The 72,089-nt window shown below is 30.1% G+C and overlaps 3 protein-coding genes and 1 long non-coding RNA gene across 10 annotated transcripts; 2 read left to right on the top strand and 2 right to left on the bottom strand.

The window, feature by feature from the left end:
* Positions 1-5,751: 5,751 nt before the first annotated feature.
* LOC133784476 (uncharacterized) lies at positions 5,752-6,220 on the bottom strand. The gene is made up of 2 exons (XR_009871362.1): positions 6,110-6,220; positions 5,752-5,959 (listed from the first exon to the last, which is right to left on the bottom strand). It is a non-coding gene; the product is annotated as an uncharacterized LOC133784476 (long non-coding RNA).
* Positions 6,221-24,123: 17,903 nt separating this feature from the next.
* LOC133783195 (receptor-like protein 6) lies at positions 24,124-27,194 on the top strand. Its single transcript, XM_062222743.1, has one exon. The coding sequence runs from the start codon at positions 24,181-24,183 to the stop codon at positions 26,980-26,982; it is 2,802 nt and encodes a 933-aa protein (XP_062078727.1). The 5' UTR covers positions 24,124-24,180; the 3' UTR covers positions 26,983-27,194.
* A 1,016-nt stretch (positions 27,195-28,210) lies between these two features.
* Positions 28,211-49,794, bottom strand: LOC133783196 (glycinol 4-dimethylallyltransferase-like). 7 transcript variants are annotated; one of them, XR_009870820.1, is made up of 6 exons: positions 49,546-49,794; positions 48,561-48,595; positions 48,414-48,483; positions 48,136-48,265; positions 47,104-47,208; positions 28,211-28,465 (listed from the first exon to the last, which is right to left on the bottom strand). XR_009870820.1 is itself a non-coding variant. In XM_062222745.1 (4 exons), the coding sequence occupies exons 1-4, from the start codon at positions 49,601-49,603 to the stop codon at positions 28,433-28,435; spliced, it is 261 nt and encodes an 86-aa protein (XP_062078729.1). In that variant the 5' UTR covers positions 49,604-49,794; the 3' UTR covers positions 28,211-28,432. The 7 variants fall into 7 exon arrangements, 2 of the variants coding, with proteins under 2 accessions (XP_062078729.1, XP_062078728.1); XR_009870819.1 differs by having other exon boundaries at positions 48,414-48,478; XR_009870823.1 differs by lacking the exon at positions 48,136-48,265.
* Positions 49,795-65,905: 16,111 nt separating this feature from the next.
* On the top strand, positions 65,906-68,266 carry LOC133786021 (receptor like protein 22-like). The gene has a single exon (XM_062225233.1). It carries the CDS (start codon positions 65,906-65,908, stop codon positions 68,264-68,266), a length of 2,361 nt encoding a protein of 786 aa, XP_062081217.1.
* The last annotated feature ends 3,823 nt before the right edge of the window (positions 68,267-72,089 follow it).

The raw sequence follows: 72,089 nt of genomic DNA, 5'->3' as shown, positions 1-72,089 counted from the left end.
TAGGGCTAGCAGGTTACTATAGAAAGTTTGTAGAGGGCTTTTCTAAGATAGCCACTCCACTCACCAACCTGACCCGGAAGCAACAAAAGTTTAACTGGAGTGATAAGTGTGAGGAAAGCTTCCAGTTGCTTAAGGATAAGCTTTGCTCAACACCAGTACTTAGTGTCCCAACACCCAACGACAAGTTCGTTGTCTACTGTGATGCATCAAAGTTAGGATTGGGATGCGTATTGATGCAAAATGACAAGGTAATAGCCTACGCCTCACGTCAGTTAAAGGAGTATGAACAACGCTATCCAACTCACGATATGGAGTTGGCAGCGGCGGTCTTTGCGTTAAAAATCTGGCGCCATTATCTTTACGGAGAACGGTGCGAGATTTATACGGACCACAAAATTTTAAAATACTTCTTTACTCAGAAGGAGCTTAACATGAGGCAGCGCCGGTGGTTGGAATTAGTAAAGGATTACGACTGCGAAATCCTATACCACCCGGGGAAGGCAAACGTAGTTGCCGATGCACTTAGCCGAAAAAGTTATGGGAACTTAGAAGCCTTATCCGGAATAGAAAAGCCACTACAGCAGGAGCTTATCAGTGCCGAAATAGAAGTGATTGTAGGCAAGCTGGCTAACTTGTCTATCCAATCGAATCTGCTAGAGGACATACGAATTGGTCATGGACATGAAGACACACTAGCAACACACATGGATGCAGTCAGAGAAGGCAAGACTACAGATTTCTCAATATCCAGTCAAGGTTTATTGAGATATAAGGATCGGGTATGCGTGCCAGACGATCAAAGCATTAAGAAGACGATCCTAGAAGAAGCGCACAATACTCCGTACTCAGTTCATCCAGGGTCTACCAAGATGACTCATGACATCAAGGCAGTCTATTGGTGGCCAGGGATGAAGAAGGACATAGCGGAGTATGTATCTAAGTGTCTGGTATGCCAGCAAGTGAAAGCGGAGCATCAGCGGCCTACAGGATTATTGCAACCGCTTAGCATACTGGAGTGGAAGTGGGACGATATAGCCATGGACTTCGTGACGGGTCTGCCAAAGACGAATAAGCAGCATGATTCCGCTTGGATAGTCATAGATAGACTAACCAAGTCGGCTCATTTTCTGCCTGTTAAGACTTCATATACGGCAGACCAATATGCAGACATCTACATCCAAGAGATTGTACGATTGCATGGAATCCCCAAGACGATAGTGTCAGATAGAGGATCGGTGTTTACGTCAAGATTTTGGAGAAGCTTACAGCAAGCCATGGTACTAAGTTAAGTCTTAGTACAGCTTTCCATCCTCAGACAGATGGGCAGTCCGAGCGTACGATTCAGATCTTAGAGGATATGCTACACGCAGGTATACTTGATTTCGGAGGATCGTGGAACAAGTACTTACCGCTGATCGAGTTCTCGTACAACAACAGCTACCAGTCGACGATCGGGATGGCACCTTATGAGTTGCTATTTGGAAGAAGGTGCCGATCACCGTTGCACTGGGACGAGGTAGGAGAAAGGCAGCTTCTAGGGCCCGAAGCTGTTAGGCAAGCTCAGGAAGCAGTAACGCTTATTAGACAGCGTATGCTTGCTGCTCAAAGCCGTCAGAAGAGCTATGCGGATACCAAGTGACGCGATGTGGAGTTTCAAGTTGGAGATCAAGTCTTCCTGAAGATATCTTCTATGAAGGGTGTCAAGCGGTTCGGGAAGAAAGGCAAGCTCAGTCCCCGATTCATAGGTCCTTTTGAGATATTGGACAAAGTGGGACCAGTTGCATATAGACTAGCCCTACCGCCAGCACTAGCCGATAGTCACAACGTCTTCCACATCTTGATGTTACGCAAGTATGTGTCAGACCCATCTCACGTCCTCAGGTACGATACCATAGCGCTCCAGAAAGACTTAAGTTACGAGGAACGACCGGTTAGCATCCTAGATAGAGGGATGAAGCAGTTACGGTCCAAGAGCTTTCCTATAGTCAAAGTCCTATGGAGCAATAGTTCTGAACGCGAGGCAACGTGGGAGTTGGAAGAGGACATGCAGAGCCGGTATCCGGAGTTATTTGGTAAGTAAATTTCGAGGACGAAATTCTTTTTAGTAGGGGAGAATTGTAGAGTCCAAGAACTTTACTTAGCTAATTGTTTAGTAGTATTATAGTATGTTTAGTGTTATCTTTGTTACTATGGATTTTTGGTTCAGACCGGGAATTATTTGGACACTCATAGTAGTACTTATAGATTTTCTAAGTTTAACCTATAGTTTAAGAATATTAATTATAACCTAAGGTTTGATTAATGTGACTGATATTAAGGATTATATTTATTATGTTATAAGGTTTAGACATCAACCAATAGGATTTTAAGCACATGTTATGAATGGTAATTAAGGATTAAGTATTTTGGAGGATTAAATTAAATAAGGGTAAAGTTTGAATGATATAGGGTCAGTCAGCAGCTTTGAATACGTTAAAGGCTTAGTCAAGGCTGTTTACTCCATTCAAACTTAGCTAAAAATGTGTAATTTTGTGTTTAAATATTCAGCGTGTGCCGATATATCGCAGCTATAGGGGGCGATATATCGCAGCACGTAGATACGGAAAACACGAAACGATGCACGGTCGCCTCGAGCATACTGGCCCAGGCGATATATCGCCTACAGGGGGCGATATAACGCCTCCTCCAGTATGTTTTCAAATGTTTTTGAATTCATTTCCTTTCAGCCATTCAAACTCCTTCAACAGTCCAGCATCTTTTGAACAAGTCTTCAGCCTCTGCTGAACGATTATTCAAATGATTTTCACCTAAAAAGCCATTATTTTTATTCAAGTAAAATCAAGATATTTTCATTCCCAAACTCTATAAATAGGACCTAGTACCCAGCCATTATTCACCATTTGCTCTAAGTTCAGAAGCTGCTAGTGTTAAGTGAGTGTGAGAGTGTAAACACCTGGTTTGGGGAAAAACTATAAGCTTAAACATCATAAGCTTATCAAACACTTTGGGAAGTGAGTTCTATAGTATTTCGGTGGAGGTTAGATTGATCTTGCATATCTTTGAGGTAACCAAAAATCTAGTTCCTTTCTGTATTATGTTTCCTTTCTCTTAGTCTTCTACTCAATTTCCTAACCTCATTCTTATTTTGGTTAGGGAATCCAAGTTCTTAAGCACTTAAGTTGTGGTAAGCATATTTTCTTTTAATGGTTTAGTCTTCCTATTCTCTTTCATTTCATCTCCTTTCTTTAGACTCACTCTTGTTCATTATGGTTTTAGGAGTGTTCCAAAAAGTCCCAACTCAGTCCATTTTATCCCGGTAACTTTGGTAAGGAAAATAGGCTAGAATCAATATGTTGTGTGCTTATGTTATCTATATGTTTTATGTTATTAAAAGTGTTATGATATGAATATATGCTTGTAGGCTTGGGCATATGACCCATATGACTAACAAGACCCCAAATGGGTTATGGGCATATGACCTACTTAGCTAGTAGGACCCCACTAATCCCATGGGCATATGCTTGTTTAGTCTATGGGACCCCAAGTAATAATGGCCATTATAATAAGTGTATGTTATATGTATTATGTTAAGTCTTTATGTTTTCTTATGAAATTATGTGTATGACTATGTGTTAGATTTTCCTTGCTGGGCATTAGGCTCACTCCTTTCTGTTTATGTGCAGAAAAATAAGCTTTAGAGGCGGTAAGATTCGTGATGCTTGGAGGATGTGTATCGATGGTGAATGGAGTCAAGGGGCCGAGCGTTATTCGATTCAAGGATGTAGTTTCGGTTTTATGTCCTTTTACATGTATTTTCCGCACTAAGTATGTAATGTCTTATTATTTTAAATTATGTTTTTGTTTTAAAGACAATGGGATCCCATATCCGTTTTGGTATTTACTTTGTAAAGTAACTCTTATTTTGCAAGTTATTCAATAAATTATGGTATTTTCGCAAATGTAAGTTCTTTTAAGGATTTTATGTATAGTTTCGTTAATGGTCCAATTAGTCTAAAGTAGTGGGTCGTTACAGATATACATTTTCCCTATGCTGTAAAAGCAAGCTTGTTTCAACAGTCTCACGCATTCGTGAGGTGCTACTTGTTACCTTCTGCCGTGAATTTACCTGGAAGCAAAAAAATCAATAAATAGAGTCACCCTACAGGATACTAGATGAACCATAAGTCACGAGATAAAAAACTGAAACAGAACCACAGAAAGGCAACAACAAGCACCCTCAGCACACCACCACAGACGCAGAGAAAGGTTAATAGTTTCAACAGAACATATATACTCTAATTCAACATAATTGAATACATTAATTCATTATTAAAAGATTCAAGAATTCATGTATATTTAAGTAGTGTTGTTAATATCTTGTCTGTTTTGTAGAGCCAGAGAAATCACAATATATTGGAGTACAAAATCACAACACATTCTATATTTCTATTCCTCTACCATTCACACTTGGGTCCTGCCAAACAATGTTTTCAGGCTAATCTTCTAGCTTATTTTAGGAAATCATAAATCTTAGTTCATACGAAAATCTATATTAATTATACTTTGTATATTTCAGATGAGTAAAACTAATTGAGTTAAAAAAAAAACCATACATATATATATCATGAATGAGCGCTATTAGATTTAATGACTCAAAAGATAAAAAATTGCGAAAACACAAGAGATGGTATTGTACCATTGGTTTTACATTTATTGGTTGGTTCCTAAAACTATGATCACAACAGAGTTAAGCATTAAGTAGAGTCTAATGAGAAAGAAAAAAGAAAAAATAAACAACAATATGAATAATAGAGTGAAGCAAAACTAAATAAAGTTTCAACAGCCAATGCCAATGAGAATCCGCAATTAAATAAAGTTTACTCATCACAACTCAGTTAACAATTCTCGTATCTTGGATACAGGAAAAAAAAACTAGAATCACATGATCAGTAGTAGAGTTCAGATATCTTTTTTTTTTAATAACTGGTGCCAAACATAGCAACCAAATAGATTAATAACACAACAGAGATATCTGAACCAGCCAACAAGAACTAGAACAGAAAAAATACACTAGGACCTACACCTGGGAATTACACTGAAAAGAAAGTGAACTAACAGAATACAAAGACTAACGGAACAGAGAAATAAACAACAATACAAAGACATAGTGTAAACACTTAACACCCTACCACACCAGACATAGTTACAGCTCCTTGAAATGTACTGAACTTCCACCATAGTATATGCCATAAGTTCATAACAATACATTTCGTAGTAAATTTTGTAGAAATTTACAGAAAAAAGTAGGCTTCCAATGACAATTAATCTCCATGACCATCAATCTACAACACTGAGTTAATGGAGGGAAAAAATGGTTCAAGAATCATAATAAATGCAAGTTGATACAGTACCTTAATTCAGGGATTACTTGTGTGATTGTGTGTCCTAAATATATACAACAATCAATATATATATATAAATATATTCTATGATCCCTCTTATATGATGTAACAATTAATTATGTTGGTTAGCCAATTGTAGATGTGACTGGTGGGTCATTTCTTGTACTATATATAACCAAGATTAAATGGTTATAGGGTGTGCCTATAATTAAAGGTCTTGGGTTGATAGAGTGAAGCTTTGGGTGTGCCTAGTAGTAATTTTAGATGGTTCAAATTTATCTGAATAGAACACATGCCTATATATATGTATAATATATTTATATATATTAATATATATATGAGAGAACACTTTTCAAAAGGAGATCTTTCCTAATAATCAAAACACATTCACAAATAAAAGTCATAATAAGAGCAGCCACAACAATGATGGCTGCAAAAAGAATAATACCATCCTTAGTAACTCGAGTCCTTCTAAATCTTGATTGGTCAACTGTCGTTAATTATATGGAACCATAAGTAATTGGTTTCATAGCTCCACTGGCCTCATTTGAATGGAACTGTCAAAAGGGAAAACAAATAGAAGATAACTAACATGTAAGAGAAACAAAATAGATAAGCAGAAAATAAATTAACCCAAAAAATAGACAGTGAAATGGAAGGAGCTTTCAGTTCCCCAAATTTTGAGACTAGACTGGAAGGTCACTCACATATATAGGGTGGAAATCAACTATACCCCTCTCATGTGGATGAACATGACATTTAGAACCTGGTCTGCAACAGGGAATAATAAGGCAATGAGAATGAATCTTTTGTTATTTTTGATGTAGAGAATGAATCTAGTACAGAGTACATTCCTTACTAGTTTTGGTAAAAAATGCACTTAAGTTAAGTTTATTTTAAAAATATATTAATTTATTTTTATTAATATTTTTTTAATTTTCATATAAAATTTAAATAAATAGATAATGTCATATATTATAAAAATTATAACTAATAAATTTATGTATTAAAATTATTTTACAATATTTTTCCAATCAATAAAACAACTCATTTCTAACTAATACTAATTTTATAAATATATTAAGCAATAATATAGTTAAATTAAATTTAAGTATTGTTACTCTTAATATCATAATTAAATTAAATTTTAATATAAAAATTATTATAAATACAAAAGTTAATAATATGAAAAATTTAGAAACAAAAAAAATCTAGTTTTAAAAGTTTTTAATAAATACATAATTTTATATAAATATATATTTTTATAATTTAGTTTATTTTTAAACTTATACTATTCATTAATTATAATTTTAGATTTTTTATTTGAATTTTAGAAACTTTTTATGACTGTCGACATTGGACTTTTATTAACTGTCGGTGTTGGGGTCAATAGCGACACATTTTAACTGTCGGTATTGGTCTCGAATTAACTGTTGGTGTTGGGGTCAATAGCGACACATTTTAACTGTCGGCATTAGTCTCGAATTAACTGTTAGCGTTGGGGTCAATAGCGACAGTTAAAAGCAACGGTAAAAGTTATTAGCAATCGGCGTTGGTCTTTATGCCTACAGTTTTTAACTGTCGGCGTAGAGTCCCGCTAAGCAATTACAACAGTCAACAGAGTTGACTGTCGTGGTTGGGTGTTAGGAAAGCCCAGTTTTGTAGTAGTGCAGTATCATTAAAAAGAAAACTGTTAAATCTTTGAAAAAAAATCTTAGTAATATTTCGAACTTATAATAATTTAATATATAAAATCCAAAATTAAATGAAACTAAAACCTAAATAACAAACTAAATGTACATTTTTTGTCAAAAAAAAAATCTAAATATACAATCAAATTCAAATCACACTATATATATATATATATCTTCTTTCTTTATTTTTAAAAAAAAAATTTATAAGAAAATGAAATGATTGGAGTCGCGCAACTCAAAACCCAGCATGGGGGAATCGTTTCTTTTTAATTTATAACAAAAATAAATAGGTTACTAATATAGGTCTACTGAATTAGTTAAGATTTAATTTGTATTTAATTTGTTTATTTCATTCATATTTGATTTTCTTAATAACTAGAGTGAATTTTAATTTGATATTTGATTTTTTATTTAATTCATATTTGTTAGATATTTGATTTTTTGTTTAAATCTAGAGTGAATTTTAAAGATTTTATTAGAGTTTAAATGACTTTTATTTAATTTTTTAAGATTTTAATTAATATTTGAATTATTTTTATAAGAATTAATAAAAAATATATTTTTTCTAATTTTAATTTATTTTTTTAATAAAAAATGGTATAATTTGGTAGTAATCAAAGTTCAGGGACAAAAATGTTAATTTTCTACATACAGGATTAACATGGCAAGGTCGGGAGAGTGTTAATTATTCTAAATATAAATATATGAAAATATGTGGTTCTTCTCATTTATTTGTTGTTTTTCTCATATAATTTTAATTTTAATAATATTTAATTTGTAAAAAATAGAGAATAATTAACACTAGTTTAGAAGTTGGTCATTACTCCTCTACTTTGGTAAAAGTTAATATGTATGATAATTTGACTGCTATTAGCAGCAGTATATTACTTATGATTTTCAACATTGATACAACAACTGCTAAATTCCCTTCAATTATCATATTTATTTTGCATGAAAACTTATATGTATATTTATATCTCCTTTGTATTATCGGTTGAATATTGATCTCGACGTTTGTAGTTTAAAATGACTTTTTAATACTTTTGCAAGAATTGATTACTTTGAAAAATGGTTCTACATTGCTTAAATATGAAGGAAAATAGGTTTTGATTATTTAAGAAAATTGATTATCTTTATAGTTTTGATTGTAATTAAACTTCTTTTTTTTTTTTATGCCTTTCTTTGTGATGCCAAAAGTCTTTCTCTATGTGATTCCTATCTCTTTGCTTGTATCCATTGTTAGGTAAACAAATCTAGAATGAAGAAAAAATTCACCACCACAACCACAACCACCTCCACCGTCACGACCACCACCTCCTCCACCTCCGCGACCAACCCATTCAAGACATCATCAATCGGGTCCACCAAAGCAAATGAGGTCACGCCCACCATCACAACCGCCATTGAAACGAAGTGGGAGCTTTCGAAAGATTTGAAATATTTGAGACATCAACAAAAGGTATGTTAAGATTTTGCTCTTGCCTATTTTCTAATAACTAGTTATATTGTGTTTGATATAATGCCCCTTAGAAGAGAATTAAATGCACTGTTATAAGTTGTTTTAATAGCGGAGATTAGTATTTTGTTGCACTGCATTTGCTTCCTAGTCATATCATCATATATAAATGCTCTTTTTGATGCTGATTGTTTCTCTACATAATTATTTAAAACTTATAAAATTTCTTCATATGATTTTGGTTGTTTTCAGTTTTGCAAAAATATGATGGAAGCAAAATTGCTCTATTTCTCACATACTTGGTCAAATCTTGCATCTCTACCTTGGCTGATTTTTCTTTATCTAGGCACCTACGATTGCAAAATTAGATTATGTGATTTGATTAGTGTGAATGCTGTGTACAATCTTGCTTGCTAGCTTGTTTTCAAAATAATATTGGAAGTTATATGTTAAAATGTTTTGTTGTAAATGTTCCCTATGTAGATGGAAAATATTGGAGAGATATAAATCAATTTGTCGATTGGCACTAAAAAGTCCTTACATGGACTGATGATATGGACGATTTTTTGGTCCATTCATTAACTAACCAAATGCACAAAGGCCAAATAGAATAGGAGGAGCTTTTACAAAGACGACTTTAGCAACTGTTTCTCATCTGGTTAGCAAACAGTTTCAGCAATCTTGCATTCTAATCATGTCAATAATAGAATGAAGACTTTGAAGAAGAATCTATCTAATTGTAGACAAAGAATTACTGAACACCCTTGGATTTAGTTTAAACTATTCTACACAGATGATTGAGACAGTTGTCAATGTTTGGGAAACTTATATTAAGGTAACATTATTAAATATTATTTTATTGATAAATTTCATATAATAATATAATGTGTTCCTATATTTATTTTTCTTGGTCAAAATAGGTACATCCAAAAGAGTCTCAATTTTGGTACAAACCCATTATGAATTATGAAAACTTGACAAACTAATTAATATAAATAAATAATATTAAATCAATTTTCAAATTATAATGAGTTAATTTGAATAAGGATTTAGTTAATTAATTGACTGAGAGATAAATAAATAAAAAGATTTTGAATTTAGGCCTATTTGGGATTTGGCCCATTTGAGATTTAAATTCAAGTGAAAATTACATTTTATATGAGTTTTTTAATAAAGTTTTAAAAAATATGGCTTTTTTTTACAAGTATTATTTTATAGCTTTTTAAAACTTGTATTCCCTTCTATGAGATTTTTTTCACATATTTTTGTAAAAAAATCATTATTATGCCATATTTTTTTCCCATATCTGTTTTTTTATAATTAAATTTGTCCATACAAACTAAGAAAAGTTTAACTACCATATTTTTGCATATTAATGGCTAAAAAGGCATATTTATGAAAAAATCCTTAAATTCAAAGCAAAGAGATTGAGCCCAAGTCCATTTGTGGGAGCCCAAAACTTTGATTTTTTGTTGAGGAAATTACATTTTATATGGATTTTTATTAGAGTGTGCAAAAATATGGCTTTTTTTTTTTTAAAAAAAAAAAGGTAAATCTATGACTTTTTTTTAAGAATTTTTACTTTTATGGGTTTATTTTCTCATATTTTTGTATAAAAATTGGTTTATGCCATAGTTTCACTCTTAATCAAGTTTTATTAATTTGGAAGGGTATGTTTGTAGTTTGATTATTACTTTTTTTAGCTTATTTGTTTTTTTATATTATTTTTGTATAACTAATTTTATGTTACATTTTTCTTTGGCTGTTTTGCAAAAAAAAAAAAAATTTGTAATATCAATTGTGTTTAAATTTATTTTAATTTATTATAAACATTTTTTCTTTTTTTTTTTAGATTGTACGTTTTTTTTTTCCAAATCCTGGGTAAGGTAACCAGTTACTTGATTGATCTTTGACAGTTATGTAAAAAAAATCATAGAGCTAGTTAAATAGCATATACTAGGAGGGGTAACCAGTTATCCTTAGAGGAGTAACTTTTTTCCACAAGAGGGGTAACCAGTTACCATAAGAAAGGTGATGTGTTACTATATTAAATATGAAAAGAAACATTAAATTTGAAGGAAAAAAAAGGAAGAACACTTCATTAAAAAATAAAGAAGAAGTAATTATGATTTTAGTAACATGGGTAACCAGTTACCATAAAAAACCTAGAAATATACACACACATCAGAACATGAAGGTAACCAATTACCCACATAAATACACAAAGAACGTGAAGGTAACCAATTACCCTCATAAATATACACACAAAGAACGGGAAGGTAACCAGTTACCACAGATCTAAAGATAGAAAAAAAAAATCAGATCCACCCCATTTTTTTCTCTCCCATCTTCTTCATATAATTTTTTTCTAAATTTGAATGTTCCCATCAGGGTAACTAGTTACTCATTCACGTTTTCATATTTTTATTAGTTTTCTTTCCAAATTTTGGTGTTCCTATAATTGTTACAGTAAAAAGAAAATGCTGAAAAAATTGATTTGAATTTTTTTACGTAGTGGAAAAAACTATAAAAAAAATTACAATAATAAAAGATAATACATAAAAAAATAGTAAAATAATTATGTAATGTTAAAATGTGTGAAAAAATTAGAAAAAAAATGGAATGAGAAAAGAATAAGTACAAAAATAAAGAAAAAAAGGAAAAAAACTTAAGAAAGAAAACTAAAAAAATATGAGGAAAAAAAAACAAAAGAAATGATGAAGGAAAAAAAAACAGATGAATGAATAAAAATGAAAAGAATAAGAAGAAGAAGAAAAATAATGGAAAATAGAAAGAAAAAAATATGAACAAAAAATTGGTAGAAAAAAACAAAAAAAAATGAAAAAATGGAAGAAGAAGAGAAAAAAAGCTCATATGTGTAAAAAAAGAAAAAAAATGGAAAGAGAAAATAATAAATACAAAAATGAAGAAAAAATAGAAGGAAAAAAATAAAAAGGAAAGAAAACTGAACAAATATGGAAAAAAAAACAATACAAATAAAAAAAAATAGTTAAATGAATAAATTTGAAAAGAAGAAGAAGAAGAATGGAAAATTGGAAAGAAAAAAAATAGAGGAAAAAATTGGTAGAAAAAAATGGAAAAAAAATAAGTAAGGAAAAAAAAGAAAAAAAAAACGGAAGGAAAAATAAGTTAGGAAAAAAGAAAAAAATAATTTAAAAATGAAGGAAATATTTAAAAATTGAAAAAAAATAACTTTTAAAATTAAAGAAAGCATAACTATGATAAAAAAAAAAGTAGCATTTTCATATTTTAGTTAGTTACTAATTGCATTTCCTATACTTTAATATTTCTTTAATAAATTTTCTCATACAAATTAAGAAAAATATAATTCTCATATTTTTCTATAATGATAGTATAAAAGTCATATTTTTTAAAAAAATTCCCCCTTAAATATGAATATGGGGTTCCATTATACAAATGCCACTTCTATTTTTTGGGTTTCTTTCCCTAAAAATGTCATTTTTCTTTGGGCTTTTAATTTTCAAAAATGCCAATTTCTCTTTCAAAGATTGCATCTTTATTGCTTTTTAATTTCTTTCCTTATATTTGCCACAATGCATTATTATTTATGGAAAATAAACATAAATTCAAATCAAATCAAATATTTTCAATAATAAAATATATTACATTAATTTCATAAAAATATTGATTAAAACTTAATTATTTTAACACTTAAGAACATTAAATATACATTTTCAAGAACTAATCAAGAACCTTCACAGCTATCAAATTGATTATGTAAAATCAAAGACAATCACAAAATAGGCAATATTTCAAGAAAACATGATTTGCCTGAAAAACTCACTCAGTTGACTCAGCAAACCAATCACGATCGTTGTTCACCACATGAACCATATTCATTTTCGAAAATTTTAATTCTTGCATTGATTAGTGAAATATATGAAATATGCAGATCAGATAATTAATCATACAGTAAGATTCTTTTGCAATATTTAAAGGAATCATGATTGGTGTATTAATATGCAAAAATGATTTAACTCACAAGATCACACAAGTTAATAAATAGATAAAACTGTGTTCCATGATTGTTGTAACATGATGCAATCCTGTCGAAGCAACTTGAACTTTTAATGAAAACTCAAATTCTTCTGAAAGAATGTTAATTCATAGTTTTACATATTCTTTTACTTTCTTTACTCAATAAAAATAATTTATTTTGATTAATTATTCATCATACTATTTTCGTCAGTCAAATTGAATAAATATAAGGATATTGGTGATTAGTAAACAACCTCTTTGAAAAATGATAATTTTACTTCATTATTTGATTACAATTGTGTATACTTGCATGTATATTTTCATAACAATTAGTAAATAGTAAAATCGGTAAAGTGAATATATATGTAACAGAGGTGCACTACGGAACTAACGTTGGAAAGTCTTTTAGACATTTAAAATGTATGTGGAGGTCAGTTTCATTACTTTTACACCACATAATATACCTCAGGCTCTGGGATTTACTTCTCGAAAACGTGCAAGCAGATCCCTCGAGTTCTGGGATTTACTTCTCGAAAAGAAAAATATATGATTTCATGTATTAAATATAATGATCAATTAGTAATTAAGAGAATATATTGTAATTATGGGTAGTTGCATTTTGATAGTATACAAAGAGTTGTAATGGAGCCCGGAAGCAAATAATCCATTGACATTTTGCTTGAACCATAAAACTTTCTCAATTCATTTATACCCAATAAAAGAAAAAGATGGTGATGGTGATGGTGATGATGATTCTAAGTCTCATTTGATGAATCTGAGTTCTAGGTTTTTTCAAAGATTTAATTTTGGACAGGTTGAGTGAGTGAAATGTGTGCAAAAGAGCGAAGTTATAGTGAGAGTGGCTTCTCTTCTAAATGACCGAGTCTCTGTATTTAGACAGTCTCATTGACCCAATATTTTTGTTTGTTATTCCCTTTAAATATTTAATTTTTTGTTAGATTTTAATAATTAATTAATAAATAAAACTAAATCCAATAGCTGAGATTGAAAGACCAAAAACAAACTATTAAAAAATAAATAAAGTTTTATTTGTATGTTCATTAATCATTTATGTTTGAGAATATATTATTCAATGGAATATATAGGAATCAAGATACAACTCTAAGAACCAAATACAATAGATAAGATGTTTGATTAAAACAAATATTACAACTCAATTGCTAAAAATATAAATAAATAAAAAGGATGTAGAAGAAGTAGAGGAGAAGAAAATTACAAACTCAAAACAAAATAATATATGTAAATATAAAGAATGAAGAAGAGAACATGAAGAAAAAAATAAGAATAATAGGAAATAGAAAACAAAGTAAAAATAACAAGAACACTCTAATACTCACACAACCAAGTGTAGAGTAGTGGGGATCATTAAAGTGTTAAAAATCTTATTTCCCCCTATTCGCTAAGCACTAAGAGACTCTCAAGTTTGGAAATAGCTCTCTGGAATTGTCAAGCATTTTGGTGTATTTTCCAGCCAAGTCTTTTGTGGATAGAAAATTGTGTGTCATACAAGTGAGCATTATTATGCTCATATTCATAGAGTTTTAAGACATCCTTTAAATTTTAAATTCCATCAACCCCTTGGTTGTTACCAATGTTTAATTGGATGTTTATGGAATTAAAATGAAGATTTAAGAGTTACTTGAGATGTTAAAACTTTTCAAAATTGAAAAATGGAAAATTGGGATTTGGTTGTCAGCACACCCGGCTGCGCCCTAGGACCAGCGTGCTATTTCAGGTCGCGGTCTGGGATGCTGGTGGGCGCGACCAACATGCTATTTCAGCCTCCCAAATTTTCCACTTTTTCCAAAACTCGAAAAAACTTACTTGGGATGTTAAAACTTTTCAAAATTGAAAAACGGAAAATTGGGATTTGGCTGTTAGCACACCCGACTGCGCCCTGGGACCAGCGTGCTATTTCAGCCTCCCAAATTTTCCACTTTTTCCAAAAACATGAAAAGCTCTTTCCCACTTGAATTTGTAACCTCCAACACATAATGAGAGTTAAAATCATATTTTCAACAACCATATCACCTTATGGCTTTTCGAAATTCAAACAGCATGTGTAACTCTCAATCTATACATTATTGGGTAATATTTGGAAGTTACAAATTTGTAACTGATTTTGTAACTCCAAATATGTTACACTTGGACACACACTTATGTCCAATTTTGTAACTCTCAATATTATATTACAAGGTATGACAAATAATATCTGTGTGACAAATCATATTTTGTCATATTATTTAATCTAACATTATATTATATAAAATAATATAACAATTTATACCGATTTACTCATAACAAGAGGTTCTCATGATATGAGTAAGTAACTAATCACCATTTACGTTAAAACCTTTGCTTTTTTTTATTTAATGAATTTTTTTATATTTCTTTTTCTTTTTCGAAAAGATTTATATTTCATTTTCATGCATATCAAAAAGGTAAAAAAAACATACTATCCCAATAAAGGGAAAAAATTACATTTAAAACTTTTAAAAGAACCGTAACCAACAAATACATATATTGATTTAGTTTTGATAGAAAATATCATTTATTGTAATTTTAGAAATACGCCACTAAATCATTTAAGAGCTTTTTTTTTTTTTTTAAAAGTTAAAAAATAAATTTTAAAGAGAAATTATAAGAAATGACTCAAAAAAAATAGCACCAAGAAGTTAATGTCCTCATTTTTAAAATTGTAGAGAAATGACATTTTTATATTGTTGATTACCTAAATTGTCATTTTATATAATTTTATTTATTTATTTAAGAGTGTATGACTTTAATATAGTAGTATATGTATATTATTTTTATTTAATTAGTTTTTATTTTTAAGTTATATTGATTTTTTAAGTATTTTATGGATTGTTTGTATATTATTTTCCAACTAGTGTATATATTTTTTATAGTTTGGTATATATTATTTTATAATATATAGTTACTATCTTATTATACATAATAGTAGTATATAATTTTGTATCATGGTATATACATTTTAATAGTAGTATATAATTTTTGTTAGCATAGTATATATATATTTTTGAGTAATAATTTTGTAAGTTTTGTTGGTATATTATTTTTCAACTCAATATATGTATTTTGTGGTATGGTATACCATTCAACAACTCATAAAAAACGAAAAAAAATCCAAATAACTTTAAAATAAAAACTAATTAAACAAAACTAATATACATATACCATAATATTAAAATATTTAGAATAAAATAGTAATTTGCTAAAGGGCATATTTGGTAATATATAATATTAAAAAGGTGGTTAGGCTATTTTACTACAAAATTAAAAACATGGACATTTACTTACTTCCACATACCATTAATGGTTATTTTGCACCAAGACCCAATTTTAAAAACATTAAATATTAAAACAACTCTAAGTTTTGAAAGTCATGCCAAACTGGCCTTAAATATGAATATGGGGATCCATTATACAAATGCCACTTCTATTTTTTGAGCTTCTTTCCCTAAAAATGTCAATTCTTCAGTGAGCTTTTAATTTTCAAAAATACCAATTTCTCTTTCAAAGCTTGCATCTTTATTTCTTTCTTTATATTTTCCACGATGCATTATTATTTATGCAAAATAAACATAAAATCAATTCAAATCAAATATTTTCAATAATAAAATATATTACACAAATTTCATAAAAATATTGATTAAAACTTAATTATTTTAACACTTAAGAACATTAAACATAGATTTTTAAGAACTAATCAAGAACTTTCACAACTATCAAATTGATTATGTAAAATCAAAGGCAATCACAAAATAGGCAATATTTAAAGAAAACATGATTTGCCTGAGCAACTCACTCAGCGGACTCAGCAAACCAATCACGAACCTAGTTCACCACATGAACAATATTCATTTTTGAAAATTTTAATTCCTGGGTGTATATTTTCCATAATAATTAGTAAATAGTGAAATAGGTAATGTGAATGTTATATATATACTATGTAGAAGTAATGTGTAATGCACGTTTGCTTAGTTTTAAATTTGTAAACATTGTTTATAATTTTAATAGAAACTGGTTCACTATTTTTTTAAATATATATATAATTGAATTAATTATAATTCTATAGTATATATAAATATTCATATCAATAATCTCTACATATATGACATCATAACACAATATTGACATAAATATATATATTTACATGACATATATATAAAATACAATAATATTTAAAAAAAAATTAATAATAGAAATAAAACAAGAATAGAAAAAATCAAAGTGTACGTAGACACTAATATAAATGCATCAACTATTTTTAGTTTCTAATGTATCTCACAATGTCCTTTGGTGAATTTGATGAAGAAAAAGAGCTTCAATCACTTGATAAAAAATAAACTATCACACAAATTTATAAGATAAAATAAAATTATGTATGACTTTATTATTTTTAAATAAACATGATTTAATTATTTAAATTATTATAAAATATCTTTAAAATATAATTTTTCAATTAATTAATTTATTTATTTTTGTGTAAGTTTATGTTTGTTCTAGTTTAAGTTTATATCTTTAATATAACATTAAGTTTAAATTTAATTAAATTTTATTTAAGTTATAAAATATATTGTTTTATTATTTTTAAATAATCATTATTGTAAAATATCTAAAAAAATATATCATATTTTGATTTGTTTAATTAATTATTTATTTATTTTATTTTATTTAAATTTAAGTCATGTTTACAATCTACCATTAAATATAAGAATATTATGTTAAATATAATAATATTCCGTTAAAGTTAACGGAAAAAAATAAAAAACTGTTAAAAACAAGAATTTCTGTTATCTACACATTTATTATATAGGAGATATATATATATATATATATATATAGGGGAATTCTCCTATAGGGGCTTCACTTTAAGCCCTACCGGTAGGGCCCTCAGTGTTCTCGACCCGTGAACAGTTTTCAGCGTGATTTTTTTTATGACTGTGTATATTGTAGCTTTTTAGGGAATCCTATAAATTTTCAGAAAATTCTGAATAGTTTACAGTACCGAAAACTATGTTCAAACATGTTGCACGCGTGACTAATTTTTTTTATGCGCGTGGAAAGCAACATGTTTGAACCTAGTTTTCGGTACTGTAAACTATTCAGAATTTTCTGAAATTTTGCAGGATGCTCTAAATAGCTACAATATACATGATCATAAATAAAAAACCGCGCCGAAAACTGTTCAAAGGTCGAGAAACAGTGAGAGCCTTACCGGTATGACTTAAAGTGAAACCTTTATAGGAGAATTGTCCTATATATATATATATATATATATATATATATATGCAACAATGGTGCACCATGAAACTAACTTTGGGAAGTCCTTTAGACATTTAAAATGTATGTGGAGGTCAGTTTCATTATTTCTACACCACATAATACTCGTCCAAATTAGCATTCAGACACAAGAATTTTCCAACCCAAAATATAAGGCTAGAAGATTCATATAATTGATGATATGATCAAGTCATATTGTTATGTCCCGATGGACAATGATAATACTTTTGTTTTACTTGAAAAGACTTTGACAAATTCATAACTAATTAATATGGAATGAAAATTCAAAGCCAAAAAGTAAATGTTGAAAGAGCCAAGTAATAGACGTGTGCATATTATGCCAAAAAGAGTGGTCATTTGAAGCAAATACTTCATTGGATGAGCCTTATCATTTCTAGCATAAATTATAAAATTGTTAGGTTTGAAGTAGCGTAAGCAAATTCAATCCTTATTAATTGTCCTTGTAATAATTTTCTATAATAACACACATAAATAAAAAAAATTAAAAACTGACTGAGTTCTTGGTGGATAGAAAATGGTATGTCATGCAAGTGAACATTATACTCCTATTTATAGGGTTTTGAGACATCCTTTGAATTTCAAATTCCACCAACCCCTTGGTTGTTACCAATGTTTAATTTGATGATTATGAAATTAAAATGAAGATTTGAGAGTTACTTGGGATGTTAAAACCGTTCAAAATTGAAAAACAGAAAATTGGGATTTGGCTATCAACACACCCGGCTGCGACCAAGGACATTCACGGCCACAGCCGCTAGTCCCCGACTCTCAGGGCGCGGTCTGGGATGCTGGTGGCCGCGACCAGCGTGCTATTTCAGCCTCCCAAATTTTCCACTTTTTAAAAAACGTCTCAAACTCTTTTTCACTTGATTTTTTAACCTCCAACACATAGTGAAAGTTAGAATCATATCTTCAACAACCATATCACCGAATTTGTGAAATTCAAACAAAATGTGTAACTCTCAATCTACACATCATTGGATAATATTTTAGAGTTACAAACTTTTAACTGATTTTGTAACTCCAAATATGTTACACTTGGACACACACATATGTCTAATTTTGTAACTCTCAATATTATGTTACAAAGTTTGACAAATCATATTTGTATGAAAAATCACATTTTATCATATTGTTTAATCTAACGTTATATTATATAAAATAATATAACAATTTATATCGTGTTTTGCTCATAACAAGAGGTTCTCGTGATATGAGTAAGTAACTAATCACCATTTACATTAAAAAATTTGTTTTCTTTTTTATTTAATGAATTTTTTTTTTATATTTCTTTTTCTTTCTTGGAAAGATTTATATTTCATTTTCATGCATATCAAAAAGGTAACAAAAAAATACTATCCAATAAAGGGAAAAAAAATTACATTTAAAACTTTTAAAAGAACCGTAACCAACAAAAACATATATTGATTTAGTTTTGATAGAAAATATGTAATTTTAGAAATAAGCCGCTAAATCATTTAAGAGCTTTTTTTAAAAAAAAAGTTAAAAAAGAAATTTCAAAAGCATTAAATATTAAAACAACTCTAAGTTTTGAAATTCATGCCAAACAGGCCTTAAATATGAATATGGGGATCCATTGTACAAATGCCACTTCCATTTTTTGGGCTTCTTTCCCTAAAAATGTCAATTTCTCTTTCAAATCTTGTATCTTTATTTCTTTCTTTATATTTGCCCCAATGCATTATTATTTATGCAAAATAAATATAAATTCAAATCAAATCAAATATTTTCAATAATAAAATATATTACATTAATTTCATAAAAATATTGATTAAAACTTAATTATTTTAACACTTAATAATATTAAATATACATTTTCAAGAACTAATCAAGAAACTTCACAGCTATCAAATTGTTTATATAAAATCAAAGACAATCACAAAATAGGCAATATTTCAAGAAAACGTGATTTGCCTGAGCAACTCACTCAGTTAACTCAGCAAACCAATCACGAACAATTTTAATTCTTGGGTGTATATATATAATAATGGTGTACCATGGAGGTCAGTTTCATTACTTCTACACCACATAATACTCATCCAAATTAGCATTCATACACAAGAATTTTCCAACCCAAAATATAAGCTTACAAGATTCATATAATTGATGATATGATCAAGTCATATTTTAATGTCCCAATCGACAATGATATTACTTTTGTTTTACTTGAAAAGACTTTGACAAATTCATAACTAATTAATATGGAATGAAAATTCAAAGTCCAAAAAATAAATGTTGAAGGAGCCAAGTAATAGATGTGCATATTATGCCAAAAGAGTCATGATTTGAAGCAAATACTTCATTGGATGAGTCTTATCATTTCTAGTTTAAATTATTAAATTGTTAGGTTTGAAGTAGCATAAGCAAATTCAATCCTTAATAATTATCTTTGTAATAAGTTTCTTTATAACACACATAAATAAAATAAAAATAAAAAAGCTGACTAAATTCTTTTAGCAAAAAATAGTTAGGGAGAATAGTGATTACTAATTGAAGTGTTCATGATATCAAAATATCAATGGTAAGAAATTTTTTGAAAACAATTTATGCTTTTATATATATATATATATAAATATATTTAAAAAACAGAAAACAAAGAACTTATCTATATATATATATATATCCTTGCAATGGAACTGGAAAGTAAAATTTTATGTAAAAATTCAAAAATCTTATTAAACAAAGTGTTTAACCAACTGGAAAATCAATTGCTGCAGCAAAAAGAAAAGAACTTACTTCAAAGGTAATTTTATAATTTTTTTTGTTAATCTATTATTCTATGTGACTACCAAATTTTAACATGTTTACTCTAAATTTTATATATAAATACTTAACAAGAACATGCACAAATTAAAATGATGACATCCCTATTTCTCATTTGATTTTTATTTAATTAAAAAAAGTGCTAATTAGAGGTAAAAAAATCCATTCAAATAATTTTGATCAAGTAAACAGTGAGATCAATGGATAGAGTAAAAGTAACTATCGCCAACTAAGAAAATTCAGCTAACATAACTATCGCGAACATGCACAAATTAAAATGATGACAACCCTATTTCTCATTTGATTCATGTTATGTTAGGTAAGTATATTACATGGATAGCTTAGATGTCTTTATTAATAAAGTTTCAAATAATTTTTATATATACATGGACTGTGACCACCTAATTATAGTATAATTTTGATCAACCCATTCATTTGTAACACACACACATATATATAGCTTTGATTCAAGAATGTTTGAATTATTATAACTTACAAAGATGTTGTTTGGTAACACTTAAAAAAATAGATTTTTATTTAATTAATTAAAAATTTTACAATTAAACATCTATTTGGTAATTCTATTTTTATTTATTATTTTTTTAAATTTTAATTAAAATTTATTAAATTTTGAAAATAGAATTTTTCACTTTCAAAAAAATTTTAAACCGTTTTCGACATTTTTTTTTCTTCTATTCTTCAAATCAACATCTCATATTTTAAACAAAAAATAAAAATAAAATTGATCAAATGCGTTTATTATTTTTTGTTTTTAAAAATACAAAACAAAAATAGTTACCAAACACATATTTATTTTTTAAAAATAAAGAAACAAAAATAAAATTATATTTTCATTTTTATGCTTAAAAAATTCGAAAATAATTTTTTTACCAAACACATACAAAGTTTAGTACTTGGTGGAAACACTCTATATATAAAGAACCATGAAAACAACTTTATATTTATAAAGTTTGATGATTATCAAGAGCATTCACAAATAATTATCCTGGTTTCGGTCTTGTAACAAAATTATTTTTTATTTAGAAAAAAAAAGGTGTGAATTGTGGTAAACTTAGTTGATACAAAAAAAGGTGAGTGGGAATGAAAAGATATGATCATGTGACGCCGCACGTCATTATGACTGCTTTCTGGAATGACGACTGGCCCTACAAACCAACACGAGTCTTTTCAGCGTGCTTTGTCCTCACTCACATGCTTCCTAGGAAAACTTGCCATGAGGTCACCCATCCCTAGATTACCCCAGGTCAAGCACGCTTAACTTTGGAGTTCTCAAGTGATGGGCTACCAAAAAGAAGATGCATCTTGTTGATATAGGTAGTACCCATCAATCCATTTAAGTCTTCTTCAACTGTGTAGTCCCATACCTACACAGTCTTAGAATCATCACACTTGACCTTCCCCAGGCGGTGTGGGATTGCACAGCTTACTCGGTCTTTCTCCTTACGGATCACGGGATTTTGACTGTCACAATCACCCCCCCTTACGGGCCCAACGTCCCCGTCGGCCACACTTCCGGCTGGGTCAAGGCTCTGATACTATTTGTGACGCCCCACGACACTATGGATGCTTTCTGGAATGACGACTGGCCCTACAAACCAACACAAGTCTTTTCAGCGTGCTTTGTCCTCACTCACATGCTTCTTAGGAAGACTTCCCAGGAGGTCACCCATCCCTAGATTACCCCAGGTCAAGCACGCTTAACTTGGAGTTCTCAAGTGATGGGCTACCGAAAAGAAGATGCATCTTGTTGATATAGGTAGTACCCATCAATTCATTTAAGTCTTCTTCAATTGTGTAGTCTCATACCTACACAGTCTTAGAATCATCACACTTGACCTTCCCCAGGCGGTGTGGGATTGCACAGCTTACCCGGTCTTTCCCCTTACGGATCACAGGATTCTGACTGTCACAATATTTGTGACGCCCCACGTCACTATGGATGCTTTCTGGAATGACGACTGGCTCTACAAACCAACACAAGTCTTTTCAGCGTGCTTTGTCCTCACTCACATGCTTCTTAGGAAAACTTGCCAGGAGGTCACCCATCCCTAGATTACCCCAGGTCAAGCATGCTTAACTTTGGAGTTCTCAAGTGATGGGCTACCGAAAAGAAGATGCATCTTGTTGATATAGGTAGTACCCATCAATCCATTTAAGTCATCTTCAACTGTGTAGTCCCATACCTACACAGTCTTAGAATAATCACACTTGACCTTCCCCAGGCAGTGTGGGATTGCACAGCTTACCCAGTCTTTCCCCTTACGGATCACGGGATTCTGACTGTCGCATATCACGTGAATGTAGTAGTTATTGACTTAAAAAATTATACTTTTTATAAATAGTAATGATATGTCACCCGAAATATATGCATCTAAACATTACACACAATAACTTGACATTAATTTTTAAAATAGCAAGTTTCAATTTTAATATATGTAATTGTATATAATGTTTAAGAACATATTTTAAGTTCACCGTTACTTCTTAAATAAATACATTCTAGTCTAAATTTCCAACCCAAAATTAGTTGTCAGCAAAGATTTCCAACAAAACTTTAGTCCTATCATACTTTTATTATTGTTATTGAGTGGACGACTTGCTTTTTTACATGGAAGACTTGGAGATTTCTTTTCAATCAATTTTTATATATTATAGTATTATATATATATACATTATGTAGTCATGTAAATATATATATCTATATCAACATTGTGTTTAGATGTAATATATATAGATATTATTGCTATAAATATTTATATATACTATAGAACTATAATTCATTATATTTTATATATAAATATTTTAGAAAAACCATTGAACCAGTTTTCGTTAAACTTATAGACAATGTTTACAACTTTAAAACTAAGCAAACGTGCATTGCACGTTGCTTCTGCCTAGTATTATATTACATGTTTAACATGATATTATTCTAATAAGTGATTTTAAGTTAATTAAATTTTATTTAAGTTATAAAATGTATGATTTTATTATTTTTAAATAATTATTATTGTAAAATATCTTAAAAATATAATATTTTAATTTCTTTAATTATTTATTATTTTAAAACAATTATCATTGTAAAATATCTTTAAAATATCATATTTTAATTTGTTTAATTATTTATTATTTTTAAATAATTATTATTGTAAAATATCTCAAAAATATTTTATTTTAATTTTTTTAATTATCTAGACATTTATTATATTAGATGGATATACATATAACATTTATCTTAATTACTGTCGAATATACATATATCCAATTATATATTAGTCTAATAATGCTCTTGAAGTTTCTTCGTTGAATCTTTAGATAAAGGTCCCACCACCACCTGGACTCCCATGGTTTGAACATGGAATCTTCATCATTATAAAATGAGATGCCATTATACACTTTCATCAAACAATATATAGATTTTTCAGTTTTGTATAATAAAAGAGAGAGAGAGAGAGATATGAGGATGTTGTTATATTATTTCGTATTCTTCTTCTTGCTCATCCATTCTCAACTTTTCATTTCATCATCTTCGTCTTCTCCTGACCATGCACCCCAATGCCATCCTGATGAAAGCTCTGCCCTTCTCCAACTCAAGACCTCATTCAAATTTATTGGCATTTCAAGTTTCCTATCATGTAATCATGGATTAAACGACGATGGAACTCCATACGACGTAACAGCCGTTTGGAATAAGAAAACTAATTGTTGCACGTGGGACAGAATCATGTGTGACAACGTTACAGGCCATGTAATCGGTTTGGATTTGTCTTGTTGCAGCCTTCAAGGCACTATCAATTCCAACAGCACTCTCTTCAAACTCCACCATCTCCAAAGTCTCTATCTTTCTGATAATGATTTTAGAGAGTCCTCTTTTGTGCCAGAGTTTGGCAAATTCAAGAATATGACCTCTCTTGATCTGAGCAACTCCAACTTCAGTGGTCATGTTCCTTTAGAGATATCCCATCTTTCCAAATTGGTTTATCTCGGACTTGGTGGGGTTTCTTCTCGACCCGATGGGCACTGGGGGTATAAAGTCATGATAGGGGAAAATACCTTTAAAGCACTTTCTCAAAACTTATCCAACTTGATAAGTTTCTACCTAGCTGGTACTGATTTGTCTTCTCTCTCACCAGTAATCTCTTTAAAAAATTTCTCCTCTTTAGCTGGTATTGATCTCGACAATTGTAAGTTGAGTAGGAAGCTACTAGAGAGTATTTTTGAGTTGTCGAATCTCATCGGTCTTTCTTTAGCAGATAATGAAACACCAAATGTCTCTCTCCCAACATCTAATTGGAGTAGTGCACTTAACAGTTTAACTCTCCATAATAACACCTTCTCCATTAACTTACCTCTTTTATTGAAAGATATCCCAAAATCTTTGTCTTCTTTGGAATTAAGTTTCAGTAACTTGGTTGGTCCACTTCCGGACAACATTCAATTTTATGACTCGTCAAACCATCTCGTGCATAGTGCTCCAAATTTCACTGAATTGATTTTATCAAACAACTTACTCAACGGGACAATACCAACATGGATATATGCCCTACCGTATTTGGAGCATTTAGACCTCAGCGACAACCAATTTACTGGGGAGATAATTCGTGATTTTGAAACTACTTCATTCGGTGAAACTGTGTTTTTGGGCATCACTCCAAGATCCACATTTCAAAGTCAAAACCTCCGAGATTTGGATCTCTCATCAAATAAGTTTAGTGGTACTTTGGAATTGGAAAAGCTTTTAATTTCCAAAAGGTTAGTATATCTTGACCTTTCCTCTAATAATATTTCAGTAACCTTTGGAAACACCAAAAACTATAGTTTGGATAATCTTGAGGAATTATATCTGTCTTCTTGCAACATTACTGAGTTCCCACACATTTTAAAATCTTCAAAAATATTATCTACCTTAGATCTCTCCCATAATCAGATTCAAGGAAGTGTTCCTAAATGGTTATGGGAGGTGGGAAAGAATTCTCTCTACAACTTGACTCTCTCTCACAATTTTTTAACATATATAGAGCCTCTTCCATGGAATGGGCTAGGATACCTTGATCTTAGCTCCAACTTGTTTTCAGGACCTCTTCAAGTTATTGCATCATCTTCTCTGGGGTTCTTCTCAGTAGCCAAAAATCAATTTGTGGGAGAGATCCCAACTTCCTTTTGCAACATGTCATTCTTTGGGGTGCTTGATTTATCTTCGAATAACTTGAGTGGTATCATTCCTCGATGCATTGTAAAACATAGTAAACTTCTTTCGGTCTTGAATTTTTCTAGGAACAAATTTTATGGTACTATCCCCAACACATTTTCAGTAGGAAGTACTTTGAGAAATCTCAATCTAAATGGAAATCATTTAGAAGGCTCATTGCCAAGATCACTAGAATATTGCAGAAATCTTGAAGTTCTAGATCTTGGAAATAACATCCTCAACGACTCATTTCCTCACTGGCTAGACTCTCTTCCAGCCTTACAGGTTTTAGTCTTGAGATCTAATAGGTTTTATGGTTCGATAAGAAAACCTAAAATCAAAGATCCTTTTCCTGAGTTAAGGATTATAGATTTGTCCCACAATGAGTTTGATGGTGCTCTTCCAACAAAATACTTTGTCAACTTCAAAGCTATGATGAATACAGAGAATGTCCAACTGAAGTACATGGGAGAGGATTATTACCAAGACTCTATAATAGTGACCATGAAAGGAAATGAGTTAGAGTTGGTGCATATCCTAACTATCCTTGTAACTCTTGATTTCTCATGCAATAATTTTAGTGGAGAGATTCCAGTGTTCCTTGGAGGGCTGAACGCACTCAAGGGCCTCAACATTTCTCATAATATGCTCAGAGGTACCATACCATCATCATTGGGAAATTTGACTAACCTTGAGTGGTTAGACCTCTCTGCTAACAAGCTAAGTGGGAATATTCCTTTGCAGTTGACCGATTTAATATGGCTCCAAATCTTAAACCTTTCAGAAAACAAACTCGTGGGACCAATACCCAATGGTAAGCAGTTCAATACTTTTAGCAATGATTCATTCAAAGGAAATTTAAATTTGTGTGGTTTTCCACTGTCCAAACCATGCAATGAGGAATATGAAGGATCAACCATGGAGCAAGAAAATGAATCGAAGGATGCAAATGGATTTACTTGGAAAGTTGTGCTGTTGGGGTATGGATGTGGCTTTGTGTTTGGGATCTTCATAGGTTATATTAATTTTTTCTCAAATGGAAGAGCAGGTTTGTTTGTAAAGTGGTTGTAGTAGAGCAATGTGGTGTCATAATTGGCAAGGAGTGTCTGTTATTTATTTAGATTTAATTATATTTAGCCTCATGTTGTAATAAAACTCATGTTGGTGTTGTAGTATTTTGTGTTTTTATTATTTTTCTCTTTTTTTTCTTGTCTTTTTGGGTGGTATAAATTTATAAAATAATGTCTTGGAGTAAATAAGAGTAATTAGTTTCCTTATTATTATTATTATGTGTTTTTGTACTTGAGATTGCCCATCATTTGCAATTTAAATATGCAAATGTTCATTATTACATCACACCGCTCATCCTCGGCTTATCTTGCTTATCAATGAAAATGACCATGACCATCCATATTCTCTTTTATTAAAAAAGATTTGTTTATTTTTCGTATTCGAAGATGTATTGGTGGATAGCATCTTATTATTATTTTTCTTGAGAAATAGGAAATTATTATTATTATTTTAATTGTTAGTTTTATTTCTAGCTTAAATAGTCTTTTGGAGCTGTCGTATTTTTCTTTGTTTTCTTTTTTTTTTATAACTTCAAAAGTATGATTTTACAACTCCAAGCATCATTTTTCACTCCATCTTCAATTAATTATTCAACACAGAAAATTCAAACATAGAAAATAATTCATTTATGCGTGTTCCCTGTATAAATATTAAAACATAAAAAAAAACTACTGTAACAAAACCTATCATTATTATAATTTGGTTCTCAAGTTTCATAGTTTTTTTGAACGGACAATTATATAAACAAAATTAGTGTTTGACTATATGTAGACTACAAGTCATAGTTTTTAGATTTTAAAATAACACAATATTATGATATTGTCTTTAAATTTGGTATACTTTTATAAGACTCTCTCTCTATATATTTTTTTATGAAGCTTCATCAACATAACTTATGTTCACAGTGTATACGTGTTCTTCTTTACATGTAAAGGCTGATTAGACCTTTTCAACAAGTTTGATTTAGATTCCTTATTTCCTAACCCATATGGAATGAGAGTCTTTATTAAATTTTTCAATAATAATAATAATAGTGTTTATACTTTATTAATTTTTTTTCTTTCTAATACTTGTGTTGGATCCTGTGTGTTAAATTTTTTTTTGTTGGACTGTTTATTTAGTAAAATTGTTCAAATAGAATCTTAAACTCAATTTTTATGAAGAAAAAATTGAACATTCCAACACAGTTTTCTAAATAATAATAATTTCATTTTTTTTAAATTGTTAGTTTGGTGAATTATTTGAAATTTTATTTCAGAAAATTTTGTTCAAAATTGAATTTAGGGTTCTATTTGAACAATTTTGCAAAACTTAAAGTCTAAAAGATCATTTGTAAAAATACAGAGTACAAATAAATAATTTTACAAAATACAAGCCTCACCAAAAGTTCATTATTACATCATCACCACTCATCTTCAGCTCACCTTGCTGATCAATAATGACCACATCATTACCATCCATATTCCCTGAATGGACATAATGCCTGAAAATATTCTCACAAAATAATTTAAATATAATATTTTATCAATAAAAATTAATTATAATAAATATGGTAAAAATATTGTATTCACACTAAAATATATTTTCATACTAAAATCAGCTGAATCATGTGACAATTAATTAAGGATATGCTACTAATTTTTCTCAATTTACTTAAAATATTTTGTCTAAAATAAAATTTAGCCAATAAAAGTTTTTACACATCTTATTTTTTTTCTTGAGAAATAGAAAATTATTATTATTGTAATGTTAGTTTCATTTCTAGCTAAAATGGTCTTTTGGAGCTGTCCTGTTTTTCGCTGTTTTCTTCTTTTTATAACTTCAAAAGTATGATGTTACAGCTGCAAGCATCATTTTTCACTCCATCTTCAATTAATTATTCAACACAGAAAATTCAAACATAGAAAATAACTCATTTATGCGTGTTCCCTGTATAAATATTAAAAGATAAAAAAAACTATTGTAACAAAACCTATCATTATTTTAATTTGGTTCTCAAGTTTCATAGGTTTTTTCAACCGAGAATTATATAAACAGAATTAGTGTTTGGTAGTTGTAGATTTTTTATAAAGGTTTGGTAGTTGTAGTTAGTTACTATTGCAATAAAGATGTTAGTTTGCTATGGCTTTTAATTAATGAACACTTCATTAATAATAGAATAACAGAATCATGCTTCTTCTTCTTCTTTTTTCAACATTTTTTATGTGTTTTATTCTTCTTCTATCAAAATAATAAATATAAGATAAATCTCTTGGATATTTATAAATTTGGTAATAAAGACTAAAGATTACATAAGGGATTTTTTATAAATATGGCGTTTATCTAAAAATACGAGGATTATATTTTTATTAATTTTTATAAGAAAACTTATTAAAGAAAAAAAAATGAGAAACACAATTGATAACTAACTAAATATAAAAAGCTTGATTAAGAGTAAAATTATGTTATAAACCAACTTTTATATAAAAATATAAAAAACTAAACTCATAAAGTGAAAATTCTTAAAAAAAAATCATATTTTTGCAAACTTTATTAAAAAAATTATATAAAATGTAATCTCCCCTTACAGTGAACAAACTATAATCGGAGAAGTGATTGGTAAGATTATTATTTGAAATATTTTCTTTTATAAAGCTTCATCATACAAACAATATTATTTAACAATAAATTTTAAAAAATACATTTTTTATGTCACGTATATTTTTATATACGTGGCTCTAATAAAGTAGACAAAGAATGATTAATTTGATAGTGGAAAGTATTATAGTTATGGGATAACTTTATTATTTCTAATTAAACCAATCGATTACATAACTTTAAACTCTATACAGAGAGAGCTACAAAGCTTACAACGGAGCAAGTACGATAATGACCGGGTACATTTCATATAAGAAATTTTATTTAGATAAATTAGTGTCAAAAATTATTTAGTAGTTTAAAAATTTATACATAAATCACTAAGTTTTCTTTTATAGCAAAAAACAGTAAGTATTAATTGGGGAATGTTGTATTAATGCACCCAGAAATGAAAATAATTATTTTTTGTTTATTTTTAATTTATATCTTCTTAAATTCCTTTTTTTTTGGTAGATAATTTCCATCTCAAATGTGGTTATCCACTATTCACTATTTCTATTCAATAATTAGTTATGATTATAGATATGGTCAAGTCATCTCATCATGTTCGGTAGTTATGTCCCAATCAATGTTTTCAAATTCAAAACTCAAAAAGGAAAGACGAAAGAGCCAAAAGGGGAGTGTCAACATTTAATTTTTTAATGTCTTTTAAAATTGTTAATTGTAATTGTATTTCTTTTTTTATTGATTATTCATAACTTTGATGCACAAGATCGAAGCAAAACTTCGTTGGATTAACCCTGTAAAATTGTTCTTCTGTTTGTTTTAAATTGTCTAAATTTTATTTCTAGGTATTATATTGGCACTAAAGCCCAAGAATGAAATCCTCTTTCTTTTATATAAAAATAACAAATATTTTTTCCTCCAAATGGCAATGCATTATACACTCTAATCAACGATATAGATTTTTCAATTTTTGCCATTAAAAATTAGAGGAAGAAATATGGGGATGTTGCTAGATTTGTTCTTCTTCTTGTTCATCCAGTCTCAACTCCAGTGCAATCCTGATGAAAGATCTGCACTTCTCCAACTCAAGACCTCATTCAAATTTGTTGCTGATGGAAGTTTGAGCTGTGCTCGTTTGAACAAAAATGGAACTTCACACGATGCAACAGCCTTGTGGAATGAGCAAACTGATTGTTGCACATGGGAGGGAATTAGTTGTGATGTTTTTTGGCAATGTCATCGCTTTAGATCTGAGTTGTGGCAGCCTTCAAGGCACAATAAGCTCCAACACCACTCTCTTCAAACTTCACCATCTCCAGGATCTTGATCTTTCTATAGTAATGATTTTAGAGGCTCCTTTATTGTATCAGAATTTGGTAAGTTCAAGAATATGACTTTTCTTGATCTAACCGACTCCAACTTCAGTAGTCAAGTCCCTTTAGAAATATCTCATCTTTCCAAATTGGTTATAGAGTCATGGTAGGAGAAAATACATTTAAAGCACTTTCTCAAAACTTGACCAGCTTGGAAGATTTCTCTCTAAAAGGTATTGATTTGTCTTCTGTCTCAGCAATGCTCTCTTTCAAAAACTTCTCTTCTTTGACAGGTCTGGATCTCAGGCAGTGTAAGCTGCATGGGAAGCAACTAGAGAATATTTTCCTATTGTCGAAACTCCAATCTCTTTTTTTACGAGAGAATGAAGCACCAAATGGATCTTTTGGTGACTTTTGGAAATGGATCTCAGGTTAGTATATCTTGACCTTTCCTCTAATAATATTTCAGTGACTTTTGGAAACTCCAAAAACTATAGTCTCGATAATCTTGAGGGATTATATCTGTCTTCTTGCAACATTACTGAGTTCCCACACATTTTAAAATCTTCAAAAATATTATCTGGCTTAGACCTCTCCCATAATCATATTCAAGGACGTGTTCCTAAATGGTTATGGGAAGTGGGAAACAATTCTCTAACCAACTTGACTCTCTCTCACAACTTGTTAACACAGATAGAGCCACTTCCATGGAATGGGCTAAGATACCTTGATCTTAGCTCCAACTTGTTTTCAGGAACTCTTCCAATTATTTCATCATCAATTCTATGGTTCTTCTCAGTAGCCAAAAATCAATTTGAGGGAGAGATCTCAACTTCCTTTTGCAAAAAGACATCCCTTGCAGTGCTTGATTTATCTTCTAATAATTTGAGTGGCATCATTCCTGAATGCATGGGAAAATTTAGCAAACAGCTTTCAGTCTTGAATTTTGGTAGGAACAAATTGTATGGCACTGTCCCCAACACATTTTCAAAAGGAAGTGCTTTGAGAAATCTCAATCTAAATGGAAATCATCTAGAAGGACGATTGCCAAGATCATTGGAATATTGTAGAAATCTTCAAGTTCTAGATCTTGGAAATAACATGTTCAATGACTCATTTCCTCACTGGCTAGAATCTCTTCCAATGTTACGTGTTCTAGTCTTGAGATCTAATAGGTTTTATGGTTCCATAGGTGAACCTAAAACCAAATATCCTTTTCCTGATTTAAGGATTATAGATTTATACCACAATGAGTTTGACAGTGCTCTTCCAACAAAATATTTTGTCAACTTCAAAGCTATGATGAATACAGAGAATGTCCAAATGAAGTACATGGGAGAGTATTATTACCAAGACTCTATAACAGTGACCATGAAAGGATATGAGTTAGAGTTGGTGCATAACTATCCTTGTAAGTCTTGATTTCTCCTGCAACAATTTTGTTGGACAGATTCCAGGGTTGCTTGAAAGGCTTAAGTCGCTCAAGGGCCTCAACATTTCTCATAATATGTTAAGAGGTACCATACCATCATCGCTGGGAAAGTTGACTAACCTTGAGTGGTTAGACCTCTCTGCTAACAAGCTAAGTGGGAATATTCCTTTGCAGTTGACCGATTTAATATGGCTCGAAATCTTAAACCTTTCAGAAAACCAACTCATTGGACCAATACCCAATGGTAAGCAGTTCAATACTTTTAGCAATGATTCATTCAAAGGAAATTTAGATTTGTGTGGTTTTCCACTGTCCAAACCATGCAATGAGGAAAATGAAGGATCAACCATGGAGCAAGAAAGTGAATCAGAGGATTCAAATGGATTTACTTGGAAAGTTGTGCTATTGGGGTATGGATGTGGCTTTGTGTTTGGGATCTTCATAGGTTATAATAATTTTTTCTCAAATGGAAGAGCAATTTTTTTTGTGATGTGATCATAGTAGAGCTATGCTATTTATTTAGATTTCAATATATTTAGTTTCATGTTGTAATAATGTTCATGTTCTAGCTGTAGTTTTTTGTGTTTTTACAACTTTACTCTGTTTTTCCTTTTTTCTCCTTCTTTTTGTCTTTATGGGTGGTATTAATTTATAAAATAATGCTTTGGTGTAAGTTAAAGTAATAATTAGTTAGTTTTTGTAAACAAATGTTCATTATCACCATCATCCCCACTCATCCTCATATGAGCATTTTGTATCCTCTCATGACCGATGGAAAATCCAAATTGGGTTTTGACTACTAATTCTTTTTTCTCTTAGCTCAAATGTTTTTTTGAACTTTGTCCTGTTTTTCTCCGTTTTCTGCTGTTTATAACTTCAAAGTATGAACATCATTTCTCAAATAATCTTTAATTAATTATTCAATAGTATTGGATTTCTCGAGAAAGAATGAATTGAAGAATTGTATTGTATTGACTTAGCTGATTAAAGAAGAATCAACCCCTTATACACAATCAGTAGAGTTAGTTACAACTAAAACTAAAGAAGTTGTTAAGCTAAAGCAATAACGAACCTAACAACTTAATAGACTATGCCAAGCACTAATAACTAACTAACACAATAGCTACTCCTTAACAGCCCCCTAAATAAACTTAGTGTGGATAAGGAAAACACAGTGAGTTTCTCGTTCTAATCTGAGTAATGATGGAAAAATGGACTTGGTTTAACAGTCAGCAACTTGATCAAGTGCACGAGCATGCTTGAGCAAAACCTGATGCTGCAGCACCTTGTCCCTAACAAAGTAGAGATCAATTTCTATGTGCTTGGTTCGAGTGTGGAGGACTAGATTCGCAGCAAGCATAACTGAGCTTAGATTGTCACATCAATTGCTAAAAATACAAATAAATAGAAGGGGTGTAGAAGAAGTAGAGGAGAAGAAGATTACAAACTCAAAGAAAAATAGTACATATAAATATAAAAAACAAAAAAGAACATGAGGAAAGAAATAAGAATAATAGTAAATAGAAAACAAAGTAAAAATAACAAGAACACTTTAACACTCACACAACTAAAGTGTAGAGTAGTGGAGATCACCAAAGTGTCCAAAAGTTTATTTCCCCATATTCTCTAAGCACTAATGGACTCTCAAGTTTGAAAATAGCTCTCTGGAATTATCAAGTATTTTGGTCCAGCCAAATCCTTTGTGTAATAACCCGTTATTTTTTTTTATTTATTGTGATTTATGTAAACATTATTCTGTGATTTTTTTTATTATTATTAAGAGTATGAATAATAATTAAAATAATATTTGGTGAATATTATTTTAATTAAAGAAGTGTGAGTTGATCGCTTTAGACCATAGTGTAGGGACTTAGATGTGAAATAAATCTAAGATGGACATCTTATTCAAAGAGTTTAAGTATATGATTTTATGTGTTTAGAATCTACATAAAATCTTAGAATTATTTTAGACTATGATGTTGTGACTTATTCACTGAGAGTCTATAAATAATTCAAGAAGAATTTTATAGAAATAAAGTTATAATTTTATGTTGAAAGGACTCACATAAAATCATAGAAAGAAGTTTAAACCAAAGTTGCATTTTTGGTGTTTAGACTATAGTTTATATTTATCATTCTTAAGCTATAGTTTTAATGTTTTATTTTTGAAAAGTGTAGAGTGTGTTCGGCTGCACACACATATTGGAGGGAAACATAGTTTGTATAGCCATGGCAGTTTTTAGAGGTTACCAGGGAGGGAATTAGAACCGTTGTCTTTCCTCATTTGTTTCAGCCATCTTTGACCGTGAGGGAAAAATTGAGAGAGATTATAGAAAGAGAACACATTGTGTTCTTGTAGTGTACGACCACTTCGGGTCCAAGAAGAAGAAGGTAAGGTGAGTCATTTCTTTAGTTTTTCCTTGGGTTACAGACCTTAGACACGTCCTTAGAACCTCTGTTTTGATTGTAGAAGAAAGAAAGAGAAAGAAGGGAGTGTTAATGGAAGTTCGGTACAAGAATAGTCAGAAGAAAAACGTAAGTCCGAACCTACTTTGCATTGATTTTTCTCTTAGATTCTGAGTACCAAATTCATGTCAAATGGTTTTGTTATATTCATAGCGTTGTGGACTAAGTTGAGGAGACCTTGTGAGGGTGGATCCCATGCAGTCGTGTAGTGGGGTTAGCCGCCAAGTCAGTAAAGTCATCGTGTTTTAGCGGAGTGTACCCCTTTGGCACGGGAGGTGAGTATTCTCTGGGCCGCGGAGGCCACACTTGGATTAAGACCCCACAGATAACACGATGACTCAGTTATATGTTTTCAGTATGTTATGCAATACTTTGACTTATGTGAATATGCTAGACGTATTGCTCAGTTTACAGTTTCCAGTTGTGCATTATTGTTATGCAAAGCTTGTTTTGGTTAGTAGAATCATAAGTTGTAGCTAGCTTCCTTACTGAGCGTTATAACTCATCTGTTACTCTGTGTGTGTAGGTAAGGGCAAAGCTTAAGGAGCATTGCAATAAGCTGGAGGGGATTCTATCTGAAGTATGCATACTGTGAAACAACCGACCTGCAGGGTTGTCAGGGTTCTCTTAAGTTTTCCGCTAAGTCTAGTAATAGTTTTATCAATTTCATGTTTACTAGTTTTATTTAAAGAAGGCCCTATGGCCACAGACAACTTCTTAAGTTACGTTTAACTACGTTTTGTTTTTAAAACTATGGGATCCCATCCAAACACTATTTTATTTCAAAGTACTCCAATGTAAAAATTTCTAAAGTTTACTTTAAAGTTTATTTAGTTCTTAACGTTCGATTTTTACCAAAGTTGACTGTAAGGGTCCAGTTGACCCCGGATAGTCATAGTTGTATTTCGGTGGGGCTAGTTAAGAAAAGTCGGGTCGTTACACTTTGTGGATAAAAAATTGTGTCTCATGCAAGTGAGCAATTTACTCCTATTTATAGAGTTTTGAGACATCTTTTGAATTTCAAATTCCACTAACCCGCTTGGTTGTTATCAATGTTTAATTGGATGTTTATGGAATTAAAATGAAGTTTTGAGAGTTACTTTGGATGTTAAAACCGTTCAAAATTGAAAAACGAAAAATTGGGATTTGGCTGTCAGCACACCTGTCTGCAGCCAGTGACATTCACGACCGCGGCTGCTAGTCCCTAACTCTCAGACCGCAGTCTGGGATGCTGGTGGCCGAGGCCAGCGTGCTATTTCAGCCTTCCAAATTTTCCACTTTTTCCAAAATGTCTCAAACTCTTTCTCACTTGATTTTGTAACCTCTATATACATAATGGGAGTTAGAATCATATCGTCAACAATCATATCACATTATGACTTTGTGAAATTCAAACAAAATGTATAACTCTCAATCTACACATTATTGACTAGCATTTGAGAGTTACAAATTTGTAACTGATTTTGTAACTCCAAATATGTTACATTTGGACATACACATATGTCAAATTTTATAATTCTCAATATTATATTAAAAGGTGTGACAAATCACATTATGTCACATTGTTTAATCTAATATTATATTATATAAAATAATATAACAATTTACATCGTTTTACTCATCACAAGAGGTTCTCGTGATATGAGTAAGTAACTAATCACCATTTACGTTAAAAAAATTGTTTTCTTTTTCATTTAATGAATTTTTTATAATTGTTTTTCTTTTTTTTTCGAAAAGATTTATATTTCATTTCCATGCATATAAAACATGTAAGAAAAAGTACTATCTCAATATAGGGAAAAAAATACCATTTAAAACTTTTAAAAGAACTGTAACCAACAAAAACATATATTGATTTTGTTTTGATAGAAAATATCATTTACTGTAATTTTAGAAATATGCCACTAAATAATTTAAGAGCTTTTTTTTAAAAAAAGTTAAAAATAAAATAAAATTAAACTCATTAAATATTAAAACAACTCTAAATTTTGAAATTCATGCCAAACTAGTCTTAAATATCAATATGGGGATCCATTGTACAAATGTCACTTCTATTTTTTCCGCTTCTTTCCCTAAAAATGTCATATTTCTGTGGGCCTTTAATTTTCAGAAATGTAAATTTCTCTTTCAAAGCTTGCATCTTTATTTCTTTTTAATTTCTTTCTTCATATTTGCCATAATGCATTATTATTTATGCAAAATAAACATAAACTCAAATCAAATCAAATATTTTCAATAATAAAATATATTACATTAAGTTCATAAAAATATTAACTAAAACATTAAGAACATTAAATATACATTTTCAAGAACTAATTAAGAACCTTCACAGCAATCAAATTGATTATGTAAAATCAAAGACAATCAAAATAGGCAATATTTCAAGGAAACATGATTTGCCTGAGCAACTCACTCAGTTGACTCAACAAACCAATTACGAATCTAATTCACCATAAGAGCCATCTTCATTTTCAACAATCTTAATTACTGCACTGTTTAGTGAGATATATGAAATATACAAATCAGATAATTAATCACATAAAAAAATAATTGTCTTTATAAAAATACACATTTTTTTTTTTTATCTTTTCTATACGAGGAAAAGATTTCTTAAAAATAGAAAAGACAAATCAAATTACTCTTGATTCTCAATGAATTGCAGCTACAAAAATATGGTCCAAACAATGCCTTAAAATGTATGTGGATGTCAAATTCATTACTTCTACACCACATAATACTCGTCCAAATTAGCATTCAGACACAAGAATTTTCCAACCCAAAATATAAGGTTAGAAGATTCATATAATTGATGATATGATCAAGTCATATTGTTATGTCCCAATCCACAATGATAATACTTTTGTTTTACTTGAAAAGACTGACAAATTCATAACTAATTAATATGAAATGAAAATTCAAAGTCCCAAAAGTAAATGTTGAAAGAGCCAATTAATAGATGTGCATATTATGCCAAAAGAATCGCCATTTGAAACAAATACTTGGTTGGATGAGCCTTATCATTTCTAGCATAAATTATTAAATTGTTAGGTTTGAAGTGGCCTAAGCAAATTCAATCCTTATTAACCATACTTGTAATGATTTTCTTTAATAACACACATAAATAAAAAAAAATTTAAAAATGACCAAATTCTTTCAACAAAAAATGGTTATCGAGAATAGTGATTACTAATTGAAGTGATCATGATATCAAAATATGATAACAATAATGGTAAGAAACCTTTTGAAAACAATTCATGCTTTTTATATATATATATATATATATATATAAATTTATTTTTTAAAAAAAACAGAAAACAAAGAACTTGTCTATATATATGCCCTTGCAATGGAATTGGAAAGTAAAATTTTATGTCAAAATTCAAAAATCTTATTAAACAAAGTGTTTAACCAACTGGAAAATCAGTTGCTGCAGCAAAAAGTAAAGAACTTACTTCAAAGGTAATTTTATAAATTTTTTTTGTTAATCTATTATTCTATGTGACGGCCAAATTTTAATATGTTTACTCCAAATTTTATATATAAATCAATACTTACTTAACAAGAACATGCACAAATTAAAATGATGACAACCCTAAATTTCTCATTCGATTTTTATTTAATAAAAAAGTGCTAATTAGAGGTAAAAAAAATCCATTCAAATAATTTTGGTCAAGTAAACAATGAGATCGATGGATAGAGTGAAAGTAACTATCACGAGCTAAAAAAATTCAGCTAACAAAACCTCATTAAGTCAAGTTTTGGAAAGAAAAAACTCTACATCAAAGTCTTTAATGCAAGTCACGTCTTAGACCATAGCAATATTTCTACAATCAATAGATGTGTCAAAAAGTCTAGCATAGAATAAGATAGGATGAATCAATATTTCCAAACCCCCCAAAAAAAAGTTTAGACAAACAATTATTAAAGTGGTTATGTTATGTATACTTTTGTTTTATATGGAAGACTTTGAGATGTTTAATAATGAGGTCCATAGTGTCTTAAACATAGATAATAAGAAGACATGACGAATAAAATACCATATTAGTTTCCAATCTAATAAATACATTGAGGTCATCCATTCTTATTCAAGTTTTTATACTTTTTTTAAAAAAAAAAAGTAATTAAATCACCATAGATAGAATTATAGAGAACAAACTAAATGGGTGTATCATTTCCATCCAATTAGCTTATTATCTAGCAAAAGACATATAAACAAATTTATTAGCTACTTTTTAAGAAAGCAACCAACAAAAGAGAGAATTATCCCAAGAAAATTAGACAAAAAAATTACACAATTGAGAAAACAAAAACATAAAAGTCTCTCTAATAAGGCAAGAACTTCCACTTGACACAATCAATCACTTGAGTCCCATAAAATAAAAGTTCTTCTAGAAAAGCACGATCGAACAAAAAATTGGCTTGTAGACCACATAAAAGACAAATAAGATTAAAGGTAAACTTTCTTATACAAGTTAAATAAATAAAAAACCAAACAAACTCTTTCAACCGAGATTATAAGTCAAAAAGATATAGCAAAAAAACAAACCATAAATAGTCACTAAACTTATAACATCAATTTTTTTTAAAAAAATACTAATAACATAACAAAGTCAAATAAATATTGACACAAGACAAAACTAAAAATAAAGTTGACACAAAGACAAAACTAAATTAAAAGTGGCACAAGACAAAGCTAAAACCAAATTAGCACCAAGATTTCGATTTTATTTATTTTACTTGAAAGGCTTTGAGATTTCTTCTTTTATCTATTTTTATCATTATAATTTTGTTTATTTCTTATTGTGCAGTTGGTCCTCATAGGTAATTAAATGTAAAATGAAGAAAAAGTTTGTTAAATAAAAAAGGTCTTCTTTTATAGAGAAATTTTGTTTGCTTATTGAGCTGTTTTCTTTTATTACAATTACGAGATATATTATTTTAAGTTTATAATTTATATTACCATTGGAAAACTTCCGTTAACTCTTCACAATTAGATAGGTTTAATTAGAAATGAGTTCGGGCAATGTCTTTATCAAACAAAAATAACAATGAAATTCTTTTTCTGATTTATTTATTTATTTTGAAATGATGGATATACATATCAAAAAAGCAATAAACTAGAGATGTGGCAAAATAAGTGTATTATTAATTATTTAGTAATATCTTATTTAAATATTATATTTTAAAATATCTTTATTAATTAAAATAATAGGAAAATGAGATAAAGAATAAGCAAATAATTAATTTAGAAAGAGAGAATAAAAAAGACTAAAATAATAATAAAAAATATTTGAAAGAGAAGTAAACCTTAACTACATTTGGAGTTGAAAATATAGTGAGCTAAATAATGAAGTGGTTTAACTCATCCAATATATATTTTAATAGATTGTATCACTTGAGTTATAAACATTGAGAAGTCTATTACAAAATTTCCAACCCACAACACAAGTTGAGTTACTTTCTTGATTAAAATGGCCTGAATCATACACATTCCTACTTTGCTGAAATAGAATTGTGAGTTGTAGAAAATTATTTGACTTGTAATAATTTATATAATTATTACTTTTATTCTATACCACACACTCTAGGACCAACCCAAAACACAAGTTAAGGTGACCTATTATTATTATTATTGAAGTTGAGTTTTTTTTTTTTTTTTTTGAAATTGTATTGAAGTTGAGAGTCCTATTTTTTGTATTATTATTGTGATAGGTCATGTTTAGAAAGTGGAATAGCACTAGATTGTTGAATTATATAATTTTTTTGTGAGTTATTATTTAATAAATTAAATAGTATGGAATTGTTTTAAAGAGAAATTTGTTACAATTTTATAAATGTGTAGCATAAATACCTCTTAAATTTTATTTTATAATTTTTTGTTATTTGGAAACCTTATCCCTAAAAAAATTTATGTTGAAATTAAGAGTGAGTTTTACAAAGTGTAATAATTATGTTTTGATAATTTTAAATTTTTAACATTAATAAGTAGATTTTCTTTTTTAAAAAATAACGTCATTGATGTATTGTGCTCGTGGAAAACAAACTTTGGTCTATGTTTTCATTAACACTGTATAAAATATCAACAATATAATTAAGTGTGATGTTTCATAATTAATTATATTTATATTTATATTTATATCTATATATATTACCATCAATTAAAATATAAAAATAAGAGAAAGAACACTGCACATAAGGACTGATGTCCTAGAATTATTTAATTTCTGTTTTTTTTTTCAAAACCAGGAGAATGAGATCTGTAGGTATTTTCTAATATAATTTTTTTTCAACATTATTTTCTTGACTATAATAAATACATGTTATCAGCTAAGTGAAATTAAGTCAAGTAAACCTCCATTCCTGTATTTTATTATTTTAACTAATTAACTCTCTTTCCATAGAAAACTTCAACCCGTTAAGAGGGTTGGGTGCCTATATATATATATATATGGATGATCAGCCACAATATATAACTCATCCAACATTAGTATTTTACTCTCTGTTTCTCTTCCATTATAGTTGATTTGGGTGAAAATGATGGGTCTGTTTTCATGGCTCTACTCTCTCATCATTCTCTTCTTTTTCTTCTTTCTTACTTCTTTGTCTTCTCCTTCTCCACCTCCATTGTGCCATCCCCATGAAAGCTCTGCTTTGCTCCACTTTAAGAACTCTTTCACCTTCTATAACAATACATTCTTCTGTATGGTGGCCTATGGGATTAATAATCCTAATAATACAATTTCATGGAACAAAAACATGGATTGCTGCAGATGGAGTGGAGTCACATGTGATGAGGTCACAGCTCATGTCATCCGTCTTGACCTTAAATGCAGTGACCTTCAAGGCATTCTTCACTCCAACAACACTCTTTTCTCTCTTGCTCATCTCCAATCTCTTATTCTCTCTCACAATCTTTTTGATGGTTCCAAAATTTCATCTCAATTTGGTAAGTTTTCAAATATGGTTCACCTTGACCTTTCTCACTCTGGTTTCACTGGCCATGCCCCTCTCCAATTGTCTCACTTGTCCAACTTGGTTACACTTGACTTGAGTAGGAATTATGATTTGAAACTAGAGACATCTAGCTGGAAAAGAACTCTAGCAAACCTAACAAATCTCAAAGAATTGTTTCTTAGATCTGTGAATATGTCTTCTACTTCACCTGATTCCTTTATGAATCTGTCAACTTCTTTGACATCTCTTGATCTTAGTTGGAGTCAATTGCAGGGGAAACTTCCAGAAAATGTTCTCAGTTTGCCAAACCTTCAACGACTTGATTTGAGTTACAACTCATATCTCAATGCTTCTTTTCCACAATATAATTGGAGCAACCAACTTAAAGTATTGAATCTTTCTGACTCTGGAGTCGTAATAGATCTACCTCATCTTTGTATAAAGTTGAAGTACTTACACATTTTGTCTCTAAGCAATTACAATTTCTTAAAACTTTCTCCCACATTGCTTGACAACTGCACACAAATCACTTCCTTAGACCTTTCTCGTAATAATTTTGGTGGTTATATCCCATGGTCATCCATTTTAAATATACAACAACTAACCTATTTGGATCTTTCAGGGAATAATTTCATAGGCCCGATTCCAGAAATTTGTAGTAACTCAACAAAAAATTCCTTTTCGTGTGTCTCTTCAAAACATCAATTATTGAGTTCTCCTCCATTGACTTTAAAATCTCTAGATTTATATCGAAATGAGCTTAATGGGACAATACCATCTTGGTTATATTCCCTTCCATCTTTACAATATTTAGATCTAAGTTCCAACAAATTCAGTGGTAGCATTCAGGAATTCCAACATAATTCTTTGGAGTATCTTTCTTTATCTTCTAATAACTTACAAGGCTCTTTCCCAAGATCAATTTTTCAGCAAGTCAATCTCTCGTTTTTGTATCTTTTCTCAAGTAATTTGAGTGGTGTCGTGCAATTTGATCAATTTTTAAAGTTAAAAAAGCTCCAACTTCTTGTTCTTTCTAATAATAGCTTATCATTGGTATCTAACAGTAATAATAATGATACTTTGCCCAATACCCTTACTGATTTATATTTGTCTTCATGTGGTATAAGTGAGTTCCCGTACACCTTAAGAAGCTTTGAAAATTTAAGATACTTGGATCTCTTCAACAATCAAATTGAAGGCAGTGTTCCCCAATGGCTGTGGAATATGGGTAAGGATTCATTGTATTTCCTAGATATTTCTCACAACTCTTTAACGCAAATAGATCAGATTCCATGGAAGAATCTAGAATACATTAACCTCTGCTCCAACCGACTTCAAGGTCATCTTCCAATCCCACCACCTAAAACAATGTTTTTTTCAATCTCAAACAATACATTGGATGGGGAAATATCACATTTGATTTGCAATCTAAGTGGGCTTCAAGGCCTTGATTTGTCAAATAACATTTTGAGTGGGAACATTCCTCAATGCTTAGGAAATTCAAGTCTCTCTGTGCTAGATTTGCACAAGAATAAGCTTCAAGGCATCATTCCTTCACATTTTCCAAAGGAAAGCTTCCTACAGGTTTTGAATCTCAACGAAAATCAATTGGAAGGGTCCTTACCAAAGTCTTTGCTCAATTGTAACCGGTTGGAATTTTTGGATATTGGAAACAACAAGATAAATGGCTCATTTCCCTGGTGGTTGGAATCTCTTCCGAATCTCCAAGTTCTTATCTTGAGATCTAATAGATTTCAAGGTCCAATAGGCAATCCCAAGGTGAGACATCCCTTTCAAAATTTGAGAATTATGGATCTCTCTGGCAATGAATTCACTGGTCATTTGCCGCAAAAGTATTTTAAGAATTTTGTGGGAATGATGAATGCTACTTCACATTACTTGAGCTACATGCAAGCAAATTTACCTGGTGGTAACTATTACGAAATCAGTTCGTTGACAATAAAGGGATATTATGCTGAGTTGGAGAAAATCCAAACCATGCTTATAGTCATTGACTTCTCAAGAAATAACTTCACAGGAGGGATCCCAGAATTGCTTGGTAAACTCAACTCACTCAAAGGGCTCAATTTTTCACATAACAAGATCTCTGGTACTATTCCATCATCCTTGGGAAATTTGACCAATCTAGAATGGTTAGATCTCTCCTCAAACGAGCTTGCTGGGAAGATTCCATGGCAATTGGCAGCAAATCTAAATCAACTCCAATTTTTAAATCTTTCTGTGAACCAATTGAAGGGGCTTATACCTCGCAGTCGACAATTTGATACATTCACAAACGATTCATACAAAAAGAATTTGGGCTTATGTGGGTTTCCAATTTCAGAATCATGCAACGAGAACACCACACACCAACTTCAGCAAGAAGACGATGAGGAGCATGTGAATGGATTTGATTGGAAAATTGTGTTAATGGGATTTGGAAGTGGAATGGTTATTGGAATTTCGGTGGGATACATGTTCCTTTCCGATAGAATTATTGATGGGCTTGTCAAAATAGTGAAAGGAGAACAATGGCATCTTATGGCAAGAAGATCAAAGCAGAGAATGGCTCGTCAAAATGCTGGAAATTGAGAGAAGAGATTAGCTTACATTTTTAGTATATTGTGTTCATTTTTTTTAAATGTATGTTGTTTGTTATTGGAGCTCGTTATTATGTAAGTTTTTGTTTAAATGAATTGTAGTCAACTTTACAAAAACTATGTTGTTTAAATGAACTTTTTTTTTTTGGTTTCATTTTTCTCTATACACTTGTAAAGTCTCCCAAATGATGATAAAAATGGTTGTTTCTTAAATAAGACAAGAAAATGTATAACTCAAATACAATTACAAAATTAATTTATGGTTCAGACATACTTTACTTGAATGAAAACTAAAAATAAAGAAATGACGTGCATTACAATAAGATAGGCAATTTTTCTTTTTCAATATCAAGACTTTAAAGTCTTTGGTAAGAAACTAGGATAAGGAAAAAATGTCATATTAATTACTTGATTAATTCATCCAAATAATAATACAAATGTTTGGTTTACGTTCATGATAATCATAATACTTAGAGAGCATATCTATATGCTTATCTTTTAAGGAATTTTTTTACATGAATTATGTAAGTACCAAAAATAAAACATAAACAAAACATACTGTACTGACAACCAAAACATATCTCTATACTGTACCAATACTATTTTATGTATACTGTACTGTTGACTATTAGTAGTATTCTCAATAAAAGTTTTTATTTCTACTTTAACAAAGTTACAAATACAATGGCAGACCATAGATCTCTTTTTATTGAATGCATGACATATACATCATTTTATAGATTTCATTATACATCAGTTTATAGATCAACCAATTAATATCGACCAAGAAATAATTTTTAAATACTCAACATAAAATAATTATAAAAAAACACAAGTGAGTAATAATAATTTATTCATTATAAAAATATTTATATTTTTAATTACATATTATTGAAACTATCATTTAAAAGCTATAATAAATTAGGATATATCAACCCAATTCAAAAATGACCACTTCAAAATAAAGATAAGAAAAAAAAATCGAAAATGACAACATGGATTGAGGAAGAGTTTACACAAGTGTAAACTCATTTATCAAATTAATATCTTTGTGACAAAAAATAAAAATAAAATTTACTCACAACTGACAACCAAATCCAACCGAATAATTTTGTTAAAAAATATCCTAAAATCAACAACCTCCTCTCACGTACACACCAATGACAATGACTAGTATTCAACCTTTTAGGGTATCATTGTCATTTCATAGAAATTTTCTCCAAAACATGAAAGGCCAATGATATTTACACTCTAATAATCTATATAGGCACCCCATATATAAAAAAGAATTAAAATAAATTATTTTCTTAATTTTTTTATATACTTTAATTTTTTATTTTTTTGTATTAATTTCAATCACTTTATTTTCTTATTTTCATAATATTTTAGAAAATAATGTTCAATATTTTTTAAGACTTTTACTTTAATTCATATATTTTTGTGTTTTGATTTTTTATGTCTAAATATTTAAATTATATTTTATTCATATGTATTTTTAGAATATGCAAAAGAAGAATTTTTTTTTAAAAAAAATAAGCATAAGTTAATAAAAAAATATATATTATATTAATTTTTAATAAAAATAAGGTGCCTTAATCAAATTTTGGGGTGGAGGTACCATAATTTTTTTTAATTCATTACATGTTAAAATTCATGATGTATATAGCACAAAACATGTCAATGAATAATTTGATATAATAATAAATTTTAGCAAACAATAACTACTTTTACAAATGAATCATGAATTCATAACGAATAGCATTACTCTTTGGGGAGAATGCTTTGTAGAAACAACATTAATTAATGAGAAAATTTATTTGTAAAATAATTTTCAAGAAAACTATTTGCAAACTAGTTTTCTTAAGGATAGTTAAAGGCTTATGTTGATATATTATTTGCAAAGTAATTTTCTCAACAACACTAAAGATTATTTTGTAATAGCATGTTATTTTGGCAAGTTGAAGTTTTAAAAGTCCATTTTCACCAAATGTTTTTCCTTTTTTGCCATTACAAAATAATTTTCAAGATCGATTAAGCAACCCTACACATCATTCAATATAAAAACGAGATTATTATGCTAATTTCACTTTCTCACATCATCAAATCAATTTTAATGTTTGTTATAACAAAAAGTAAAGTTTCCTAACGCTAACTGAAAAACACTACACATCATGTCAATCCCTTAACAATAAAGAGTCCTAAAGTTCCTATTTCTATGAAAAATAGATTATAATTCAGATTTCTAAAAGTCCTATAAAGATTTCATGAGATATCTTTTCATGTTTTAACTCTTTAACATTTTAATGTCAATTGATGTGGCATATTAGTTGCAACATTAGAATTGGTGGATTTATAGCATTCATGATTCATCGAATGAATGTATGACAAACTCATCTGTTACATCACTTGTTATTAAAGGTCGAGTTCTTTAGCATTATTCGTAGTAAAAATAACACCGAAACATTAAGTATTTATCACTTTTTTAAGTGGTCAAATGCTTGAATAAATGGATTCATATGTCTTATCCCATTTTTTGTCTCCTCTATATCCCACCACTCAATAGCAGCCAACTCATTTAAAATGACAATCAATGCACATGTAAAAATAAATAAAAAGAAATATCATTCAATGATGGAACATAAAAAGGGATTGAGAAAATGGGAACAAGAGATTTGAATTTTGAATCAATGCAATTCGAGTGAAGACACAAAATTTTAGGGGATGCCCAAGAATAAGTGTTAAACAAAGTAAGTTTGGCAGCATAGTTACTTACCTTCCATATGAACATGTAAAAAGATGTTATTGCAGCTTTGCTGCTCAAATCAACTGACTTGGCATTAGTCCAAAGTATTGAAGCCAAAATTGTGTGTCCCAATACCTAAACAAGGAAACATACATATAATAAGTCAACATTCATACAACCTATCACTATTGAGCCCTTAACAACAAACACCTACACAATAAACCCAATAAGAATAAAAGAGCATTATTTCCTACAGAATGAGCAACTCAAATATTACTGTAACAACTTTGCTCCACAGGAAGTCGGATGATGCTCCCTCTAAAAGTGCAAATGTATAAGCAATTTCAAGTAGTGAAATGCATATCCAAAACACCTACACAATATGATTTAGTATGGAAACAAAACAAGGTTTCCAATTTAAGCCTAACCCGCTTTTGACCTAAGTGCACAGTAAATGATAGGATGTCGTATATCCTATACATTATTCACCAACAAATAAAAATAAGCTATTTTATTTATGACAGAGTTACATGTGCCCAACCAAAAGCACAAACAGATTTGGAAAGCAAACAACTTAAAAGTTCAACAGAAATAGAGAAAAAGAAGTTGATACTTTAAATAATGTTATAACAACAACTAGCATCTGGTCTCATAAAGACATGGGTCTGAAAAGCAATCCATATTTCAGTAGTTGAAAAACCATTGAAATTTGAAAGTGCATTGACCTTACCACATATCTAATATAGTTTACATGATACCAAAATAAACATTATTCCTTACCCTTCTATTTTTATCCTACATGATCCATATCTTTTGCTTATATTTATACAGTAAATGACACAAGAAATAAGAATGTTTGGATTGTGTAGAAAGAGACATCGAAAGTTCAACTTGGTTAACAAGGCAAGAGGAATAGATAAACAACAAGGATGCACATTGCTGTAACTAAAGCAAATCTCTTCCAAGTGAGAAACAAAGTCTGTAAAACTAAGTCAATTATTTCAGAAAATCCATTTATTATGCATTGTATATGAAAATTCATATGAGACTAAATCAACTCACATTGATTGAATAAGCAGTTCCTAATATAAAAGTGATGAAGAGGGCCCAAAATAATGGTCATGACCCAACCATCCATCCAAGGCCAAAACTATTAAAAATATCATGATACCAGTTTGAATTGAATATTCCCCTGACACCAACAGAAGATATCCAATGTTACATTATAAGGCAAAGAACTAGGCACTGGTGTAATGACCCTTATGCTCAAATAATATATTTGTAATTTCTTCATTCAAAATTAAGACAATTTTACTAGCTAGTAAGACAGTAAGAGCTACCTTGTCTATATCAATGTCATACAACCAATAATGCAAATGTTCATTAAGAGGGCAGCCACGACAACCTGAACTGAAAAGATCAAATGCATAAGAACAATACTCATGATGTGAAGTTAAAAAAGCAATTCAAAATAGTTTTAGCATCACCTCCAACATCCCAGCAAAAAATAATGCTCAATGAACTGCTTCCGAAAAAAAAATAGGATGAGCCTCCAGAACATGATAAGAAAAAATATTATCAATAAATTGATGCTCAAATGAATTAGATTAATATAATGAATGACTAGCTGGGACTGCCCCATTAAATTTAAACTTACTGCGCCTATAATTTAAACTTACTGCCCGAGAAAACCTATAGAAAATATCTTTAGTAGAGTTCAAAACATTTTTTGACTCCAATTCAAGAGGTTGTCGAGCGACAACATTAACCAGGAATCTTTTATTTGGTCTCTGGTAAATTATAGAGATTTCAGTACTTTTTGTGCAATTCTTCAATAATAAACTGGGTTGGAACCCAACAAAGCAATGTAAGAAGTTAATCCACCATACACAATTTATTCTTAATCGTGGTCAGTAACAAAACATAGACAGACAAAAGCTCCATAAGAGACAACCGAAGCAGAATGAATAAAAAACTTAATTTTATCCAGTTGAGACAAACACACACAAACTAAAAACCAAACTATATTATCAAAGGAAACAAAAACAACAAGAACAATGGAGTGAATATAATAACATGATAACATGATAGCTAGGTTAGAATATAATAGGCTGCAAATACAAAATGATAAGTTTGTGATACCCAAATAAACATTATTCTTACTGGTGGCCGAGAAAGCCTATAGAAAACATCCAAGGCATCTTTAGTAGAGTTCAAAACATTTTTTGACTCCGATTCAAGAGGTTGTCGAGCGACGACAGGTCCTATATATCTACAGAAATGTTAAAATCATAAACTGAAAAGCCTAAATTTGTGCATTAAACAGACCAAACTTAGTGTCCCTCAGCCTAGTCAAAGAACAGTGATACAAATCTATGAGTCCAAAACAACCCCTTTTGTCCAAAAAAAATAAAACAAATAGAGGCTAAAACCAAATAAAGTAGTGCATGGATAGAAGTGGAAAAAACAAACCTTTAGCTAATATAGAAGGAGTGGTAAAGGAGCCCAGAAGCAAAGAATCCATTGGCATTTTGTTTGAACCATAAAACTTCCTCAGTTCATTTACACCCAAAAAGAGAAAAAGATGGCGATGGTGATGATGATGACTCTAAGCCTCATTTGATAACTCCAAGTTCTGAGCTTTTTCAAAGATTCAATTTTGGAACAAGGGGAGTGAGTGAAGTGCGTGTGAAAGAGTAGAGTTATAAAGTAAGAGTGACTTCTCTCTGTTTAGAGACCCAATTGTTTCTTTTTGTTTGTTTATTCCCTTTAAATATTCATTATTTTTCCATTTGATTTAATGTTTAATAAATAAATAAAACTAAATTCAATGGCAAAAATAAAATAATAAATAAAGAAGGCCATTTCTGCAGTCCCTCACAGTCAAAATTAAAAAAAAAAATGGATTAGTTGAGCATAACATATAGTAACAGAGTATATGAAGTAAATGGTTGAATGATCCAGAGTCATTACTTGCATTTATAATTTTTTTTAATTGTTATTTGCTTTTGTGGAAATTAATAGTAACTTGTATTTATTTTTTGTTGCGTTATTTTTTTAGATGGTTGATGTATTAGGTGTCTTTTTTTTCTTACTTGTTTGTGAAATATTTATGCTAAATTTGTAATAATTTTATTTTATCATTTATTTTTGTGGATTAGGGAAATTGTTTGTTTCCCATATATTTTTTTAGTTTGTTCATCAAATTTTTGTTGGTGAATTGGGAAATTATGGATTTATTTGATGATTAATCTTTTTTATTTTTGTTAAAAAAAATAATTGGTGTGTAGTAGAACATATATAATTAATGAAATATTCAGATTACACTTGGCAAAGTTTAATTGAAATTGCTCATAAGATACACATGTTTAAAGTGGAGAGAACATTGGCAACTTAGTTGATAAGGAAATTATTATTTTGTCATTGATTGCGTGGAAGACCGGGTCAACTATTTGGGAAGTTTCGATATTAAGAGTGTATCAAATTGGGGGAATATGAAGTCTCTAAACCATTCAAATAAAATTATTTGAAGCATTATATAGCTATATCTAAGAAGTTAATCCACCATACTCAATTTATTCTTAATCGTGGTCAGTAAGAAACACAGACAAAAGCTCCATAAGATGTTTAAGTTGTAAGCAGAATCCATAAAGAAGACATTCAGCTAATTCATATGCTTTGGACATGAAGAGACAATCAAAGCAGAATGAATAAAAAACATAACTTTATCCAGATGAGACTAAAAACCAAAAGAAGAGGGAAAAACTCTATATGATGCTCCTGCGAAGTCTAAAACTATTCAGAGCCATACAATTAAAAAACTATTCAACACAATTAACCTTGAGGGCTTATATAAAATCATTATAAAATAGCTCAATTTATTGACAACGTCAAACTATATATATTATCAAAAAAAAAAAAACACAAAACTGGTTCCTTAACTTCATATGAGATTTTTACTCAATTTCATAAAATCATTCAATGTTCCATTGTAATTTAGCTCAATTTAGCTCCATTAATTTCATATGAGATTTTTTCGAGTCTCATAAACAAAAACAACAAGAACAATGGAGAAACATAAATTCATTTACTCAACCACATTCTCATCATGTAATTCTCACAGCAGTGTATAACGAATAAAGCAGATTAAGATATGTACTCACCAAAACAGGCGAGGTCCTAAGCTCCTCGTTCACTTCAGTCACCTTTCCAGATACATTTGATGCCTAGCCATTTTCAACAGCACCAAAACTTTGGCCCTGTGTTACAGAAGCTCCTATTTCTGCCAATACTGCCTGGAATTTGGTATCCCTTTCAAAATTTTAGCATTCCCAACAATATATACACACTCACACACACATGAGAGCAGTAACCCACGAACGACATGGCAACAAAAACAAACAATTTCCACCAATTTGATTTTTTTAAAAGAAACCTCCATGCCAAAAATATATATGTTGCCAAAAAGAAAAGAATAAGTGGCCAAATCAAATTGCAGTAAGAACATATGGTTATGTGACTAATTCATGTTAGTGCTATTTTTCAATGTCAAAAATAATATTAGTTATAGGATTTGATGAGAGCTGACAAAATGCAGCTGATTCCTCTATTGTTTCATTTATATTTTTTTCGAAACAAATAGATTAAGAGAGTAAGAGAACGAGTGAAAGTGAAACTATTGTAGAAATAAGTAAAAGAAATAAATACCAATAAATACGTTGTGTTGTTGAGGATGGTCGGAGCTCGTCATCGGCAAAATAGAAAATAGTTGATGCTCCAATCTCTTCAACGAAGAACAAGAGACGTGAAAGAGGAGGAAGACAATGGGTTCCTCGTATTTAGGTTTTGTTATATGTATTAAGGTAATATTACTCTAATATTAAAAATATGATATGTATGTGTTTTATAGTTCTTTTGACATATTATTTGATATTTTCATGAAGTAGGTGATAGCTTCGATTTTATACATTTTTTCTAATCTGCATTTCTTCTGGCAATGAAGGTCACCCTTAGAGCCTCTTCCTCTTTGTACCAAGTTCCCCTTTCCTCTATCAATGGAGGAGCCTCTTCTATTCTGAGAAATACCTCAAGCCCACCAGCTGTTTCACTCATTCTCAGGTACACAAATTAGGCACCTTTACTGTATTTTTTTAACAAATTTTTATTAGCTTTGATGCTTTATTTTTTTAGGTTATTAAGCTCATCGATGAGTTTTCTATCTTTTGAGTATATGAGAAATAAAAATTATGTTTTTTGTTTTTTTAATATCCTCCGTGTTTACACCAAGCTCTGTTTAGTCAGCTTTTTTAGTTGTACATTTACTTTCTGATTTCATGTAGTTTGGTACTATTACTTCATGAATAACCAATTTCTAATAGCATCAAAAGTTTGCTGTGAACTAGTAATGATTTCTTTTTATTTTCCCCCCAACATATGACTTAGTTATTAAGAGTTTGGGGTTTAGTATTTGGTGATTCATTAGAAAATTTGGAATATAACTAGGCAGGTAGCTTTTTGGCTGGTTTTAACTTATGGCTACATCTCTTTCTAGATTCATTAATAATTGTATGCCACTCTACTGTTTAACTGCAACTTGCATCCAGATTTACTCATAGGAGTCATGGGGCTGGGGTGATTTGATCTTTTTTGTCTTTTTTTAGATAAGTTTTAGATATGTGTTTCAATGATTCTATTCTGTTGACCTAGCAAGAACACTTCTTTTCACTTTCCTTTAGGTGGTTTTTTCTTCTTTTTATCTTTTTCCCTTTTATTCATTTGAGGAAGTTGAAATTTAATGGTGCTTTTCAAATGCTCTGATTTGAATTTGAACATAAATTACTATTAAAAGTTATGAAAAATAGGAACTGCAAATGGAGGAAAATGATAAGAACTTGTTTATGAAAAATAGGAAAACACTTCTGCTGTTAATTGCTGTTTTTGCAATGTTGTATTGGATCACAAATTGACGTCGAAGTCATTGAATTGTAAACCATGAGACTAAGAATAATTTTTGTTTTAATATGTGTTTTGAGTCATCCAATATGTCTAATTTTCTCTGGAGCAGTAGCAATTTCATATTGAATTTTATAATTTGTTAAGAAAGTTGGTTAAGAGTTATGCAAAAGGGTGTATAAATTCACTGGGGAGATAATTGGTGGCTTTCAAAGTCCAAACCTTCAACGTTTGGATATTTCATCAAATAAGTTGAGTGGTACTTTGGAATTGGAAAAGCTTTTAAATTTCAAAAGGTTAGCATATCTTGACCTTTCCTCAAATAATATTTGAGTGACTTTTGGAAACTCCAAAAACTATGGTCTGGATAATCTTGAGTATTTACTCCTGTCTCTTGCAACATTACTGAGTTGCCACACATTTTAAAATCTTCAAAAATATTATCTAGCTTAGACCTCTCCCATAATCATATTCAAGGACGTGTTCCTAAATGGTTATGGGAACTGGGAAACAATTCTCTCAACAACTTGACTCTCTCTCACAACTTGTTAACACACATAGAGCCACTTCCATGGAATTGGCTAAGATACCTTGATCTTAGCTCCAACTTGTTTTCAAGACCTCTTCCAATTATTTCATCATCAATTCTATGGTTCTTCTCAGTAGCCAAAAATCAATTTGAGGGAGAGATCTCAACTTCCTTTTGCAACAAGTCATCCCTTGCGGTGCTTGATTTATCTTCTAATAATTTGAGTGACATCATTCCTGAATGCATGGGAAAATTTAGCAAACAACTCTCAGTCTTGAATTTTGCTAGGAACAAATTCTATGGCATTGTCCCCGACACATTTTCAAAAGGAAGTGCTTTGAGAAATCTCAATCTAAATGGAAATCATCTAGAAGGACGGTTGCCAAGATCATTGGAATATTGTAGAAATCTTCAAGTTCTAGATCTTGGAAAAAACATGTTCAATGACTCATTTCCTCACTGGCTAGAATCTCTTCCAATGTTACGTGTTCTAGTCTTGAGATCTAATAGGTTTTATGGTTCCATAGGTGAACCTAAAACCAAATATCCTTTTCCTAATTTAAGGATTATAGATTTATCCCACAATGAGTTTGATAGTGCTCTTCCAACAAAATATTTTGTCAACTTCAAAGCTATGATGCATCTCCTATGATGCATCTCATCAATTCGATGCGTTCATTCACAACAGACGTCTTTCAGAGAACTGATATTTTTTCAACTCCGTCGTTAACCTCATCAATCTGAACCTTTGGGATGTCACATTCACAACAGCCGTCTTTCAGAGAACTGATATTTTTTCATCTCCGTCGTTAACCTCATCAATCTGAACCTTTAGTATGTCATGAGTTTCTGTAAGGAGAGTTTCTTTCTAGAAGTCCTAATTACTCGAGGCATAATGAGAAGTTTGGAAACATACTACTAAAACTTAAAAGCAACTTGGTGCAAAATGACCCTTAATGGTGTGTGAATAAAAGATTTTGTCGTAAAATAACCTAACCACTTTTTTAATATTATATATTATCAAATATGTCTTTTAGGAAATTACTATTTTATTATAAATATTTTAATACTATGGTATATGTATATTAGTTTTTATTTTAAAGTTATTTTGATTTTTTTTTTCGTTTTTTATGACTTGTTGAATGATATATCATTCTACAAAATACATATACCGACTTGAATAATAATATATTAACAAAACTTACAAAATTATTACTAAAAAATATATATACTATGCTAACAAAATTAAATACTTGTATATACCATGATACAAAATTATATACTGACATTATGTATAATAAGATAGAAATTAAATATCATAAAAAAAAGGGATATTTGCGACGAAAATACCTAAGTTTTGCAAATTATGACACTTAAATACCTAACTCTTTTTTTTGCGGCTAAAATACTTTCTGTTACACTTTCTTGGCACCCGTTGGTACCTCGACGTTATCTAACAAGTCAACGCTTACATGGCAGCTTCTAATTGGTCCAAATAAATAATTTTTATTTAAAAATTAGAAAATGTATTAAAAATTCAATTTTATATAATTAAAATTTTTAAATCAATTTAAAAAATAATATATATAAATTAAATGAAATATTAAAACAAAATTAAATAAATTAAAATCAATTGGAAATTTTAACTTAAACTAAATACTAATATAAATTAAATTCTTTCTTAAAAACAATAGTAATTTTTATTTCTCTCCCACCCGATTCTTCATCTTCTTCATTTTTTTTCTTGGGTTTTGGCTTGGAGAAAATAGAGGCAACCTCTTCCCCTCTTCATCTTGTTCTTCTTGTTTTTTTTCCCTTTCCGCAGGAGAAGTGTAGATCTGCGTAAGTGGAGGAGGCTTGAACATGGTCTTCGTGCAGATCGGGCAATATCGTCGGTGGGGGAGGCTAGGTGACGAACAAAATATGGGTTTGACAGAGGTTTTGGAGTCGCCATGCTCAAGGGCGGTCGGAGTTCCGTCAAAGCCAGCCCCGTCGGCATCGCACTTCCATCTTCTCCAGCCTAGATGCCGACTGCTGAGCTCCATCCAAGCAGACCCAAATCTATGCTCTTTGTCCTCCTTCGGTCCAAGCAATCCCAGCCTTGAATCCATCTTCTCCAACCTTGCAACCCAGAAAAAAAAAAAAAGAAAAAAAAAAAGAAGAGGAAGAACAGTGAAGATGAAGAATCGGGAGAGAGATAGAAAAAAATTGTATTTATTTTAATTAGATTTTTAGTTTTAGGTATTTTGAAAAATGATTTCTAATTTTAATTTAATTAAAAATATGATTTTTAAATAAAATTTTAATTATTTATTAGATTTTTAGAGAGTTTTATTTAATTTTTAAATATTTAAATGAATTTTTAAATAGAAATTCAATTATTAATAACGTGGACCAATCAGAAATTGCCGTATAGGCACTGACCTGTTAGATAACGTTGAGGTACCAACGGGTGCCAAGAAAATGTAACGGAAAGTATTTTAGCCACAAAAAAAAAGAGTTAGGTATTTAAGTGTCATAATTTGCAAAACTTAGGTATTTTCGCCGCAAATATCCCTAAAAAAAATGATATACCATACCACAAAAAACATATACATTAGTTGGATAATAATATACCAACAACTCATAAAATACTTAAGAGATCAATACAACCTTAAAATTAAAACTAATTAAACAAAACTAATATGCATATATCACAATATTAAAGTTATATGCTCCTAAATAAATTTAAAAAAATGGCAATTTAAGTAATCAATAATGGAAAATGATCATTTATCTACAATTTTTAAAATTAGGACATTAGTTTCTTGATGTCATTGTTTAGAGATATCTATTACAATTTCTTACGAATAAACAAGTAGAAATATACTTATGACACGGTCAATGAGGCTTTCCCAGTCTTTAGTATGTATGCAGAGGGGTTCCTTGAAAAATGAACAACCTGTCTCTGAGGAAACGCGCTACCTCAACTATCTTTGCAAAAATGTCATTTTTATGCTTATTTAGAAAAATATCAATAATTATCCAAAAGGTTCAGTGGGGCCTTATTAAAATCATGCCATATGGACCTATTTGTTTAAAACAAAAAAAAATGTCTTATGTGCAGTTCATAAGTAAATAACAAAGAATCTCACTTAAGTTTAAATTAACATAATAAATCTCAAATATGTCTCTTGGTGTTTCCTCCAGAGCTCATACATACATAGTGGAACATAAGGAACTATATATATTATGTGAATGTAGTAGTTATTGAGTTGAAGAATGCTAGATGTCATGTTAAATGGAGGCCAAAGATTTCCGATCCAAAATTTGTTGTTAGCAGTCACAAGATAATTAATAAGGCAACAAAGGAGGAACGAAATTAAAATATTTCCAACCCAACACATTCTTTAGTCTCTTATCATCATACTTTATTTTTTTAATCATTATTTTTTTTTTTTTGAAAATCAGAAGAAATTGTATTAATCACAAAACAACTTACAACTTAGCCAAAGGCTACCAACTAATTACAAACTTTGTATAATGACTCCACCCAATCCTTATCTATTCTATTTAATCTGTTAGTGTTCATGAATTGAATTCTATTACAAACAGAGTATTGAATATTTTTGACAGTGACCTGGACAGTAGGAAGCTTATGATCCCAGAGAACACTATTCCTACTTTCCCATATGAAATAAACCAAGGCAGAAATAACACTCATGGAAACTTTCCTTCTCCCTTGGGCCTAACAAGATTGTCTTTGTTCTGGTCTGTCATAGAAAATGATCAAAAAAAGAAAGGTGTGAATTGTGTGAAACTTAATTGATCAAAAAAAAAAAGGTGACAGTGGGAACAAAAAGTGATGATAATGTGAATGTAGTAGTTATTGACTTAAAAAATCATACTCTTTATAAATAATAATGATATATGCATTTAAAATATGAAACTAATGTGTAATGTTTAAAATCATATTTTGAGTTCACACTTATCATTAATCCTTTAGAAAACTGCATTCTAGTTTGAATTTCCAACCAAACTTTAGTCCACACTAATCATACTTTTATTATTGTTATTTAGTGGACCACTTGCTTTTTTACATGGAAGACTTGGATATTTCTTTTCAATCTATTTTTATATATTTTGTAAAAAAATATTTCAGCTCAAGATTTTATCTATTTATTTATTCTTTAAAAAAACTAATTACTTTTGAAAATTTGGGTTGAGTTTTGTTTTGCAGAGTATGGAAAGACAACTATATATAAATATATATATATGAAAAGTGTGATTTATAGTAAACCTATTATTTAACCATTATTATTGTATATTAATATTTGAATATTAAAATAATATCAAATATTAGTTTCTTACAGTTATTGATATTTGTAAGACCGGTGAATTTTGGAGAAAGTATATTTATTATATCACTGGAATTGATATTATGACTAATTAATAATAATATAAATATTTATATTTATATTATTATCATTATATTGATTATTACAATTTTATGTTAAAAATATGATTTCTTTTATAAAATGACTATTTGAATATATACATTCATATATGTATTGTTATTGAGGTATTTTGTTATTATTATTAAAATAAGTTTATTTATAGATGATAATTATTATTGTTGTTGTTATTATTATTATTATTATTATTATCATCATGAGAGTACATTATTAAATGAGCAATGTTTTATATAAAGAGTTATTTGTATTACGTTGATAATAATTATTATTATCATTCATATAGTTTATGGTATTGTTAATATACACTATCAATAGTGTATATTTACAATTTTGATAGAATTTAATAAATGATGTGCCTTGAATAGAATTTGTATGGATTTGATTGATTGACTCTTGCTGAGTAATTTTAAAATAAGCTAAGGACCTAAGGTAAGTAAATCTCACATTTTGTGCTTAAGTGTAAGATGTATGACTACATTGATTGTGTATATCTAATGAGTTAAGTATGGGATGATGATGATGCATATGATACGTATGTGAAGAATGGTTATATGAATATCATAATGGTGTTGTGTGATATGTAATTGATGAATTTCGTGATATGTGAAAGATGCCTTACTTGGTTAAGAATGATATGAATTATGTGCAAGTAGGTGTTCTTATGTTGATGGATATGTGGATTACTTTATGTTCATGATTTTGTTATATGTTATGATATATGAAGCGTTTAAGTTTTTAGGCTGGAAACCTTAGACCTGAGCCATAGCTCTACGTTAAGGTATAACAATGCTACCAACCCAAAGCTTCGTGTATTATGACTAAAGATGTTTTGAGTTATATGAGATGTGATACAATGCCTTGATTGAATACCATCAAACATGAATCATGAACATGAACATTGGCATTTCATCATCAGCATGTATGCATGGCATGTACAGTTATGTGATACATTATTATGTGATATAAGACCATGCATATAAATATGAGGAAAATTATGAAATGTCTTATGTGAAGTGAGCATTTTAATGACACAAGGCTTAAGAAAAGTGATAATAAGATGTTTAAAAAGGGTGCCACTGTTTTGATGAAGAAATTAAGTAAGTGAAATGAAGAAGACGGAGGTCTATAAGACTTATAGTGGCTGCCCACTAGTGTGGGCTAGGTCAGAGTTGACCATTCAGATATGTTTGCCACGTTTCCGTCTTTCTCCTCCATATGTGTAATAAGTATGGCAGCTATGACAACGATGAAATGAGTGTTATGATGAGCTTAGCTACGATGATGGCTAACCGGAGGAGAACCCATGAGATTCTATATGATATGTGTAACAAGCCCTGCAGGTATTGGCCGAATCAAACAGTGTGCACAAGTGAAATCGGGCCCATAAAAATGTGAAACTAAAAGAAAGAGCATAAAAGTAAAGTTTGAAAGTGCATGAGCAATAAATGAAATGCATAAGTATATAAGTCAGCATATTAGTATATGTGCACTATAAACTCACGACATTCATGTGTATGTGTATGCATGAGATTTGCTTACTGAGCGTTAGCTCATTATGTTATTTTCCAACATTTTTCCAGGTGTGGCTTTAGCTGTTGAGCAACTTGTGGAGCACGGACTCAGTGGCAATACAATAGTGGTTTAGAGTTTTCATATGGCTACATTAAATTTAAAGTATTCATACGTGTAATTGTTGGTTAAATTTTAATACACGCAAGTGCACGTATCATACAAGTAGTACTCACACAGGTGAGGTCGAACCCAAGGGAATTGTACCTAAGTACCAACAAAATTGGATTTATATTTCTATTTGGCAACAATAAAATTTGGTGTTTAAATAAAAATGCAGAAAACTAAACAAGCAAAATCAACAAATAAGAAATTAAGGGTTTAACAATGGATGTGAAGATAGGGATATGATTTCAATTGCTTCGATTACCCAATTGTTAACGCTAGTTGACTATTCTTCTTCTTTCAATGAAATGACAGATTATAAAATTACCTAAACTCTTTTAAGATCATTTAGGTTCTAAATTGCATTGTCAACTATTGCATTTCTGAGATAGCACAACAATCAATTCGCTTTAAGTAATAATCCATAAGTCACATAAGCTATGCGAATACTTTCGTTTCGCATCAAAACATATGTTCATTCATTTAGAGCATTCCTAATATTCACTTTTCAGATTTCACATTAGGATCATGAATCATGCTTAAGGTGATCAATCTCAAACATACATTAAGCATAAAGATGAACAAATTTCATAAACAAGCAAGAAGAAATAATCAAATAACATTAACCATGGGGTGATCTCAGTCAATATCCATCAAATCCCTAATAAGAGTTTAGTTCATAATCTCAATATTCATATCCATAATCAAACTGAATGTAAACATAGGAAAAATCAAAGAAAAAGAGGATGAAACTAGATGGGGAGTTGTCGGAGATCGCCCACGCTTGTCCCAAAATCTGTCTTCTCTTGTCTTTTCTCTCCTTTTGTCTGTCTCCACTGTCAAAATCGCGATCCCCTTTTCAAAATGAAGACCTCATTCTATATCTTTCCCAAAATGACGAAATTGCCCTTAAAATTCTGAGGCGTACGGACGTCAGCGCCGCGGCGCCAATTCCTGCGCCGCGGCCCTACTCGGAAATTTCGAAATCTTGAGTTTCTGGAAAAGGGCTCGCCGCGACTCTAATACACATTAGCGCCGCGGCCCTAATGCAATTGCAGCAAAACTTGAATAACCCTTCAGTTTAGCATATTTTCTCCACAATCCACTCCAAATGCCCAAAACATATGCTTAAACCTGAAATCAAGCAAAACAAGCATAAATCTGCTCCAAAAACACATAAACCATTAAAAAGACAATGATCAAGACACTAAAAAAGTAGGCTAAACTTAGCCTAACAGTAATAATTTCTATTAATAAGTTTATATAAAAGTTTTGAATTTGTCTGTATTTCTTCGTATTATTTAATTTAATTATTTTGTTCAAATGCCTAACATACTCGTAAACCCTAGAATTACGAGTATGTGGCGAATTACGAGTATGTGGCGGACGTACCCTACCTTAGGGTCGTCACATATATATATATATGTGTGTGTGTGTGTGTGTGTGATAATATGACTGGATGTGCATAATAGTACCCATCTATCAGGTTTGAATGTGCTTAGTACAATAAAGTTATCATGAATGCAAATGTGCAATATTTGTGATTGTCAAGGGAAAACTTGTGAGGGTGGACCCCATGCAGCCGTGTGGTGGGGTTAGCCGCCTTGTCAGTAAAGTCATCGTGTTTTAGTGAAGTCTACCCCTTTGGCACGGGAGGTGAGTATTCTATGGGCCACGGAGGCCACCCGGGGATCATGACCCCACAGATAACTCGATGGCTCAGTTACAAGGGAAACCTTGTGAGGGTGGATCCCATGCAGTCGTGTAGTAGGGTTAGCTGCCAAGTCAGTAAAGTCATCGTGTTTTAGCGGAGTGTACCCCTTTGGCACGGGAGGTGAGTATTCTCTGGGCCGCGGAGGCCACACGAGGATTAAGACCCCACAAATAACACGATGGCTCAGTTATATGTTTTCAGTATGTTATGCAATACTTTGACTTATGTGAATATGCTAGACGTATTGCTCAGTTTACAATTTCCAGTTGTGCATTTTCGTTATGCAAAGCTTGTTTTGGTTAGTAGAATCATAAGTTGTATCTAGCTTCCTTACTGAGCGCTATAGCTCATCAGTTACTCTGTGTGTGTAGGTAAGGGCAAAGCTTAAGGAGCGGCGCAATAAGCTGGAGGGGATTCCGTCTGAAGTATGCATACTGTGAAACAACCGACCTGCAGGGTTGTCAGGGTTCTCTTAAGTTTTCCGCTAAGTCTAGTAACAGTTTTATCAATTTCATGTTTACTAGTTTTATTTAAAGAAGGCCCTATGGCCACAGACAACTTCTTAAGTTACGTTTAACTACGTTTTGTTTTTAAAACTATGGGATCCCATCCAAACACTATTTTATTTCAAAGTACTCCAATGTAAAATTTTCTAAAGTTTACTTTAAAATTTATTTAGTTCTTAATGTTTGATTTTTACCAAAGTTGACTGTAAGGGTCCAGTTGACCCCAGATAGTCATAGTCGTATTTCGGTGGGGCTAGTTAAGAAAAGTCGGGTCGTTACACTTTGTGGATAGAAAATTGTGTCTCATGCAAGTGAGCATTTTATTCCTATTTATAGAGTTTTGAGACATCCTTTGAATTTCAAATTCCACTAACCTGCTTGGTTGTTATCAATGTTTAATTGGATATTTATGGAATTAAAATGAAGTTTTGAGAGTTACTTGGGATGTTAAAACCGTTCAAAATTGAAAAACAAAAAATTGGGATTTGGCTGTCAGCACACCCGTCTGCAGCCAGTGACATTCACGGCCGCGACTGCTAGTCCCTAACTCTCAGTTCGTAGTCTGGGATGCTGGTGGCCGGGGCCAGCGTGCTATTTCAGCCTTCCAAATTTTCCACTTTTTCCAAAATGTCTCAAATTCTTTCTTACTTGATTTTGTAACCTCTATACACATAATGGGAGTTAGAATCATATCGTCAACAATCATATCACATTATGACTTTGTGAAATTCAAACAAAATGTATAACTCTCAATCTACACATTATTGGCTAGCATTTCAGAATTACAAATTTGTAACTGATTTTGTAACTCCAAATATGTTACATTTGGACATACACATATGTCAAATTTTGTAATTCTCAATATTATATTAAAAAGTGTGACAAATCACATTATGTCACATTGTTTAATCTAATATTATATTATATAAAATAATATAACAATTTATATCGTTTTACTCATCACAAGAGGTTCTCGTGATATGAGTAAGTAACTAATCACCATTTACGTTAAAAAAATTTGTTTTCTTTTTCATTTAATGAATTTTTTATAATTCTTTTTCTTTTTTTCTTTTTTGAAAAGATTTATATTTCATTTCCATGCATATCAAAAAGGTAAGAAAAAGTACTATCTCAATATAGGGAAAAAAATACCATTTAAAACTTTTAAAAGAACTGTAACCAACAAAAACATACATTGATTTAGTTTTGATAGAAAATATCATTTACTGTAACTTTAGAAATACGCCACTAAATAATTTAAGAGCTTTTTTTAAAAAAAGTTAAAAATAAAATAAAATTAAACTCATTAAATATTAAAACAACTCTAAATTTTGAAATTCATGCCAAACTGGCCTTAAATATCAATATGAGGATCCATTGTACAAATGTCACTTCTATTTTTTTGGCTTCTTTCCCTAAAAATGTCATATTTCTGTGGGCCTTTAATTTTCAGAAATGTCAATTTCTCTTTCAAAGCTTGCATCTTTATTTCTTTTTAATTTCTTTCTTCATATTTGTCATAATGCATTATTATTTATGCAAAATAAACATAAACTCAATTCAAATCAAATATTTTCAATAATAAAATATATTACATTAAGTTCATAAAAATATTAACCAAAATATTAAGAACATTAAATATACATTTTCAATAACTAATCAAAAACCTTCACAGCAATCAAATTGATTATGTAAAATCAAAGACAATCAAAATAGACAATATTTCAAGGAAACATGTTTGCCTGAGCAACTCTCTCAGTTGACTCAACAAACCAATTACGAATCTAATTCACCATAAGAACCATATTCATTTTCGAAAATCTTAATTACTGCACTGTTTAGTGAGATATATGAAATATGCAAATAAGATAATTAATCACATAAAAAAATAATTGTCTTTATAAAAATACACATTTTTTTTATCTTTTCTATACGAGGAAAAGATTTCTTAAAAATAGAAAAGATAAATCAAATTACTCTTGATTCTTAGTGAATTGCAGCTTCAAAAATATGGTCCAAACAAGGCCTTAAAATGTATGTGGATGTCAAATTCATTACTTCTACACCACATAATACTCGTCCACATAAGAATTTTCCAACCCAAAATATAAGTTAGAAGATTCATATAATTGATGATATGATCAAGTCATATTGTTATGTCCCATTCCACAATGATAATACTTTTGTTTTACTTGAAAAGACTTTGACAAATTCATAACTAATTAATATGAAATGAAAATTCAAAGTCCCAAAAGTAAATGTTGAAAGAGCCAATTAATAGATGTGCATATTATGCCAAAAGAGTCACCATTTGAAACAAATACTTGGTTGGATGAGCCTTATCATTTCTAGCATAAATTATTAAATTGTTAGGTTTGAAGTGGCCTAAGAAAATTCAATCCTTATTAATCATACTTGTAACAATTTTCTTTAATAACACACATAAATAAAAAAAATTTAAAAATGACCAAATTCATTCAACAAAAAATGGTTATCGAGAATAGTGATTACTAATTGAAGTGATCATGATATCAAAATATGATATCAATGGTAAGAAACCTTTTGAAAACAATTCATGCTTTTTTTTTATATATATAAATTTATTTTAAAAAAAAAACAGAAAACAAAGAACTTGTCTATATATATGCCCTTGCAATGGAATTGGAAAGTAAAATTTTATGTCAAAATTCAAAAATCTTATTAAACAAAGTGTTTAACCAACTGGAAAATCAGTTGCTGCAGTAAAAAGTAAAGAACTTACTTCAAAGGTAATTTTATAAATTTTTTTTGTTAATATATTATTCTATGTGACGGCCAAATTTTAATATGTTTACTCCAAATTTTATATATAAATCAATACTTACTTAACAAGAACATGCACAAATTAAAATGATGACAACCCTAAATTTCTCATTCGATTTTTATTTAATAAAAAGTGCTAATTAGAGGGAAAAAAAAAATCCATTCAAATAATTTTGATAAAGTAAACAGTGAGTTCGATGGATAGAGTGAAAGTAACTATCACGAGCTAAAAAAATTCAGCTAACAAAACTTCATACAGTCAAGTTTTAGAAAGAAAAAACTCTACATCAAAGTCTTTAATGCAAGTCACGTCTTAGACCATAGCAATATTACTACAATCAATAGATGTGTCAAAAAGTCTAGCATAGAATAAGATAGGATGAATCAATATTTCCAAACCCCAAAAAAAAAGTTTAGACAAACAATTATTAAAGTGGTTATGTTATGTATACTTTTGTTTTACATGGAAGACTTTGAGATGTTTAATAATGAGGTCCATAGTGTCTTAATGATAGATAATAAGAAGACATAACGAATAAAATACCATATTAGTTTCCAATCTAATACATTGAGGTCATCCATTCTTATTCAAGTTTTTACACTTCTAAAAAAAAAAAAACAAAGTAATTAAATCACCATAGATAGAATTGTAGAGAACAAACTAAATGGGTGAATTATTTCCATCAAATTAACTTATTGTCTAGCCAAAAGACATATAAACAAATTTATTAGCTACTTTTTAAGAAAGCAACCAACAAAAGAGAGAATTATCCCAAGAAAATTAGAAAAAAAATTACACAATTGAGAAAACAAAGCAAGAGCTTCCACTTGACACAATCAATCACTTGAGTCCCAAAAAAGTCCTTCAAGAAAAGCACGAGCGATCAAAAAATTGGCTTATAGACCACCTAAAAGACAAATAAGATTAATGAGGTAAAATTTCTTATACAAGTTAAATAAAAATTAAAAAAACCAACAAACTCTTTCAACCGAGATTACAAGTCAAAAAAATCAAACCATAAATAGTCACTAAACTTATAACTCTTTCACTGGCCATGCCCCTCTCCAATTGTCTCACTTGTCCAACTTGGTTACACTTGACTTGAGTAGGAATTATGATTTGAAACTAGAGACATCTAGCTGGAAAAGAACTCTAGCAAACCTAACAAATCTCAAAGAATTGTTTCTTAATGATGTTGATATGTCTTCTACTTCACCTGATTCCTTTATGAATCTGTCAACTTCTTTGACATCTCTTGATCTTAGTTGGAGTTCTTTGCAGGGGAAACTTCCAGAAAATGTTTTCAGTTTGCCAAACCTTCAACAACTTGATTTGAGTCACAACCCAAATCTCAATGGTTCTTTTCCACAATATAATTGGAGCAGCCCACTTAAAGTATTGAATCTATCCGAATCTGGAGTCGTGATAGATCTACCTCATCTTTGTAGAAAGTTGGAGTATTTACAAATTTTGTCTCTAACGAATTACAATTTCTTAAAACTTTCTCCCACATTACTTGACAACTGCACACAAATCACTTCCTTATACCTTTCTTCTAATTATATTGGTGGTTATATCCCATGGTCATCCATTTTAAATCTACAACAACTAACCCATTTGGATCTTTCATACAATAATTTCGTAGGCCCAATTCTAGAAATTTGTAGTAACTCAACAAAAAAATCATTTTCGTGTGTCTCTTCAAAACATCAATTAGTGGATTCTCCTCCATTGAATTTAAAATATCTAGATTTAAATATGAATGAGCTTAATGGGACAATACCATCTTGGTTATATTCCCTTCCATCTTTACAATATTTAGATCTAACTTCCAACAAATTCAGTGGTAGCATTCAGGAATTCCAACATAATTCTTTGGAGTATCTTTCTTTATATTCTAATAACTTACAAGGCTCTTTCCCAAGATCAATTTTTCAGCAAGTCAATCTCACGAATTTGCTTCTCTCCTCAAATAACTTGAGTGACGCCTTGCAGTTTGACCACTTTTCAAAGTTAAAAAAGCTCCAAGTTCTTGATCTTTCTAATAATAGCTTATCACTGGTATCTATCAGTAATAATAATGATACCTTGCCCAATACTCTTTTTGAATTATATTTGTCTTCATGTGGAATAAGTGAGTTCCCATACTCCTTAAGAAGCTTAGAAAATTTAGTATACTTGGATCTCTCCAACAATCAAATTGAAGGCAGTGTTCCCAAATGGCTGTGGAATGTGGGTAAGGATTCATTGGAATTCCTAGATATTTCTCACAACTCTTTAACGCAAATAGATCAGATTCCATGGAAGAATCTAAAATACATTAACCTCCGCTCCAACCGACTTCAAGGTCATCTTCCAATCCCACCACCTACAACGGAAATATCACATTTGATTTGCAATCTCAGTGAGCTTCTAGTCCTTGATTTGTCAAATAACAATTTGAGTGGGAACATTCCTCAATGCTTAGGAAATTCAAGTCTCTATGTGCTAGATTTGCACAAGAATAAGCTTCATGGCATCATTCCTTCACATTTTGCAAAGGGAAACTACCTACATGTTTTGAATCTCAACGAAAATCAATTGGAAGGGTCCTTACCAAAGTCTTTGCTCAATTGTGAATGGTTGGAATTTTTAGATATTGGAAACAACAAGATAAATGGATCATTTCCCTGGTGGTTGGAATCTCTTCTGAATCTTCAAGTTCTTATCTTGAGATCTAATAGATTTCATGGTCCAATAGGCATTCCCAAGGTGAGACATCCCTTTCACAATTTGAGAATTATGGATCTCTCAGGCAATGAATTCACTGGTCATTTGCCGCAAAAGTATTTTAAGAATTTTGTGGGAATGATGAATGCTACTTCAGATGACTTGAGATACATGCAAGCAAATCTATATGGTAGTTACTATGAAATCATTTCGTTGACAATAAAAGGATATTATGCTGAGTTACAGAAAATCCAAACCATGCTTATGGTCATTGACTTCTCAAGAAATAACTTCACAGGAGAGATCCCAGAATTGCTTGGTAAGCTCAACTCACTCAAAGGGCTCAATTTTTCACATAACAAGATCTCTGGTAGTATTCCACCATCCTTGGGAAATTTGACCAATCTAGAAGGGTTAGATCTCTCCTCGAACAAGCTTGTGGGGAAGATTCCATGGCAATTGGCAGCAAATCTAAATCAACTCCAATTTTTAAATCTTTCTGTGAACCAATTGGAGGGGCTTATACCTCGCAGTCGACAATTTGATACATTCACAAACGATTCATACAAAAAGAATTTGGGCTTATGTGGGTTTCCAATTTCAGAATCATGCAACGAGAACACCACACACCAATTTCAGCAAGAAGACGATGAGGAGCATGTGAATGGATTTGATTGGAAAATTGTGTTAATGGGATTTGGAAGTGGAATGGTTATTGGAATTTCGGTGGGATACATGTTCCTTTCAGATAAAATCATTGATGGGCTTGTCAAAACAGTGAAAGGAGAACAATGGCATCTTTTGGCAAAAAGATCAAAGCAGAAAAGGGCTCGTCCAAATGTTGGAAATTGAGAGAAGAGATTAGTTTACATTTTTAGTATATTGTGTTTCATTTTGTTTAAATGTATGTTGTTTGTTATTGTAGCTCGTTATTATGTAAGTTTGCGTTTAAATGAATTTTAGTCAACTTTACAAAAACTCACCTTAACTTTTTTTTTTTTTTTTGGTTTCATTTTTCTCTATACACTTATAAAGTTTCCCAAATGATGATAAAAATGGTTGTTTCTTAAATAAGACAAGAAAATGTATAACTCAAATACAATTACCAAATTAATTTATGGTTTGGACATACATTTCTTCCCATTGCAATATATTCCTCTTTTTTGTTTTCAATAACAATACTTTACTTGAATGAAAAATAAAACTAAAAATAAAGAGATGATGTGCATTACAATAAGATAGAGAATTTTTCTTTTTAATTTCTGGTAAGAAACTAGGATAAGAAAAAAAATGCCATATTAATTACTTGATTAATTCATCCAAATAATAATACAAATGTTTGGTTTGTGTTCGTGTTAATCATAATATATCTATATGCTCACCTTTTAAGGAAGTTTTTTTTTTTTGTGCATAAATTAAGTAAATGATTGTGTTTTTTGACAAGTATAAAAAATTAAAAAAAACAAAAACAAACATAATAAGACCAATACTATTTTATGTATACTTGACCACGTGATAGAAGATTTGGGTCGAATAAATTTTATCATAATCTCACACTGTACTATTGAACTATTATTAGTATTCTCAATAAAAGTTTTTTCTTTTACTTTAACAAAATTACAAATACAATGGCAGACCAATTTATTGAATGCATGACATACAAGTGTAAATTAATTTATCGAATTAATATTTTTGTGACAAAAATAAAATTAAAGTTTACTGACAACCAAATCCAGCCAAATAAAGCATGTCAGTTTAAAAAAATATCCTAAAATCAATACAACCTCTTCTCATGTACACACCAATGACAATGACTAGTATTCAACTTATAAGGGTATCATTGTCATTTCATAAAAATTGTCCAAAGAGGCATTATATTTGTACCCAAAAATATATATAGGCACTTCATTAATTAAAAAAAAAATTAATTTTAACACTTTTTCTTAGTATTTTTTTTTACTTTCTTTAAATTCTTTTTATAAATAATGTATAATTTTTTAGAAAAAAAACTCTTGTTTGTTATATTTTTTTGTTTAAAATTTTATTTTATTTAAATATTTAAAATATATTATATATATGTAATTTTAGAATACAAAAAAGAAAAAAATAGAAAAATATGAGCATAAGTTGATAAAAATATACGGTATATATTAATTTATAATAAAAATAGAGTGTGAATCAAATTTTGGGGTGCAAATATAATCACTCAATATGAAAGAGCAATGATATTTACACCCCAATAATCAATATAGGTACTTCATATATTAAAATAAATTATTTTTTTTATAATTTATTCTTAACATTTTTTTCTTATTTTTTTTAAATTATTTAATTTTTATTTTTTAATTTCTTTTTTTTTTTGTGTTAATTTCAATCACTTTGTTTTCTTATTTTCATAATTTTTTTAAAAATAATGTTCAACATTTTTTAAAACTTTTACTTTAATTCATATATTTTTTTTGTTTTGATTTTTTATGTCTAAATATTGAAATTATATTTTATTTATTTTAATATATAATTTCAATATCTAATATATAATTTCTAAATATTGGGAAAAGTTCTCAACCTTTGCCGGGAAGGTATGTATGTAACCCACCAGCAAAGGTGATTTATGTCGCGGGAAGTCGCGCCGGTAAAGATTGATTCATAGGCGAAAATGGGGGTACTTTTGCCGACGTTGTTATATATAAAGCGCCGATAAAAGTTTCCTTTGCCGATGCATAAATATAGAACCGCCGAAAAAAGTCGTGTTTCTTGTAGTGATTAGAGAGATCTCCAAAGCTAATAAGAAAAACCGAAAAGATCTAGAGCGAGAAAATGGTGATGGGTTGGATAAGCAAGAACAAAACAGCATTCAAGTCCATAATCTTTTGTTAGTGTTCTTGATGTTTCTTAGTTTCTAATTTAATTCTAAATTATTTTTATTAATCAAATTTTTTTTATTAATGACTTGGACCACAAATTATGATGTGAACAGTACGTCCATGTTGGCAGATAATAGTCTAGAACTAACGGGATTGTAGATTTGCCAACATAAATGTAATTTGGGAGGTATTGTCATAAAAAAATATAAAGAATGATGGGTTAAGTGTAAAAAATGTAAAAATAATGGAGTTTTGCTGCGAATTACTCTTTTATAATATATTATCAATACAATTTTCTAACTATCATTGTTTGTAGGTTCAAAATTTTATCATAAGTCTATAACCACAATCATTCATTAAAATCTAAACTATATAATTCATTCTTCAAACATCATCCTATATTCATCAAGTGTCTACTCATTATATTTCATTTTGGTAAAAAAACTTGGTTGCAGATATATATTTATGATCATTATTATATTATATATTTTGATAATAAAACTTGCATATATATATATATGACAATTTTTCTATAGGGCTTCACTTTAAGCCCTATCGGTAGGGCTCTCAGTGTTTCTCGATCCGTGAACAATTTTCGACGCGAATTTTTTTTATGACCGTGTATATTATAGCTATTTAGAGCATCGTGCAAATTTTCAGAAAATTCCGAATAGTTTACAGTATTGAAAACTAGGTTCAAACATGTTATTTTCTATGTGTATAAAAAAATTAGTCACACGTGCAACAATATGTTTGAACCTAGTTTTCGGTACTGTAAACTATTCATAATTTTATGAAAATTTGCAGAATGCTCTAAATAACTACAATATACACGGTCATAAAAAAATCGCGCTGAAAACTGTTCACGGTTTGTAAACACTGAGAGTCCTACTAGTATGGCTTAAAGTGAAGCTCCTATAGGAGAATTCCCTTATATATATTGCTAATTAATTAATTTCATCTAATTAATTAAGGAATAAATAAATGGGACCAAAAGGAAAAAGAAATTTGGAACCACAAATTAAATAAGTAAAACTATATATCAATAATTCAACTACTCTCTTTTATTACTTGGAAGGGTTGTTTCACTCTTTGCAAGAAAAGGTCAACCCTCCAAATGTAGCATACATCTTGAATAAGTCTTCAATGGAGGCCAGTCAAATTCATTAATACTCTATATATACCACACACCCAAAGTGTGATTGTGTATTTAAGATCCATTTTTAGTTTTAACATATTTGTTTTCAAAATAAATTTTTAAGTTGAGTTAACATATAAAGACATACAAACTCCACAAAAAATTGAAACATAATTTTTTAATTGAGACAGTATACATTTAAATATTGGGTAAAATTTACAAAATTTTAAATAATAGAAATTTGTGGAGAGGCAAATTGACATTAATTTTAATTAAAACTTTTGCATGATCCACTAGTCAAATTATTATTTTTGAGATTAGGTACACATTATTACAATTGGACACAGTACTAATTATCTAATTTTATTTCACTGAGATGTAATTACTGATATAAATTCAATTATCTCATCAAAAGAAAAGAAAACAATTTTTTTTGTTTATTTTTAATTTTTTTTTCTTAAATTCCTTTTTATTTGGTAGATAATTTCCATCTCCAACGTGGTTATCCACTACTTGACTATTTATCTCATCATGTTCAACTATATCTCAATCGATGTTTTTAAATTCAAAGCTTAAAAAGGAAAGACGAAAGAGCTTTGTAATGTGTTATAGTCTAAACACAGGAATTTATATGCAGATATAATGAAAAATATATAGACAAAAAAACAAGGGT

This window comes from Humulus lupulus, chromosome 6, assembly GCF_963169125.1.
Source record: "Humulus lupulus chromosome 6, drHumLupu1.1, whole genome shotgun sequence".
Classification (NCBI taxonomy): domain Eukaryota; kingdom Viridiplantae; phylum Streptophyta; class Magnoliopsida; order Rosales; family Cannabaceae; genus Humulus; species Humulus lupulus.
The sequence above is the reverse complement of the archived record's forward strand: the minus strand, read 5'-3'. Positions and strand labels throughout refer to the sequence as shown.

Bases quoted from the DNA above. Each gene is read 5' to 3' on its own strand.
- LOC133783195 (XM_062222743.1), top strand. From the start codon at position 24,181: ATGAGGATGTTGTTATATTATTTCGTATTCTTCTTCTTGCTCATCCAT.
- LOC133783196 (XM_062222744.1), bottom strand. From the start codon at position 49,603: ATGCCAATGGATTCTTTGCTTCTGGGCTCCTTTACCACTCCTTCTATA. The intron at 48,479-49,545 runs GTTTGTTTTTTC...TTTTCAGTTCAG, and splicing joins TCCTTCTATATTAGCTAAAG to GTTGTCGTGGCTGCCCTCTT. The intron at 47,209-48,413 runs GTAGCTCTTACT...TTCCTTGTTTAG, and splicing joins ATGACATTGATATAGACAAG to GTATTGGGACACACAATTTT.
- LOC133786021 (XM_062225233.1), top strand. From the start codon at position 65,906: ATGTCTTCTACTTCACCTGATTCCTTTATGAATCTGTCAACTTCTTTG.